Source organism: Nerophis ophidion, linkage group LG11 (assembly GCF_033978795.1).
Source record: "Nerophis ophidion isolate RoL-2023_Sa linkage group LG11, RoL_Noph_v1.0, whole genome shotgun sequence".
Lineage (NCBI taxonomy): Eukaryota > Metazoa > Chordata > Actinopteri > Syngnathiformes > Syngnathidae > Nerophis > Nerophis ophidion.
Window position 1 is genome coordinate 262,678 of NC_084621.1, and position 72,089 is coordinate 334,766.

A 72,089-nucleotide genomic window follows, 5' to 3' on the forward strand; every position below is an offset into this window, starting at 1 on the left:
ATATGAATAAAGTAGATCCCCTCAACTTGGTCAATTGAAACATTTATAGCAGCTTTCTTTTAACAGGACGGACGGTCATGCAGTCACTAGCTGTTTAGTCCAAGCTGTGTGAGAAATTTCAAGTCATGCCTTTTTTTTTCTTCACATTTGCGGTGCCCTCTATGGGTGATTAATGCTAATGTTGTACACAACTGATTCCTCCACAAAACACAGCTGCACACGATGCAGTTGATTGGCTTGAATTATATTCATACAGCAATATTTTCTAGGCTGTCAAAAGGCTGTACATAGTGACACCCATTATCTACATTCCATTACCTACATTTAAGACATTTTCTTATTCAAAAGGGGATAGCAGCTCCATTCTATGTGTCATACTTCATCATTTCGCCATATTGCCATATTTTTGCTGAAAGGATTTAGTAGAGAACATCCACCATAAAGTTGGCAACTTTTGGTCGCTAATAAAAAAGCCTTGCCTGTAGCGGAAGTAGCAGACGATGTGCGCGTGACGTCACGGGTTGTGGAGCTCCTCACATCTGAACATTGTTTACAATCATGGCCACCAGCAGGGAGAGCGATTCGGACCGAGAAAGCGACAATTTCCCCATTAGTTTGAGCGAGGCTGAACGATTCGTGGCTGAGGAAAGTGAGAGTGAAGGACGAGAAAAAAAAAAGGCAGCAGTGGGAGCGATTCAGATGTTATTAGACACATTTACTAGGATAATTCTGGAAAATTCCTTATCTGCTTATTGTGTTACTAGTGTTTTAGTGAGATTATATGGTCATACCTGAAAGTCGGAGGGGTGTGGCCAGGGGTGGTGACCGCCAGTGTCTTCGATGGAAGCCACAGTTCTCGACGAGGCAAGGCAGCCAGGCTGAGATTTTTTTCTTCCCCCTCCTTCATGGTGTAAGCATCCGGCGGTCGGAGTCGGCCGGTTTGAGGTGGCAAGAGAGTTCGCAGCTGCAGGAGGCACGACGCAAGCTCTCTGCCTATAACTACGGTAAGAGCCGACTTAATACCACGATTATCCCACCGAAACCTGCCGGTTGACATGCAGTAAGGAACCATGTTCGCTTGACCGCTCTGTTCCATAGTAAAGCTTCACCGTCAGCCTTCGGGAATGTAAACAATGAAACACGGGCTGTGTTTGTGTTGCTAAAGGCGGCCGCAATACACCGCTTCCCACCTACATCTTTCTTCTTTGATGTCTCCATTATTAATTGAACAAATTGCAAAAGATTCAGCAACACAGATGTCCAGAATACTGTGTAATTATATGATTAAAGCAGACGACTTATAGCTTGGATCGGGCTGGAACAAAATGTCGGCTACAATGCGTGACGTCACACACACGCGTCATCATACCGCGACGTTTTAGGATGATACTTTCGCGCGAAATTAAAAATTGCAATTTAGTAAACTAAAGCGGCCGTATTGTCATGTGTTGCAATGTTAATATTTCATCATTGATATATAAACTATCAGACTGCGTGGTGGCTAGTAGTGGCTTTCAGTAGGCCTTTAATGCTAATGTTGTACACAACTGATTTCTCCACAAAACACAGCAGCAGACTACGCAGTTGATTGGATTGAATTATATTTAATAGCAATATTTTCTAGGGACTCAAAAGGCTGTACAAAGTGACACCCATAATCTACATAAGCTACATTTAAATCAGTTTGTGTGGCATTAGGGGGGCTGAAGCGGGAGATCGAACCTGGAACCCTCAAGTTGCTGCTCTACCAACCGAACCAGGCCGCCCCAATTGATGTTTCCCCGTTTCAGGACAATCATTGACGTCCACATGAAACAAGATAGTTTGCTTGCATGGCCCAACTTTATTGATAACACAATTAAATGTTAAATGTTGAGTGCATTCAGGTCAAAGTCCATAAATTAGAATATCATGCTAAAGTTCATTTAAATGTGAAAATAGTATGTGATATAAACTCAGGACATGCAAAGTAAAATATGTCAAGCCTTTTTTTCCTCATTATTTCGATGATAATGGTTTATAGTTCAAAAAAAAAAACATTTTTCAAGATTTTCATAATCTGTGAACCAGGGGTGTCGAAACTGTGGATTTCAGTTTAATAAGGGATCTGACGTCAGATTTAATATTTCATGTAGGAAAATATAATTGCTTAAAATTGCCACCCATCGTGTGGAATAAAGACAACTATTGAAGTTAATAACCATAAATTACACCTTGAAGTGTCCACAGCACAGCATTTTTACATATGGCCCAAACCAGACAACCTTTCTCACTCCTGGCGCAAATAAAACTAGCACAAAAAGTCAACACCCATGGTCACACGTAACACAACCTGCTCACTGAACTTTCTTGATATTATTAAACATGTCCAAGCACTACACATAATTCATAATTATACCCATGTAAATCCCCTGAAATGCATGATGGGAAACTTGCAAAACCCTCTCTTCATACTTTTCCATGTTCGGCGCTTGATATTTTTGATTGATTACAAAACTTTTAGGAGGTGGTCACGGAAGTACACAAAGTATGAATCAAACTTTTAAATACTGTAAATAATGTCATGTATAATAATGTAAATAATGTAATAATGTAATGTAAATAATTCAATGTATATACTGTGATGATTAACTTGTGTGATGACTGTATTATGCTGATAGTATATATTTGTACCATGAAGTGATTAACGTGGACCCCGACTTAAACAAGTTGAAAAACTTATTGGGGTGTTACCATTTAGTGGTCAATTGTACGGAATATGTACTGTACTGTGCAATCTACTAATAAAAGTATCAATCAATCAATCAATCTGTTAATATCCAATCATATTAATCCATCCATCCATCCATTTTCAACCGCTTATTCCCTTTTTTGGGGTCGCTGGCGCCTATCTCAGCTACAATCGGGTGGAAGGCAGGGTACACCCTGGACAAGTCGCCACCTCATCGCAGGGCCAACACAGATAGACAGACAACATTCACACACTAGGGACCATTTAGTGTTGCCAATCAACCTATCCCCAGGTGCACGTCTTTGGAGGTGGGAGGAAGCCGGAGTACCCGGAGGGAACCCACGCATTCACGGGGAGAACATGCAAACTCCACACAGAAAGATCCCGAGCCTGGATTTGAACCCAGGACTGCAGGACCTTCGTATTGTGAGGCAGACGCACTAACCCCTCTGCCACCGTGAAGCCCTCATATTAATCCATTATATTAATATAAGTATATATATATATATATATATATATATATATATATATATATATATATATATATATATATATATATATATATATATATATGTGTATGTATGTATGTATGTGTGTGTATATATACATATATATATATATATATAGTATATACATACAGTATATACATATATATAGTATATACATACAGTACAGGCCAAAAGTTTGGACACACCTTAGTCAATGTGTTTTCTTTATTTTCATGACTATTTACATTGTAGATTGTCACTGAAGGCATCAAAACTATGAATGAACACATGTGGAGTTATGTACTTAACAAAAAAAGGTGAAATAACTGAAAACATGTTTTATAATAAATGGTAAATGGGTTGTACTTGTATAGCGCTTTTCTACCTTCAAGGTACTCAAAGTGCTTTGACACTACTTCCACATTCACACACTGATGGAGGGAGCTGCCATGCAAGGCGCTAACCACGAACCATCAGGAGCAAGGGTGAAGTTTCTTGCTCAAGGACACAACAGGCGTGACGAGGTTGGTAGAAGGTGGGGATTGAACCAGGAACCCTCAGGTTGCTGGCACGGCCACTCTCCCAACCGCGCCACGCCGTCCTATTCTAGTTTCTTCAAAATAACCACACTTTGCTCTGATTACTGCTTTGCACGTTCTTGGCATTCTCTGGATGGGCTTCAAGAGGTAGTCAGTCCCCTGCAAGGGTTTTCATGAAAATGAAGAAAACTGAAATGAGGTGTGTCCAAAATGTTGGCCTGTACTGTATATGTACATATACACATATACATTTTTTTCCAATGCGGCCCTCAATTCAAAACATTCGCACACCCAGAGTGTAAGCTATAATCATCAAAATGATATCAAACAAAGGCTTGAAATATCTGACATGTTCTGAGCTTCACTTTGTAAATGTAATTGCTGGAATAAACTTTTGCACAATACTACCATTTTCCTGGCTGTAGAATATACACTGGCACCATTTCTATATGAAGTAAACTAAAGGTTTGCATTAAAAAAAACAACATCAAGTCTTTTCATTTGTGTAAAATCATAATCGTACTTTTACGTGTTCATTGCTTTAAAATTGAACTTCTGTTGGGAAAATTGTTCCCGGTTTAGCAGTTTGGCGTAGCGACAATTGCGAATAACAAAGTATAAATGTAACCCTAACCCATTTAATGAAAAAGAGCGGCGACATATAGAATATGACATAATGATGTGTTTGAATAGGCCGTGATAGCGGTGTAACAGCAAAGTATATCATTAGAGGTGTTGTACTTAGTAACCACAGCGTGTACAAGCCAGGTCGTCCTGCTCCTTACACGGGCTCCATGAGGAGCTCCTCCAAGTCGGAAGGTTCCAGCTCACGAAACGCGGCGTGACTGCCGATCACGAACAAGGTCGCTCCTGAAAGAGAAATTATTCATCTTACTAACCATTCTTCCCACAACCATTGTTTTGTTGTTTTATTGCCGGGTGTTGTTGATCAACGACAAGTCTTTGCGCTCCACCATTAGCTTCAGCTTTCCAGGTGTCACGTATCCTCTGCAGGTGGTTTGCGGCTACAGCACTTTTCATATTGTTGTAAAATCTGTCACTTTTTACGACATTTTCCCCCCCTGTTGCTATTTTTGGTGAAGGAAGCTAATTTTTGTCCCTAATATTTAAGTATCACACCATGAGAAATAAATACTGGACTACCTCGCTAGCTGTCAAAAAAACTTGGATTAGATTAGAAGGTAAGGAGATATATTGTTAGGATTTTATCAATACTTAGACCAATATCCTTTTTTCTTCCCAATATTTACTGGTACTATACAGTGCAACCTCAATTTCTGAACCCCTAGTTCTATGAACAACAGGTGCAGTGCATTCCTCCATCACATGCACAGACAGTTCCCAGCACACTACAGCAGGGCTATTGACAGTGACGTGTTGTCAGGGGATGCAAGTCAGGCAGTGCCTCACCTGCCACCAGGTGGCTTAACCATGAGATGTTCCAAAACAAAGTAATAAAATTAAATACGTTTTAATATTTCTCTTTTGGTTTATACTTTCTATGTGATTTTGGTGTGGTTCCTGTATATGTTGATCATTTTCATGGTCAAAATCGCGGAAATTCCATGTTTCCTGATCAAAACAATGCAGCAGACGAGAAGTGAGGCAGACACAGGCGGTGCCTCCACGGCTACACACAGTGTGTATTGGGCGTGTGCGTGCGAGGGGGCGCATGCTTGTTGCCGCGGGGAAAAGGCAGGTCGTGAGGCAGCAAGTACCTCTGCCTCAAGGTAGGGGGCGATACATTGTCAACTTGCCACACTGGGAGAAGTGGGGGCGCTCAAGATAGCAGACACATGTCTCTCCAGCAGAAGCCAGTCTTTTTTTCTTTTCTTTTTTTTTTTAACTGTACTTATAACAAACATGACATTTTTATTAGAGTAAGCCAGCGTTTGTGGGTGTTTTTGTCAGCGACTTGTCCAGGGTGTACATCGCCTTCCGCCCGATTGTAGCTGAGATAGGCACCAGTGCCCCCCGCGACCCCAAAGGGAAATAAGCGGTAGGAAATGGATGGATGTTCCGCCAATCTTTTCTTCCTGAAATCCTTGTGAATGTTGAAAGAAGTGCGGTCCAGCAGTAACTTGAACAATCAACTTCGGCGAGGAAGATAAATGCTTCAAATTAGGGCTGGGAGATATATCCATGTAAACGATATATCTCGGGTTTGTCCCTGTGCGATATAGAAAATGACTATCGTAATATTCGAGTACACGTATAGTATACTACCATGAATCGATTAACGTGGACCCCGACTTAAACAAGTTGAAAAACTTTTTCGGATGTTACCATTTAGTGCTCAATTGTAGGGAATATGTACTGAACTGTGCAATCTACTAATAAAAGTATCAATCCATCAATCAATACGTTGTCACGCAGTTGCTTTTAGCTGCAGGCATTACACTACAGGCTCTTCTCACTCCTTCTCGTCTCTCCTCCTCACAGAGACGTAAAACAAGCCCGCCTTCTTTACATACGTCACATTCTGTCGCGCGTTAGGCGTCATACGCTCTCGCCGAGCAGACATGTAGCAGCATGGCTAACGTTAGCTGAGGCAGGTGGAGCGAGTTGAGTGACAATACAAGAAATGTTGCTACAAAAAGGTAGCAGCACTATTAATTGGTTCTTTCATTTCAAAAGTCACCTGTGAGAGAATGAAGAGTATTTAATAAATACAGATTTGGCCAATTGACTTAGTTGTGATTTCCCTCTCTGCATGAAAGTTTAAAAGTAGCATATATGAATGCAGTATGAAGAAGAATGTTTGAATGTAGACACATAGAATCATCATACTGCTGTCATTATATGCATCAAGTGGTCATTCAAGGCTAAGGCAAAATATTGAAATCTATATCGTATATCGCGATATAGCCTAAAAATATCGGAATATTAATAAAAGGCCAATATCGCCCAGCCCTAGTTCAAATCTTTGTAAAAACATTTTTTCTTGAAAGTGCATGAATCCACGCCATCCCATTTCAATATTTTTTCATAATATATTTTCCTTTTCAACCTTTTTAAAATACACCCAAATCTGCAATGATGCAGGTAGATAAACGGTGGCCTAATTGGACACTTTCCATCTGAAACCCAGAAGTGCATCTATTTTGTGACCCTCTTCTTCATCCATCCATCCTTTTTCCTACCGCTTATTCCCTTTGGGGTCGCAGGGTCACTGGTGCCTATCTCAGCTACAATCAGGCAAAAGGCGGGGTACACCCTGGACAAGTGGCCACCTCATCGCAGTCTCTACTTCATTACATTTGTAATTTAAAATAACTCAAGGCCTACCATAGCTATAGCTGCTGCTGGAACCAATTAACACATTGAGTCACATAGTTAAAACTCGAAGTGAAAACTTTGTGCTGCCCAAGCAGGGGTGCACTCTAACGTGTGTTGTGAATATTTTATTGTTTGGGATTCATTTAGTGAAGTGTGAAGTGAACTATATTTGTATAGCGTGTTTTCTCTCGTGACTCAAAGCGCTTTAAATAGTGCAGGGTATCTGCAGGTTTCAGCAAGTCAAATTCAAGAGAGATCCAAAAACTTTGACATCCAAAACAAGCAAACCAACACCAACGCCAGTAAAAACATAATAACCGAGGTGAGGGTAAAAATAAATTACATTTGGTCAATAATAGTGCAAAACAGTATTATAACAACAACAAAACACTGATCACACACTCAAATGAGCCTCAGTTGAGCTTCAGCTGGCTGTTCTCATTCACGAGTTCTGCCTCGATTTTTTTCAGCTCACTCATTTTTTCTTAGTATCTCTTGAGGAGATACAAAGAAAAAATGACTCAGCTGAAATCAATCACTTTTACTTAAAGACGTGCCGTAACTTTTACTCAAAGACGTGCCCCGGAAAAAAAACAAAGAACCGAGTACTGAATTTAAGACCGTTTTAGGAATTTCTAATAAATGTAATACTTTTTAAGGCCTTCATTTTGGATACATGAATTTAAGACTTTTTAAGGATTCGCGGATACCCTGTAGTGGAACCCAATATCTAAGTTACATTTAAAGCAGTGTGGGTGGCACTGGGAGCAGGTGGGCAAAGTGTCTTGCCCAAGGACACAACGGCAGTGACTAGGATGGCGGAAGTGGGGATTGAACCTGGAACCCTCAAGTTGCTGGCACGGCCACTCTACCAACTGAGCTATACCGCCCTGGCATTGTGGCTAAACAAAACAGTACAGTGTGTATGCGGACTCACCCAGAACCCAAAAAACTGCAGCGCCTGCTCCTGCCAGCCAGAACACAGGCAAGGAAACAGCTCCAGCTAGACTCATCTGGTGTGGGACAGTCAGTTCCTTGCCTGAAAAAATATACTATAAATATACATAGAATTAAATAAATAAATATATATTATGTGTATATGTAAGATGTACAACTCTTACAATATACACAAAAGATCTATTCTCTCAAATACTGTTCACAAATCTGTGTTAGTGAGCATTTCTTCTTTGCCAAGATAATCCATCCCACCTCGCAGGTGTGGCATGTACAGATGCTGATTAAACAGCAGGATTATTGCTTGCACAGGTGTGCCTTAGGCTGCCCACAATGAAAGGCCACTCTGAAATGTGTACTTTTGCTGTATCTGAGGTCTTTTTGCCACTTCCCTCACACAGTGCAACACATCTTTGACGCATAGAGTTGAGCAGGTTGTTGATTGTAGAATGTGGGTCCACTCCTCTTCAATGGCTGTGCCAATTTGCTGGATATTGTCAGGGACTGGAACACGCTGTCGCATACGCCGATCCCCAACATCCCAAACATGCTCAATGGGTGACAAGTCCGGTGAGTATGCTGATCATGCAAGAAATGGGATGTTTTCAGCTTCCAGGAATTGTGTATAGGTCCTTGCAACATTGTCATGCTGCAACATGAGGTTAAGGTCTCCCGTGTGTGGCACAACAATGAGCCTCGGAATTTCGTCACGATATATCTGTTCATTCAAAATGTTATCAATAAAATACACTTAGGTTCGTTGTCCATAAACACACGCCTGCCCATAGCATAACCCCACCCCCACTATGGGCCACTCAAGTCACAATATTGACATCAGCAAAATGCTCTTCCACGCGATGCCTTCTGCCCCAAACAGTGAAAAGCGGGATTCATCTGTGAAGAGAACACCTCTCCAACGTGCCTTTCTCACAGTTTGCGCAGAAATTATTTGGTTATGCAAACCAATTGTTGCAGCCGCTCTCCAAGTGGCTGGTCTCAGACAATCATGGAAGTGCACCTGCTGGATTTGGAGGTCCTGAGCTGGTGTGGTGTGGAATGTGAGGCCAGTTGGATGTACTGCCAAATTGTCTGAAACGCCTTTGGAGTCGAATTATGGTAGAGAACTGGCACGCTGTTTTCTACTTGACAACTGGCGCGGCAATCGCTAGCTAACAACGGGCACATTAATTGCTAGTTGACAACTGTCATGCTAATCGCTAGCTGATAACTTCTGTATTAATCGCTGGCTGACAACAGACACGCTATTTGCTAGTTGACAACTGGCGCACTAATCACTATCTGACCATAGGCATGCTAATCGATAGCTGACAACTGCCGTGTTAATTACTAGTTGACATCTTGTGCACTAATCGCTCGTTGACAACTAGCATGCTATTCAAGTTAGTTGACAACTGCCGCACTAATCACTACCTAACAACTTTCGCATTAATCGCTAAGTGACAATGAGCATGATAATCGCTAGCTGACAACGGGCACGCTAATCACTGGCTAAAAACACACACTAATCGCTAGCTGAAAACTGGCACACTATTCACTACCTAAGAACTGACTCTATCGCTAGCTAGACTGGCGCACTAAACACTAGCAGACAACTGCCGTGTTAACCACTAGTTGACAACTGCTGCCCTAGTTGCTAGCTAACTGCCGCAATAAACACTAGCTGACAACTACCACTAGTTGACAACTGCTGAACTAATCGCTAGCTGACAACTGGCGCACTAAACACTAGCAGACAACTGCCGTGTTAACCACTAGTTGACAACTGCTGAACTAATCGCTAGCTGACAACTGCAGCACTAAACACTAGCTCACAACTGCCGTGTTAAAAACACTAGTTGACAACTGCTGAACTAATCGCTAGTTGACAAATAGTGCACTAATCGCAAGCTGACTACTGGCATGTTAACCACTAGTTGACAACTGCTGAACTAATCGCTAGTTGGCAACTGCCGCACTGGTTGCTAGCTGACAACTGCCGCACTAAACACTATCTCACAAGTGCCTTGTTAACCACTAGTTGACAACTGATGAACTAATTGCTAGTTGACAAATAGTGCACTAATCGCTAGCTGACAACTGGCATGTTAACCACTAGTTGACAACTGCTGAACTAATCGCTAGTTGGCAACTGGTGCACTAAAGGCTTGCTGACAACTGCCATGTTAACCACTAGTTGACAACTGCTGAACTAATCGCTAGCTGACAACTGCAGCACTAAACACTAGCTCACAACTGCCGTGTTAAAAACACTACTTGACAACTGCTGAACTAATCGCTAGTTGACAAATAGTGCACTAATCGCAAGCTGACTACTGGCATGTTAACCACTAGTTGACAACTGCTGAACTAATCGCTAGTTGGCAACTGCTGCACTGGTTGCTAGCTGACAACTGCCGCACTAAACACTATCTCACAAGTGCCTTGTTAACCACTAGTTGACAACTGATGAACTAATTGCTAGTTGACAAATAGTGCACTAATCGCTAGCTGACAACTGGCATGTTAACCACTAGTTGACAACTGCTGAACTAATCGCTAGTTGGCAACTGGTGCACTAAAGGCTTGCTGACAACTGCCATGTTAACCACTAGTTGACAACTGCTGTACTAATCGCTAGCTGACAACTGCCATGTTAACCACTAGTTGACAACTGCTGAACTAATTGCTAGTTGAAAACTGGTGCACTAATCGCTAGCTGACAACTGGGGTGTTAACCACTAGTTGACAACTGCCGCACTAATTGCTAGCTGACAACTGCCGCACTAATCGCTAGCTGAAAACTGCCGAACTAATTGCTAGCTGACAGCTGGTGCACTAAACACTAGCTGACAACTGGCATGTTAACCACTAGTTGACAACTGCTGAACTAATCGTTAGTTGACCACTAACACGCTCTTTGCTAGCTGGCAACTAGAGTGCTAATCGCTAGCTCTGCTAAAAGGGATACAATAATATAATTTTGATAAGTATAAACTACATTACACTACAGTATGTAAAAAGTACAGTGCAGTGTGTACAATAAATGTTAATGTGTATTTAAAGACATTGAGAATTGTGGAAAAATTGTGTGGGGAATGGAAAAAAATATTTTAAGAAAACCTGACCAACTAAAAATTTCATGACCCACCTGCAATACCTGTGCAGATACCTGCAGGGCCACGGACCCCTCGTTAGACCTCTACATTACAGCATATACACATTATTCTGGGTTTATACGCTTTATTACGATTTTTTGTAAGGGGCGCTGGAAGCCGGCAGACCCGTCAGCGATCCTGTTCTGTCTCCCTGTAATGTTTGTCTGATCTTGAATGGGATTGTGCTGAAAAATTTAATTTCCCTGAAGGAACTCTCCTGACGGAATAAATAAAGTACTATCTAATCTAATATAATCTTTACTTACCAAGGATCACCAGCTTCGACTCCAGCGATTTAAGATGGACGATGTAGAAGGCACCGAGGAACACGGCCAATGCGATGAGCAACATCGGAGAGCTGATTCTGAAATATAGGACCACACATATAAGATACTGAATCCTGGCATGCTAATCGCGAGCTGACCACAGGCACCAGGGGGGCCAAATTTAGAGAAAGAAATGTGTCTGGGGGCCGGTATATCTATTTTTAGGAACACTAATACAAAACCTCACAAAAATGTCTGATTGAATGCTAAAAACGTTATGACAGACTGCCTTAAAAACGGAATGGAATTTCAACTTTTTTTACTGAATGAGACATCCACAATGTACAAGAAAAATAAAGAATGTGGGGTTTACAATATAACTATGTATGATATTGACAACATCCCTCCCGATTGACGTATTTTACTAACAAGCGAAATGCAACAGAGAAATATGACCGCAAAGGGTAAAAAAAACCCCACCTACAATCTGATTTATCACTAAGCTTTAGGACTTTGTTGTAAAAATCTCCATCCGCACCTGTCCCTGACACCCGCATTTCATGCTGGCCGTTCTGGAAACACTCTGTGGAAACACTCCCCACCCACACTGCTTGGTGCCTCGTCTGAGCTGCTGTTACTAAGATTACCATAGTAACTAATTAGATCAACATAGTAACTAGTATATTCAAGTGAAAGTACCACTGATACACACACACTAGGTGTGGTAAAATTACCCTCTGCATTTGACCCAGCCCCTTGTTCCACACCCTGGGAGGTGAGTGAAGTGAAGTGAATTATATTTATATAGCGCTTTTCTCTAGTGACTCAAAGCGCTTTACATAGTGAAACCCAATATCTAAGTTCCATTTAAACCAGTGTGGGTGGCACTGGGAGCAGGTGGGTAAAGTGTCTTGCCCAAGGACACAACGGCAGCAACTAGGATGGTGGAAGCGGGAATCGAACCTGCAACCTCCGAGTTGCTGACACGGCCACTCTACCAACCGAGCTATGCCGCCCCGAGGTGAGGGGAGCAGTGAGTAGCAGTGGTGGCCACGCTCTGGAATCATTTTGGTGATATTATGCAAAAGCACAGATTCCAACCATTGAAATAATTTGTATACCGTATTTCCTTGAATTGCTGCAGGGTATATAGTATGCGCCTGCCTAGAATTGCTGCCGGGTCAAACTCGTTTCGCAAAATATTATTTTTATTAGCGCATGTCTAGAATTTCTGCCGGGTCAAACTCGTTTTGCAAAATAATTAGCATATGCCTAGAATTTCCGCCGGATCAAACTCGCCACGTCACGAGTGAAACTTCACCTGTCATCGTTTTCAAAACGGACTTGGCTGATTTCAATCATTTGAAATCGCATGAAGGGAAGAAGATTAAGAGCTATTCAGTAGGATTTAAGGTCCAAGCTATTGAATATGGTAAAAAAAAAACAGTAAGCAGCTATGTTTTATTAATATACCGTAGCTGCGTGTGTCAAATACGAGTCGTCATTAAATGACTCCCGCCTCCTGGTGGTAGAGGGCGCTAGTGATCCTTTTTGCGACTACTCGGCTGCAGAAGAAGTGACAACAAGCAGCAAGAGTGAGCAGCGATCCTTTATTTTTTCCTCTCACTTGCACTTTTAACATGGAGGATTATATATCTAAATTAAAACAGTTTTCTAAACTGGACTTTAAATCGAAGCAGGGGGTAATTGCTTTCGTCCTCTCCAAGGTTCTCATAGTCATCATTGTCACCGACGTCCCACTGGGTGTGAGTTTTCCTTGCCCTCATGTGGGCCTACAGAGGATGTGGTAGTGGTTTGTGCAGCCCTTTGAGACACTAGTGATTTAGGGCTATATAAGTAAACATTGATTGATTGATTGATTGATAAGAAAGGAAGATCTCCATCAAGACAGAGAGACTTTTAAAACTGAAGAAAGATAAGGAAGACTTCTATAAACAAGTTATCGATGCTTTAGATCAGAAGGAGCTGTGCATGGACTTCATTTACAAGTAAAGGAAAGACCATAATACAATTTTTTTGATTAAATGTGCTTTTCATGATGGTATCCTTACATCACACTCAAATTTATAAGCGCAGGCCTAAATTTACCGCATGCCTTTGGTAATCGCTGGAGTGAGAAGAGGTTTTAAAATAATTAGCGCATGCTTGCCTTTACCGCATGCCTTTGTTTAACGCCGGAGTGAGAAGAGGTTTTAAATTATTTAGCGCCCCGGCGGCAATTCAAGGAAATACGGTAGTTCAAGACTTACGGTCTTTAGAAAACATCACTGCACATCATAATGGCAGCTACACTTTCCATCTTAAAGATCTAAAACAATTCTTTGGGAATGTCCGGTGGGCCGGATTGAAAAGTTTAACGGGCCACATGTGCCCCCCGGGCCTTAATTTGCCCAGGTCTGGTACATACATATAATATATTGTATAGACTCCTTCCTCATAAAAACTGGAGTCTTCTCACATGCAGTAGAGGATGAGGCCCAAGAAGATGAAGGTGTAGTTGCTGTTGAACGTCTCCACATTTTTCACCACCCGCTGACACAGCTCACCAAAGTGGCGAGGTTTGGAGAACTTGCGCTGGTCCACGAAGCTGGCCCACGGTCGGATGGACAGGCGGCGCCGGTCCAGCCACTCTTTGGCCACACTGGTGGAGATGCCTTTGGGGAGGCCCAGCCTGCAGCGGGAAAAGGAGATGCAAAGACTTAATATAAGCAGTGAAGTTGAATATCTATATGCTGGACTATATTATGTCGTACTTGGCCAAGATCCCGGCTCCACCAGTAGGATGAGCATCCTCAGCACTGAACAGATCTCCAGCTTTGCTCTCCATGTCCACCTGGCAGTTCTCGCCTTTTGGAGCTGACATCAACTGCACTGTATTAGATAAAATAGTTTAGTGGAGAAACATGGAAGTGTTGACATTTGTTGAATTTGTATTTTACAAGACCAACTACAGCGGGGTTGTCAAACTCATTTAGAAAAATCTACTCCCAAGTGGGCCGGACTGGTAAAATCACGGCATGATAACTTAAAATTAACGAAAATTTCAGATTGTTTTCTTTGTTTAAAAATAGAACAAGCACAAATGTACAAATCATAATGTTGTCGGTTTTTGTTTTTTTTAACACTTACATGTTACGGTTAATCATTTATTTGTCGTTATTTAAATTTCCATCCATCCATCCATCCATTTCCTACCGCTTATTCCCTTTGGGGTCGCGGGAGGCGCTGGTGCCTATCTCAGCTACAATCGGGCGGAAGACGGGGTACACCGTTATTTAAATTTCCTGAATAAATTATGTGATAGGGCAGCACAGTGGCAGAGGGGTTAGTGCATCTGCCTCACAATACAAAGGTCCTGAGTTGTAGGGATCTTTCTGTGTGGAGTTTGCATGTTATCCCCGAGACTGCGTGGGTTCCCTCCGGGTACTCCGGCTTCCTCCCACCTCCAAAGACATGCACCTGGGGATAGGTTGATTGGCAACACTAAATTGGCCCTAGTGTGTGAATGTGAATGTTGTCTGTCTATCTGTGTTGGCCTTGCGATAAGGTGGCAACTTGTCCAGGGTGTACACCACCTTCCGCCCGATTGTAGCTGAGATAGGCACCAGCGCCCCCCGCGACCCCAAAAGGAACAGGCGGTAGAACATGGATGGATGGATTATGTGATAATGTTCATCAGTCAACTCATTGGTGTCAATTTTTCAATCAATCAAGACAAAATAATTGTATCAAAATCAAATTACAGGATGTTACTTATGTAGTTTGATCATATTCCTCGACGGATGTACTAACATCATTTGCTTAATTTTGTGCATATGTAGCATCATCTACAAAGATACAAAGAATTGCTGTTGCGACATCCAGTGGACACATTTAGAACAGCAGTTTCATTCATTTAAAAATTTCAGGTAGATTTTTATACTTGCCAAACTCATCTCACGGGCCAGATATATCCTGTTTGCGGGCCTGATGCGGCCCTCGGGCCGTACTTTTGACGCCCCTAAACTATCCATCCATCCATTTCCTACCACTTGTCCCTTTCGGGGTCGAGGCGGGGGTGCTGGAGCCTTTCTATGCTGCATTCGGACAGGAGGCGGGGTCCACCCAAGACATGTTGCCGCCTCATCAAAGGGCCAACACAGAGACAACATTTACACTCGCAACTACAGCATTTTAAAATCAACTTTAGCTTTTAGCACTTTACAGTGTTTACTTTTGAGGTTGGGATTTTACAGTGGTGCGTTTAATGACACTGTGAAAAGTCAGCTTTTTGTTCCATCCATCCATTTTCTTGTCCCTTTTGGGGGTGCTGGAGCCTATCTCAGCTGTATTCGGGCAGAAGGTGGCGTACACCCTGGACAAGTCGCCGCCTCATCACAGGGCCAACACAGATAGACAGACAACATTCTCACTCACAACTGGAGCATTTTAAAATCAACTCTAAAACATATATGTAATGCTTTTAGCACTTTACAGTGTTTACTTTTGAGGTTTGGATTTTACAGTGGTGCGTTTAATGACGCTGGGAAAAGTCAGCTTTTTGTTAAATAAATAAATGATAAATGGGTTGTACTTGTATAGTGCTTTTCTACCTTCAAGGTACTCAAAGCGCTTTGACACTACTTCCACATTCACACACACATTCACACACTGATGGAGGGAGCTGCCATGCAAGGCGCCAACCAGCACCCATCAGGAGCAAGGGTGAAGTGTCTTGCTCAGGACACAACGGACGTGACGAGGTTGGTACTAGGTGGGGCTTGAACCAGGGACCCTCGGGTTGCGCACGGCCACTCTTCCACTGCGCCACGCCGTCCCGTTGTTCCATCCATTTCGTACCGCTTACCCCTTTTTGGGGTCGCGCCTATTTCAGCTGCATTCGGGCAGAAGGTGGAGTACACCCTGGACAAGTCACCTCCTCATCACAAGGCCAACACAGATAGACAGACAACATTCACACTCACAACTGGAGCATTTTAAAATCAACTTTGAAACATATAAGTAATGCTGTTAGCACTTTACAGTGTTTACTTTTGAGGTTGGGATTTTACTGTGGTGCGCTTACTGACGCTGGGAAAAGTCAGTGTTTTGTTCTATCCATTTCCTACCGCTTAGCCCTTTTTGGGGTCGCGCCTATCTCAGCTGCATTCGGGCAGAAGGTGGGGTACACCCCTGGACAAGTCGCCGCCCATCACAGGGCCAACACAGATAGACAGACAACATTCACACTCACAACTGGAGCATTTTAAAATCAACTTTAAAACATATATGCAGCAGGGTGTCCAAACTTTTTCCACTGAGGGCCGCAGACTGAAAAATCAAAGTATGAGAGGGCCATTTTGATGTTTTTTCTTTTTTAAAAGCAAAACAATAGTTGTTGGTTTTTTTACCTTTATGGCTTTCCTCAAGTTTGGTCCCCGGTCTCCGGAAGGGTCTCAGTCATAAAAATGTTACAAATAAGTCCATCCATTTTCTACCGCTTATTCCCTTTTGGGGTCGCGGGGGGCGCTGGCGCCTATTTCAGCTACAATCGGGCGGAAGGCGGGGTACACCCTGGACAAGTCGCCACCTCATCGCAGGGCCGTTACAAATAAGTCATAAATTATTATTTTTTTCCTTTAACGCTTGAATCTCGAGATGAACTTCAGGTCTGTCTGTCGTTATAGCATTTTTTTTATTTAGTTTTTATATTCATGGCCTTTATGTGAAAACCCTTATTTATATGGCAAACACACAAACTATGCAACATTTTTTCCCAAAACATTTCAAAGTGGAATATTTGACGTGAAGTAATTGGAACCATAAAAAGGTAAATAATTCAGAACAATGAAAAAAAGAATAGGTGTTGAAAATAAGCCAAATGTATATTCATATTTTTTTTACTTTTAACGCTTAAGTCTGTAGATCTCTTGATTATAAGATTTTATGATTTTTTTTCATACTTTTTTGTTTGTTTGTTGCCCTTTTTGTGAAAGAAAACTTTGTTTTGCACAAAATATGCAATATTATCCTCCCAAAATATTTAAAAGTGAAATTGTTCAGTGAAGTAATTGGAGCCTTCAGCAGGTCAATAACAGTCCCCATGGGAGCTTTGTGTTATTAGTGTCAACACTGCAACTTTTTCTTGTTACATGTCACTGTTTACTCTTTTATTACACTCTTTTTTTTTGTTTTGCATTTTTACTATAGTATTTTTTAGAATTGCCCGCGGGCCGCACTTTGGACACACCTGCTTTACAGTGTTTACTTTTGAGGTTGGGAATTTACAGTGGTGCGTTTAATGACGCTGGGAAAACTCCGCTTTTTGTTCCGAAGGTGGAAAATATGACTCAACCACAAGCGGGGCAACCGACACATTATAAACCTATAGTTTTTGTCTTTTTTACCGAGCTGCATTTAAACAAACTCCACATAGGCTTGACATGAATCCACATTTACGATTTAACACAGAGACATATAAGTAAAAAGGACACCGCTTGCTAGCTAGATGCTATGCTAACAGACGTTATCGGTGGTTCAAATGGGGCAAAAGTACGTGGGTGTATTCATCTAAACACATTAAAACGACAGAAGGTGTCGATTAACGAGTATTTGGAATGGAAAATAACACTCACGATTGAAGTTGTCCGAGTCCCTTCAAGCGTGTTGACGTAAAAGATGTGGCTGGTTGGACATTCTACTTCCGGTTTGGGGAAGCACAAAACACTGCCCCCATTTGACTACAATTGAAACGGTCTTGTTTATATGTAATTTATTCCGATTCTTGTTAGTTGGAGTCGTTGGGATTTGTGTTTTTTTTTTCAAACACTATAAATATAGCTGACCCGTATTATATTGGAATTCAGATAACAGACCTGAGAGCGGCTGTATCGGTTTTTCTCTGCGTGACAAAGAGGCAGAAATCTGACTCCAGAACAGCGAGACGCTCACAGGCTGTGATTGAAAGCTTGTCAGCTCGTCCAGGAAGTGACCCCAACATAAGCAAGACGGTGAGTCGTTTGCCTTCTTCTCTGCCCAAATATCGCTTTATAAATGTAATGTCAAGCGTGTATTTACGTTTTTTTGGGTATTAAAAGGTAGACGCGTTAACGTTACCTCGTCCTTATCGAGGCCCTTTCCGCGCAACGCTAGCTTCTCCGTTACTTCTAAGCCTGCTGTCTGTGGTAAGCTTATATAGTCAAAGTGGAGCTTGGCGTTAACACAACCTTGGTGGACTGAAATTGGTCAAATGATCGTTAGTTGGTTGTTGAAGTGTGTTAGTTGACAGACGGCGACATTTAATTGCACGTGTTACAATGTTTGTGTGTACCCACTCAGGAACGTGACTGCTTACGTAACATGGCGAGGCGGGGATCGACAGACTGAAGAATTTCCCTCCTCCTCCCCCCGACAAACTTTGGAAAGGCAAATGTCAGAAACTTCACAATTGACAACAACGCACAATAACAGGTACGTTTAAAGCGTGGAGTTTGTGTGTTATTGTTAATGTACGGTTTGCTTGTTGTTATGCCAGCTGCGTGTTTTCGACGCGCGTGAGCTTGCTTGGTTTTATTTTTTGTAATTGTTTGAAACCCCTCAGCACGGTGGTATAGGGGTTAGTGTGTCTGCCTCTCAATACGAAGGTCCTTGTTTCGATCCTGCGCTCGGGATCATTCTGTGTGGAGTTTGCATGTCCTCCCCTTGACTGCGTCTGCCCACTTCCAAAAACATGCACCTGGGGATATAGGTTGATTGGCAACACTAAATTGGCCCATGTGTGTGAATGTTGTCCATCCGTGTTGGCCCTGCGATGAGGTGGTGTCTTGTCCAGAGTGTACCACGCCTTACGCCCGATCATACTTGCCAACCCTTCCGGATTTTCCGGGAGACTCTCGAAATTCAGCGCCTCTCCCGAAAACCTCCCGGAAGAAACTTTCTCCCGAAATTCAGCCGTAGCTGGATGCCACGCCCCCTCCTGCTCAAACATGGACAGTTCGAAGCTTGAAAAGGAGGATTGTGGGCAGATCTGACGGCGTTTAAAGTCATTTTTAAAAACGACTGTTAATCCTCCTCCTTTTCGACCGGAAGACCGTGGAGAATTAAAGTAGGAACACTCCAGAGGCAGAAGTTCATTAAGAGGGGCGGACTCACCGGCTCTCACACAGAGGAAGTCATGTTAGCGGGAAGTGAAGAAATCCTTCTGGATAAACATTTTGTTTGTCAAAGATCTTGCGTTCACAAGACCAAACCAGGTGGGGACCAGCACGTCCAAGGGCGCAGCTAATCCAGGTGGGGCCCGACACACAGCCCGCAGGTGGGGGGAGAGGAGCCACGAGGCGGGAAAGGAAGGCAAGAATCCGGCCAGGTGAAAAAGCTGACTGGGACGTCGAAAAACCAACGTCAAAGTTGATCATATCAGTGGGAGAGGGGCAAAGATCCAACAGTGTTTGGCGGTCATACACAAGCAGTGAGCTGACAGAGACGAAAATAGACGCAAACAACACAAAAACGAACAGAGCTGACAGCGAGAGACGGCAGGCCAAAGCACATACTGGCGCCATCTTCTGGAAACTCGGAATTGACGTTACTCAAATAGTGAAAGGTAAGTAGTGTTGTTGTTTTTTTAGTAACCAGCAATCACAGTACAGTTAGTAGAACTGCGTTTTTATTACTGTGTATTCGATAGGTGCCGTCTGAAATTCAACTATTTCTTTTATTTATATATATAATAAAATAAGTATCCATAGCTAGAATTCACTGAAAGTCAAGTATTTCACACACATTATATATATATATATATATATATATATATATATATATATATATATATATTATAATATAATATAATATATATATAATACTACACGGTCTAGCTCCATCCTATCTTGCCGATTGTATTGTACCATATGTCCCGGCAAGAAATCTGCGTTCAAAGGACTCCGGCTTATTAGTGATTCCCAAAGCCCAAAAAAAGTCTGCGGGCTATAGAGCGTTTTCCGTTCGGGCTCCAGTACTCTGGAATGCCCTCCTGGTAACAGTTCGAGATGCCACCTGAGTAGAAGCATTTAAGTCTCACCTTAAAACTCATTTGTATACTCTAGCCTTTAAATAGACTCCCTTTTTAGACTAGTTGATCTGCCGTTTCTTTTCTTTTTCTTCAATGTCCCACTCTCCCTTGTGGAGGGGGTCCGGTCCGATCCGGTGGCCATGTACTGCTTGCCTGTGTATCGGCTGGGGACATCTCTACGCTGCTGATCCGCCTCCGCTTGGGATGGTTTCCTGCTGGCTCCGCTGTGAACGGGACTCTCGCTGCTGTGTTGGATCCGCTTTGGACTGGACTCTCGCGACTGTGTTGGATCCATTGTGGATTGAACTTTCACAGTATCATGTTAGACCCACTCGACATCCATTGCTTTCCTCCTCTCTAAGGTTCTCATAGTCATCATTGTCACCGACGTCCCACTGGGTGTGAGTTTTCCTTGCCCTTATGTGGGCCTACCGAGGATGTCGTGGTGGTTTGTGCAGCCCTTTGAGACTCTAGTGATTTAGGGCTATATAAGTAAACATTGATTGATTGATTGATTGATTGATTGATTTATATATATATATATATATATATATATATATATATATATATATATATATATATATATATATATATATATATATATATATATATATATATATATATATATATATATATATATATATATATATATATATTTATATATACACACATATGTGTGTGTGTATGAAATAGTCGAGTTGGTGAATTGGCTGTAAATATACTCCTCCCCTCTTAACCACGCCCCTAAACCACAACCCCCAGCCCCCACCTCCCGAAATCAGAGGTCTCAAGGTTGGCAAGTATGCGCCCGACTGTAGCTGAGATAGGCTTCAGCGCCCTCCATAACCATACTTGTCAATCCTCCCGATTTTCCCGGGAGATTCCCGAATTTCAGTGCCCCTCCCGAAAATCTCCTGGGGCAACCATTCTCCCGATTTCCACCCGGACAACAATGTAGGGGGCATGTCTTGAAGGCACTGCCTTTTGCGTCCTCTACAACCTGTCGTCCCGTCCACTTTTCACCCGTACAAACAGCGTGCCGGCCCAATCACATAATTAACGCGGCTTCAACACATTTACAAGTGAATGCAATGCATACTTGATCAACAGCCATATAGGCCACACTGAGGGTGGTCGTATAAACACCTTTAACACTGTTACAAATATGCGCCACACTGTGAACCCACTCAAAAGACTGACAAACACATTTTGGGAGAACATCCACACCATAACACAACATAAACACAAAGTTTAAAGCGTGGAGTTTGTGTGTTATTGTTAAAGTACGGTTTGCTTGTTATGATAGCTGCGTGTTTTCGACGCGCGTGAGCTTGCTTGGTTTTTTTAATTCTTATTTTTATTGTTTTAAACCCTTCAGCACGGTGGAGTAGGGGTTGGTGCGGCTGCCTCTCAATACGAAGGTCCTGGGTTTGATCCTATGCTCGGGATCATTCTGTGTGGAATGCATGTCCTCCCCTTGACTGTGTGGGTTCCCTCCCGGTACTCTGGCTTCCTCCTACTTCCAAAAACATGAACCTGGGGATAAGTTTATTGGCAACACTAAATTGGCCCTAGTGTGTGAGTGTGAATGTTGTCCATCTGTGTTGGGCCTGCGATGAGGTGGCGACTTGTCCAGGGTGTACTCCGCCTTCAGCCCGGTTGTAGCTGAGATAGGCTCCAGCGCCCCCCGTGACCATACTTGTCAACCCTCCCGATTTTCCCGGGAGACTCCCGAATTTCAGTGCTCCTCCCGAAAATCTCCCGAGGCAACCATTCTCCCGAATTTCTACCGATTTCCACCTGGACAACAATATAGTGAGCGTGCCTTAAAGGCACTACCTTTCGCGTCCTCTACAACCTGTCGTCACGTCCGCTTTTCACCCGTACAAACAGCAGGCCGGCCCAATCACATAATTAATGCGGCTTCAACACATTTACAAGTGAATGCAAGGCATACTTGATCAACAGCCATACAGGTCACACTGAGGGTGGCCGTATAAACAACTTTAACACTGTTACAAATATGCGCCACACTGTGAACCCACACAAAAGAATGACAAACACATTTTGGGAGAACATCTGCACCATAACACAACATAAACACAACAGAACTAATACCCAGAACCCCTTGCAGGACTAACTCTTCCGGGAATACAATATTCCACCCACTTCCCGAATTCGTAGGTCTCAAGGTTGGCAAGTATGCCTGTGACCCCAAAATGAATAAGTGGTAGAAATTGGATGGAAGGATGTTTCAATTTTGTATTGAACAAAAAAAATACATTTATAATTCACACAAAAGTCAAGGCACTTTCAACATCAAGGAAAGAAAACAAACGCAAATACAGAAAGTAATAAATATAATAAATAATAATAAAAAATATGACAAAAGACAAAAAGGGCTACCTAAATCACTTTAAATGTTTTTAACAGAGATATCAACTTAAGGGCTTTTGTACTCTTAATAATTTTCCAAGATTTGATTGATAATTGTAAACCATAATGCCAATTAGGAAATGTAGGCCTTGCTTTCATAAGTTGACATTTATGTAGAAACATTTTTGCCTGGAGCATAATATTGTTGACAAACGTTTCTATGTTTCAGTCGTTTATAAGATATACTGAATTGGATCTTTTCTATAGAGAATGGGGACATCTCCACACCCTTGTTTCTCAGCCAATCTCTGATCTCCTCCCAAAACACATGTACACGCACACATTCCACAAACAGATTGACATCCTCTACAGCTCCACATATGTAACAGCCATAAACCTCCACTAGCTTGCTTGTTAAGACACTTATTTTTCTTGAAGCTGCATTAAACAATTTATAGAGCCAAAGGTCCTAATTTCACTATAATCTTTCAGACAGTGCAAGTATACTTTATTTTAGTTCGTATTTTTGGACAAAAGTAATCAACTTGGGAATTATTTTGTGCACCATTAGGTCCTGTTTACACTAAGCGGGCTAAGGTGATCCAGGGTAAATCCCATCGAGCCTTGTCCTTGTCCACACACACACAACGGTCGTGTAGGACCTCCACAACTTAATACGTATGCGCAGAAAATGCACACTTCAGTGTCACCTCCAGTGTTGCTTTGTGTGCAAGTTCTTAAATTTAACTTATCTGAACAATATCCATGTTGCGGTATTTCAATTAACTGGAATCCAGTGTGTTGGGGGGCCCTATTGCAGTGAATAACACCTGAGCCATCATAAATTAATCAAATCTTTATTGGACACGAAAGTATACAATGTGACAAAGAACATTTGACGACAATCAATATATGGATCTAGATATCTTAGACTTAGACTTCCTTTTATTGTCCTTCAAATTTGAACTGATATATATATATATATATATATATATATATATATATATATATATATATATATATATATATATATATATATATATATATATATACACATACAGTGAAGAAAATAAGAATTTGAACACCCTGCTATTTTGCAAGTTCTCCCACTTACAAATCATGGAGGGGTTTGAAATTTTCACGGTACGTGCATGTCCACCCACCGTATGAGAAAATCCAGAAATCACAATCTATGATTTTTTAACAATTTATTTGTGTGATACAGCTGAAAATAGGTATTTGAACACCAACAATAATATTTGGTAGAGTAGCCTTTGTTTGCAATTACAGAGGTCAAACGTTTCCTGTAGTTCTTTAGCAGGCTTGCACAGACTGCAGGAGGGATTTTGGCCCACCACTCCACACAGATCTTCTCTAGATCAGTCAGGTTTCTGGGCTGTCGCTGAGTAACACGGACTTTCAGCTCCCTCCAAAGATTTTCAATTGGATTTAGGTCTGGAGACTAGCTAGGCCACTCCAGAACCTTGATAAGGTTCTTACGAAGCCACTTCTTGGTTTTCCTGGCTGTGTATATATATATGTGTGTGTGTATCTGGTCAGGACACTTCTCACTCTTTTGATTTCACCTATATTGTCTATTTGTTTTGGGTGACTTTATATACTCTGGACCTAGACGTTGAGTCCGCGACATACAGTGGGGCAAAAAAGTATTTAGTCAGCCAGCGATTGTGCAAGTTCTCCCACTTAAAATAATGACAGAGGTCTGTGATTTTCATCATAAGTACACTTCAACTGTGAGAGACAGAATGTGAAAAAAAAATCCAGGAATCTACAATGTAGGAATTTTAAAGAATTAATTTGTAAAATATGGTGGAAAATAAGTAGTGAAGTGAAGTGAATTATATTTATATAGCGCTTTTTCCTCAAGTGACTCAAAGCGCTTTACATAGTGAAACCCAATATCTAAGTTACAATTAAACCAGTGTGGGTGGCACTGGGAGCAGGTGGGTAAAGTGTCTTGCCCAAGGACACAACGGCATTGACTAGGAAGGCGGAAGCGGAGATCAAACCTGCAACCAAATACTTAGCTATACCGCCCCATCAGGCGGTATAGCTAAATATTTGGTCAACCATTCAAAGCTCTCACTGGTGGAAGCTTTGGCTCAAAATCTCACTATACATGGCCCCATTCATTTGTCCATCCGTTTTCTACCGCTTATTCCCTTTTAACACGGATCAATCGTCCTGTCCCCTTAGCAGAAAAACAGCCCCAAAGCATGGTGTTTCTACCCCCATGCTCACAGTAGGTGTGGTGTTCTTGTGATGCAACTCAGTATTCTTCTTCCTCCAAACACCAGCAGTTGAGTTTATACCAAAAAGGATACATGGATGATACAGCAGAGGATTGGGAGAATGTCATGTGGTCAGATGAAGCCAAAATAGAACTTTTTGGTATAAACTCAACTCGTCGTGTTTGGAGTAAGAAGAATACTGAGTTGCATCCCAATAACAATAACTGATACAGTCTGCTTTGCCAGTCCAAAAACATTCGCTGTTTTCCATAGTCTTCCCTTGACGACCAGGTAATACAAAGCACACACTACGTTTTTTATCACATCCACGGAAGCTCGCATTTTATGTTAAAGTTAAAGTACCAATGATTGTCACACACACACACTAGGTGTGGCGAAAGTATTCTCTGCATTTGACCCATCACCCTTGATCACCCCCTGGGAGCAGTGAGCAGCAGCAGTGGCCGCGCCCTGGACACATTTTTGGTGATTTAACCCCCAATTCCAACCCTTGATGCTGAGTGCCAAGCAGGAAAGGAATGGGTTCCATTTTTATCGTCTTTGGTATGACTCGGTATGACGTTTGAACTGACCTCTGTATTCCACACAACTGCCAAGATGGTCCAGAAAAATAGAAACCAAGTTAATCTGGAACAGTATTCTACGCTCAAATGCTCTTTTTTTGGGGATTTAAAACTCATTCCATCCATCCACAGAGCTTTTGCTGCCTTATAAATGAACTCCGCGACATTCAAAAGTTTTGTTTTCATGACTCTGTCTACAAATGATGTTGAAAAAACTCTCTGCCGTCAGTCTTTACTTTGGACTTGCATCTTGCCTGATACGTTCTTGGTAGTAGCGTCATGTTTATAGCACAATCTAAGATGATTTCTTGATTCACTTAACCTCTACCTGATACATTTATTCATCCATTTTCTACCGCTTGTCCCTTTCGGGCTCACAGGGGGTGCTGGAGCCTATCTCAACTGCACCTCTACCTGATCTGAACCAAAATTGATCCCCAATTACTTCCGAAGCATCAAACAGGTTTATATGTGTTTATAGTGTATATGTATTTTCTCATTCTGTTTTGCACACTCTTGGAGTCAACATGCACATAGTCATGTACATAGTGTATATACCCCCCACCCCCCATTTTTTAAATATATATTGTTTTTCAAATCACCTGACATGTATACCGCATTTTTCGGAGTACAAGTCGCTCCGGAGTATAAGTCGCACCTGCCGAAAATGCATAATAAAGAAGGAAAAAAACATATATAAGTCGCACTGGAGTTTAAGTCGCATTTTTGGGGGAAATTTATTTGATAAAACCCAACACCAAGAATAGACATTTGAAAGGCAATTTAAAATAAATAAAGAATAGTGAACAACAGGCTGAATAAGTGTAGGTTATATGAGGCATAAATAACCAACTGCTATGTTAATCTAACATATTATGGTAAGAGTCATTCTCATAACTATAACATATAGAACATGCTATACATTTATCAAACAATCTGTCACTCCTAATTGCTAAATATGATGAAATCTTATACGTCTAGTCTCTTACGTGAATGAGCTAAATAATATTATTTGATACTTTACAGTAATGTGTTAATAATTCCACACATAAGTCGCTCCCGAGTATAAGTCGCACCCCCGGCCAAACTATGAAAACAACTGCGATTTATAGTCCGAAAAATACGATACTGTTCATATGTACACAATTGTTCAATTTTTTTAACATAATTTTTTATATACATGTTACAGGTTATAAGTCTTTTATTATTGAATGTATCAAATGTGATGAATATGTTATGGCCCACAATGGAAACAAGCCTTTTGGCTTTTTTTGCCATCCATTTGCCTTTTTAAAGCATTACATAGATTTAATTCTTTTAAGATGTCAATAAACTTCGCAATGCAACAATTAATCAATTCTGTCTGGTATTTAACATCTGCATAGCAATTAAAGAGATAATATTTCTAATCTGTGTTAATATTACAGCAGACATCCCAACATAGCTTGGCTGCCAACTTGTTTGGAACCACAGACGTCTGGTGTGACGTCATAAATGTCAACCTGAAAGTAAAGAAATTAAATGCGCTAAAAAGTAATAAGCCCCGAGTGTACGGGAGTCATACTGCATATGACCAATAGTCGCATTAGAGTGTTTGCATGGACAATTGGACTTCACAGGTAGGTGTGAAAATACCCCAAAAAATATATATTTGAAAAATTAAATTAGAATTTAGTGCATTGAAATGTAGTGAGTGTACCTACAAAGCCATTAGACTTAAAAGTCACAGCCTATCTTGGATTGACAAAATAACTATTAAATGGATAAAAACTATTCTCGGTATCAAATACCTAATTCGTCATGTCCACGTATTAATTTTGTGCTAGATCAATAAACCATACAAACAGAGGTAGAAACTATTTAATAGTTAAGTTTAACTTTGCATTCACTTTTGTCATTTTTGACAGAGACATTTTGAGCCAATGAGTGTCCCAAATTACGATGCGTTGGAAGCAGAAGAACTAAAACGGCAGGTTTTAAGTTTCATTTGCGTCGAGGGGGTGGACCTGCAGTCACGCTTTACCGTGTACCTCTTGCTTGGCAACCATTTGCTTGCCAAACAGAATTTCTAGCGACATCCAGTGGACGCATTTAGAACAGAAGTTCATTTTATTAAAAAACTTCAGGTCATTTTTATACTAGGCAAACTCATCTCGCGGGCCGGACAAAATCTAGACGGCGTGCCGCGTTAAGAGAATGTACATTTTAGAAAATGAACTTCAAATTATCATAGCTCCTTTATAATTTGTCATAAATGCAAGAAATGAAAAGCAAATAGATTATTAGTTCAGTAACCCAAAGGAAATCACGTAATGAAAAATATACAATCTTAATATATTATTTTAATTAGCGGCAAGAGCATACTTACGGTCTAGGCATTCTGTTTTGTATAAAAACTGTGGATGGTTAAAAAACACCATAAAGCGGCACTCAGAACAAAAAATTGTGAATTTGTATGACTATCTGGAGTTTTTCTGGTTGAACCATTTTTGTGGCTTGTTATGGCAGTAGCCTCGAACAGACACTTTTACTTAGCACAAAAAACATGTTTCAATGCTCAGATTGACTTCATTTTAAAGGATTATAAGGACAGCTATGTATACAAACATCTTGATATATAAGTTAAGTGTTGCAAGCCTTTATTTGGGTGTAATTTTGTATGATCTTGAGACGTAAAATTTGGGGTATTGATTAAAGGCACTTTGAAAGAAATCAAACTCGGAAGTGTGAAGGACGTCATCTACTTTTGTGCTCTTCACTTAGTCCATAGTCCACAGTGGTTGAACTCATTTCTGAGAGGGATGAGTCTGCCTACAGAAAGGAAGTAGAGCGGCTGACTGGGCGGTGCAGGGAAAACAACCTGGTCCTTAACACCACCAAGACGAAGGAGCTGATCATGGATTTCCAGAAGAAAAAAACAATAAACATCCAACTACTCTACATCAATGGGGACTATGTGGAAATGGGCTCTAACTTCAGGTTCCTGGGCATTCAGATCGAGGAAGACCTGTCGTGGAGTATGAACACTTCAGTGACCATCAAAAAGGCACAGCAAAGACTTTACTTTTTGAGACTCCTCAAGAAGAACAATCTGTTTTAAAAACTGCTTGTGTCCTTCTATCGCTGCTCAATAGTGTGCTGACATACTGCATGTGTGTATGGTATGCCAGCTGCACGGTGGCAGAGAGGAATGCACTTTAGAGGGTCGTACAACCTGCCATGAAGATCACTGACTGCTCTCTCCCCTCCCTAGATGAACTGTACAGTGCCAGGTGCCTCAAAAAGGCCCAAAACAGCCTAAAGGACCCATCTCACCCTGGACATAAACTTTTTGAACTGATGTCCTCAGGCAGGAGATACAGGACAATAAAATCCTGGACAAACCGTTTTGAAAACAATTTTTACCTGAGAGCAATAGTATCACAGAAGTCAAGATAACAATAATGACTGTGCACGTGAGCTGTATGCTTGGTATTTTTTATGAATTTTATGTATTTTTATCTTTTTATCTATGTTCATATGGTTTTATTTATCTATGGTTTTATGAATGATTTTGCACTGAATTAGTTTGCATACAATTTCGTTGTACAAATGTACAATGACAATAAAGATATATTCTTTTCTATATTATATTAAAAATACCTCTCCCCACTGCACACACAGAAAATACTGACGCACATGGCAAACTACCCTGATCTGAGCGGGCACAAGCCACCGCTGCAATGGAGATCAGTGGGTCAGCAGCTGGTTGTCACATAGCTACCTTTAGAGGTCTTTAAAGTTCTTTTTTTGTATTCATAGCTTTTTCCCTTTTCACTCTTGATCCAGGTTCGAAGGTGCAAAAGGAGCGACCAGGCCAACCTTCAACATGACCAGCTACGCACTAAGGCGCTCTCTTATCTGGGATGAAACCGAGTGCCTCAACTATTACGGGATGCTGTCTCTACATGAGGTCTTCGAAATAGTTGGCTCTCAGCTGACAGAGACGGACATCGAAGTGCTCTCTTTCCTCTTGAAGGAAACCTGTGTTGGAACACACCCCTTGAACCCTGAGGGCTGGACGGTGAAGCCCTTCGAAGGCGACCAGTTAGGCGTCACCCCGAGTCCCATGCTCCTTACTGTCTGGAGGCGGTTGCAGTCTCAGTGCTCTCAGCACCCTGTGGTACAAGCCTCTTACAAGTCCAGGAATGGCCTTGAGTTGTTGTTGGAGCTGGAGAGGCAAGGTTACCTCAGCGATGGAAACCTGGAGCCGCTTTTGCAGCTCCTGAGAGTCCTCACACGTCATGATCTCCTGCCTCTAGTGTCCCACAAGAGAAAAATAACTGGTGAGTTCAAATCAGAGCACTAATTCTTTAATGACCTTTGCTCCCATCCTGTTGGTGATTGTTACACAGGGATGGCAATCCCAATGTATCAATTCCTCAAGCGATTCTCTTCACTGTTTTTCCGGGTGGGGTTTGGTCATTACGTAACATGCATAGTGACAACAGATCGCAAAAGGGCGGCGCCCGGTCTGAACAAAAACTAACATTTTACAAGAAAAGATCGCAATAGCGCTACTTGTAATAATTATAAGGTTGCTATTTCTTTAAGAATAGAACATACAAGCAATATGCCGAAACATTTGAACACACAGCATGCAACTAGGGCTGCGCGATATGGCCTTTTTTTAATATCTCAATATTTTTAGACCTTGTCACGATATACAAATATATCTTGATATTTTGCCTTAGCTTTGAATGAACACTTGATGCATATAATCACAGCAGTATGATGATTCTATGTGTCTACATTAAAACATTCTTATTCATACTGCATTTATATATAATCTTTTTTTTTTTAACTTTCATGCACAGGGAAATCACAACTAAGTAAATTGAATAAAAATGTATTTATTAAACAGTTATTAAGCAGTTGCACAAACATTCATGTCATTTCCAAAACAGAACGTGCAAGATTGTCAGAGACATTTAAAACAAGCTATGAGTGCACTTTTGTGAATGACATCACCAAGATGATGTATCAAAACAACACTAACTTAGTCTACTTTTTTGTACAGAACGCCACTACAATAGTTAAAAACAAATAAAGTGCACATTTGTGAATGATGTCACACAAGATATTTTAATAACTATCAAATAAAAATGAGCTGCATAATAGGAAATCAAATAGTATATGTCCTTCGCTATGTGGTAGGTTCCTGCGGACGTTATCTCCTTCTGTTTTTGACTTTTTTTTTCCATACGTGTTGATCTGGAAATAGTTGCTTTGGCATTTTCTTGGTGTGGAGATGTTGACTTGCAGAGTTTCAAGCACTCTTCATTCTCTAGCGGGTGACTTTTCAAATGATGCTACATATTAGCAGTGCTGTTGCTTTTTGTTGCAATGCTTTTGCCGCATAAATGTTGAACATATTCCCGCTTGAAGCCAAACCACCGCCAGACGATGGATCCCGTGCTTTCTTTCTTGGGAATTAATTATTCCTCCATTTTTTACCTGATCGGCACCTTCTCTCTCTCCTATTACCACCCGCACCTCACCGTTAGCATCACAGCTAACGTTACCATGTCGCTACCTATCTGCTTCGCGGGAGCGTGTGATGTTGCACACGAGATGTTTGTAAGAAAGTGCGCTTGGTTTATGTCTCTGTGAGAAGAGACAAGAAAGAGTGGGAAACAAGCAAACAGTGTAATGCCCGCATCTAAAAGCAACTGCGTGAGAATGTATACTCGAATATCACGTTATAGTCATTTTCTATATCACACAGAGACAAACCTGCGATATATTGAGTATATTGATATATTGCCCAGCCCTACATGCAACCATTATAAATGAAGGTCGTCGTGTTTTCGAAACGTTTCGATTTCATCCCAGCAGCAGTAACGCTGGCACGTCATCTGAATACAGCAGGTATTAACTCACCGTCTATCATGTTAGCGCAATTATGTTAAAAATTGAAATTAATGCCTTCTCATGAGCATGAGGCGGGCAGTACTCGCTCCAGTTCGCGTCTGCCGCTACACAAATGTCACAGAGCAGCCAGTAAGTTTGTGGTCAAAAGCTTGCATCTATTCGTTACGGTAGACACCCCTCATTTTTGGTAGTTGAATGTTCAATTTTAGTCATAGAAAAGTTGCACGTTTTCCTCCCACCACATTTTCTCAGTCATTTTAAATTCACAGGTGAAACTCGAACAATTTGAATATTATGTAAAAGTCCATTCATGTCAGCAAATAACTTTAAATGAGAAATTAATGTGATATTAACTCATTATATGCAAAGTCAATTATGTTAAGCTTTTACTATTATTTTGATGATCTTGGTTTACAGTTTTTAAAACCCCACATTTTATGAGATTTTCAATTCAAGGTTTTCATAAACTGTAAGTCATATTCATCAAAATTATTAAAAATAAAGGCTTGACATATCCCACTTTGCATTTAATAAGTTAATATAGCATGTTACTAAATGTTACATTCTTGTGTAATTTCCACATAATTCACTTTTTTGGAAGAATATTTATTTATATCATTAATTAAAAAAAAAATATCCCTTTTTTTCTTCCATGCTATGTATGTGAGCAAATGTTTTTTTTTATCAAATAAGAATTGATAAGAAAATCATTAAAGAACCATTAAGCAGAATGAAAATTGGAATCGGAACCGTAAACACTTATCAATACCCATCCCAACAGAACATGCAGATTTTAACTGGCAGTTTAAAAAGCAGCTTATGAAATCAAATGTGTCTCGATGCATGTTGCTATAAATATTGATGTTTTATTGAGTATATTTAAATATTTATGTAAAAAATTGTATGTAATATATATATATATATTAGAAAAAAACATTTTGTAACAACAAATGCTAATAGACTGCTTCTCTCTTGTTGGAGACCCAGTGTGTATGTGTCCGTTTGTAGACAGTCAGCAAAGTTTGAACAAATTGTCTTTTATGGTTTTTAACATTTCAGTGTCTCCAGAAAGAATTAAAAGACGATGCGGTGTACAACACAGAGATTCTTTGTGCACTTCTGGCTTGAGAGGCTCCCATAGACAGGCAGAAATGCCCCTCCCTTCCTTCACACAGCAATTGAGAACAGGTATGTCAGCTATTATATGTTTTAAGCGCCAAGCTGTTATTATCTTTGCAAAAGTCATCCGACACCAGATAGTTATTGAAAACAAAGTTTTTCTCATGCATGCATTTACAGTGTGTGGCAGTCAAGTAGCAAAGGACAATGTAACGAGGGAAAGCTAAAATTTTGCTAATAATGGTTAGTACTAACACAAAGATTTGTTTTTAGATATGTGTTGCGTTTCTATCAGTCTTTTTTACAAAATGAAATGCACATGCGTCACGGCCAATTCTAACGCCCCTTGCAACCCACCATCAAATAATTAATCGCAGTCCTTTGGGAAACACTGCATCTTCATGCTTGTCTACTGCACTTGTTGATTTGAAAAGGATCCCCATTAGCTGATGCCATGGCAGTCAGCAAGTCACAAAAAATATTACATCGTACGAAACAGTTGAAAAACAATGCAAAACACATAAAACAATGAAACAAACAAATTTGTACATGAATTCTAAGGAAAAAATCAATAAAAAAGGATTCAATTGCATCAACCAACATGAAAAATGAACACTGGTATGAAATACCACAAGAAGCTTGATTAGGCATTTTTTTCCGAAATCGTTTGTGAATGCTCTAATGCTAAAGATGAACTCAAATGCTGATTGGATATAGAACAAATGTAGAAATGGTTTGAATGTCGAAATAATCTGAATGTTGAAATTGTTTTAATGTTGAAGAGCTGACGCTAAACTGGCATTCTAGTGGAATGTATAAGTGGTATGACAGTTGAAGTAGTTTAAAGGTGAAAAATAGTTTTGAGAGGTGACAAGCAGAAGCTGTACTGAAATGTAGTATGAATCTTTAAATGGGGCGTGGCTCGGTTGGTAGAGCGGCTGTGCCAGCAGCTTAAAGGGGAACATTATCACAATTTCAAAAGGGTTAAAAACAATAAAAATCAGTTCCCAGTGGCTTGTTGTATTTTTTGAAGTTTTTATTTTTATTTTACCGGTCTCCGAATATCCCTAAAAAAAGCTTTAAAGTGCGTGATTTTCGCTATTTGCGATGCGACTATCCATTTCCCTGTGACGTCACACAGTGCTGCCAATGTAAACAAACAATGGGAATACCACAGCAAGATATAGCAACATTAGCTCGGATTCAGACTCAGATTTCAGCGACTTAAGCGATTCAACAGATTACGCATGTATTGAAACAGATGGTTGGAGTATGAAAGTATTGAAGAAGAAACTGAAGCTATTGAGCGAATAGCTATTGACGCTATTCATAGCCATAGCATGGCCGAAAAGCTGCGTTAGCATCGCCGGTAAAATGTGTGTACCAAACGATCAGGACTTTCGCATCTTGTGACACTGGAGCAACTTAAATCCGTTGATTGGTAAGTGTTTGTTTCGCATTAAATGTGGGTGGAAGGAAACGTAATATAGTTGCAAATGCATCTGCAGGTTATCCATACATCTCTGTGCCATGTCTGCTTTAGCACCGCCGGTAAATAGCATGTTAGCATCGATTAGCGTAGCATGATAGCATCGATTAGCTGGCAGTCAACATCAACAAAACTCACCTTTGTGATTTCGTTGATTTTATAGTTGCAAATGCATCTGCAGGTTATCCATACATCTCTGTGCCAGGTCTGTCATCGCCGGTCAAATGTGGAGACACTCTGGCACATTCAATGGGGGTCTGGCGGCAGACACTTTGGCATCTTGGGGCCAGTGGTGCAACTTGAATCCCTCCCTGTTAGTGTTGTTACACCCTCCGACAACACACCCACCAGGCATGGTGTCTCCAAGGTTCCAAAAAATAGTCGGAAAAAACGAAAAATAACAGAGCTGAGGCCCAATGTTTACAATGTGTTGAAAATGAAAATGGCGGGTGTATTACCTCGGCGACGTCACATTCTGACGTCATCACCTCCAGAGCGATAAACAGAAAGGCGTTTAATTCGCCAAAATTCACCCATTTAGAGTTCGGAAATCGGTTAAAAAATATATGGTCTTTTTTCTGCACCATCAAGGTATATATTGACGCTTACATAGGTCTGCTGATTATGTTCCCCTTTAAGGGTTCCTGGTTCGATCACCAGCATCCGCTATCCTAGTCACGTCCATTGTGTCCTTGAGCAAGACACTTCACTTCGTGGTTTGGGCCTTGCATCAGTGTGGGAATGTGTGTATGAATGGGTGAATAGTGTCATAGGTAGAAAAACGCTATACAAATACAATCCATTTAAATGTTGGTATTAGGGTTTTCCCGAAACCAATATTTTGGTGCCAGTACCAAAATGTATTTTGATACTTTTCTAAATAAAGGGGACCCCAAAAAATAGTTATTGTTTTTATTTTAACAAAAAATATTACGGTACATTAAACATATGTTTCTTATTGCAATCCAATAACAATTTGGGCCTTGAATAAAATAGGGAAAATAAGTAAGCAAAGGCTTCTAATTTGGCTGCTGACGTATGCAGTAACATATTATTTTCCACTCTATTATTTTGTCAAAATTATGAAGTACAAGCGGTAGAAAATGAATTATCTACTTTTTAATTTACTGTTAATATCTGCTTAATTTCAGTTTTAACATGTTCTATCTACACTTCTGTTATAATTTAATAAACACTTATTATTCTGTTGTTTGGGTGCTTTACGTTATATTCTAAAAATATCGATGTAATCATAGTAGTATCGATTAGATACGCCCTTGTACTTGGTATCATTACAGTGAATGTCCGGTGTAGATCCCTCCCCCATGTCATTTGTTTACATTGTGAAGCGCCAGCTTGTTTGCGGTGACGCCAGGGAGCTATTGTATCCTCCTACTGTGTGGAGTGAAGTATGTTTAGCTAGTCTTCGTCTTGCAGAAATGATGCTTGTCAGAAACGTACTGTATTGGTCTTCATGGAGGCAAGGATTAGTGATTTAGAAGTAGCCAAAATACTGACTGCGGATGGATGTTAGCCGCTAGCGAGCTAGCCATGTTTAAAAGACCTCTTGTTAATCCCATTCCATTCAGAGTAATATGCTGTTAAAACCACCGCATATTTTACGGTAAAATTCTGCTGACTGACCTGCCAGTTTCTGACAGTAAAATCTAAATATCTTTTTTACAGTGTACAAAGAAATATATACTAATCAATTTTGTAATATGAGGTGAATGCTGATACATTTATATTTTATTCACTGTTATAAGCGGCCCTCTAAGGGCAACTATATCTGCGTGTGCCCTCAATTAAAAAGAGTTTGACACGCCTGCTGCTCTAGAGTCTGGAGCGTCTCTGAGGAGGAAGAAGAGGAAGAAGAGGGGCAATGGCTGGAGTCGGAGGCCCAAGAAAACCAACAAGCAGGACCTTCCCTTGCCACCACCAACACCACCTCAGAAAGCGTCATGCAGTAAGAACAGCATGTTTTGTCCTCTCTTAAATGGTCATCTCTTTATCCTCCATCCCACATTTCATGATCAAAATCAATCTTGATTTTGTTTGCTCACATGCTTCCATGTTGCTTCCATTTGCCTTTCTAACTCTTCAGTCCTCACGTTTAGCTTTTAGCGTGATCCACCGCTTCTCAATTATTTTCTCTTACGCCCCCTTAGTGTCCACACGCTTTCCACTGCGACATCATCTATCTATAAAATTGTACACCTCTGCTTAACACTGTATCCTTATTACCTTTGAAGCAAATAAAAATAGAAATACAGATCAACTTAGAACATAGAATAACTTTATTAACATAGATTTTTAGTCTGTAACAGAAAAGATTTAAAGTTCTTCAATATGCCTGAAATTATAAAAATATTTCTTTAAACTATATACTTTTTTTTGATGGACATGAAACATGTGATACTAAAAAATAAAATGAAATAAACTCAGTAATACATTCAAATTGATCACCAACATTTAATCAGGAACACAATATATAAAACACTTTAACCTACAAAACAAAAATTATTGCAACAATTTGTGCTGATAACAAAGAAAAAAAAGGAAGTCAGGAATAATGGTTACAACGAGCATGTCTTGTAATGCACAGCTTTTTTAAGTGGCATTTGAAGCATGATACTGAAGAAGAAAGAGTGTTCCCCAGGATCCCCGTCATCGCACCACGCAGACTGCCTCACTATTGGAGAAGAACTGGCCAAATGCAAACATTCAACGTTATTCATTGTACAGTACAGGGGAACCCATCCAAGTCAATGGCCCTTAGATTTACCAACTCGTTGTGAAAATAAATAAAAAGAACTATGAAAGAAAGATTTACCAACTCATGTCAACATAAGCAGAACCGAAGTCGCCCTTTTTGTTTTGTGTTTCACTTAACCCGCTATCCCTGCAACTTGTGTTAACCTGGAATATTTGCATTGCAAGTCATTTGTAAGCACGACTGCTGCAGATTCTGTTACCAATCATCCACGGCTGAGATCGGCCAAAACCCATACCGATCTCATGTATTATAACTACCTTTTTTCCATTTACATTTGGTGAGTGCTGTTGACAGTTTAACAACGTCAACACACTATTTCAGAACAAAAAGTCGGCACCACACAATAACTAAACAAAAACAAAAAGTACTATCATTATTTGCGTTTTGGCCTCAAAGTCCTCCTGTGTCCAGGTAATTATTCCATAAATGTGACATTAACAAAAGCAACAAAACATTATTTTAAGAAAATAGAAATATGTAATCATTATATACTCCTACTTCCCTTGGTCTATCATCCGTTTTCTACCGCTTGTCCATCTCGGGATCACGGGGGTGCTGGAGCCTATTCCAGCGGCATCCGGGCGGACACCCTGGACAAGTCACTACCTCATTGCAGCCCTTCGTATATACACCAAAAATTTATGGATTTATCCGCTCTCCTCTTACATGTCGTGTACTGACTATGACAATAGTGACACACCAACAGTTGTTATATTATATATAATAACTGCTTACAGCTTTAGAACATGAAGTTTAACCGTGGGCTGCCTTGTCATTGTCATTTGCTGGTCGTCATTTCCTCGACTGCATGCTCCTATTTTATTTATGCTGCTCTCGACACCCGATAAATAAGATAACTCTAATGCTCACTCTACAGTTTAAATTAACCATAAACAGTCATTAACAATGTTTAATGTTCATTTTTTCATGTTTACTCATGTCAATAATCAATCAATTCATCCATCAAGGATATATAACCATATGCCCATCCCTTAGATTTTCATCCATTCATCTCAGTTTGAATTTCATTTTTCCCTTTCATGATACATGTTTTCTAACATGTTTGCACCCACCTGAGCCTCCATCCATCAAAGGAGGAAATGTCTGGGACTTCCTGTATCTTATCAAAACAAACCGCACACCTAATAATGGCTTAGTTATTAAATGTGGCTGACTTTTTTTTATGTTTCTGTTGGAAGCTTTCTAACCAACACTCGAAAAATTTCCATCCATCCATCCATCCATCCATCATCTTCCGCTTATCCGAGGTCGGGTCGCGGGGGCAGCAGCCTAAGCAGGGAAGCCCAGACTTCCCTATCTCCAGCCACTTCGTCTAGCTCTTCCCGGGGGATCCCGAGGCGTTCCCAGGCCAGCCGGGAGACATAGTCTTTCCAACGGTTCCTGGGTCTTCCCCGTGGCCTCCTACCAGCTGGACGTGCCCTAAACACATCCCTAGGGAGGCGTTCGGGTGGCATCCTGACCAGATGCCCGAACCACCTCATCTGGCTCCTCTCGATGTGGAGGAGCAGCGGCTTTACGTTGAGCTCCTCCCGGATGGCAGAGCTTCTCACCCTATCTCTAAGGGAGAGCCCCGCCACCCGGCGGAGGAAACTCATTTCGGCCGCTTGTACCCGTGATCTTATCCTTTCGGTCATGACCCAAAGCTCATGACCATAGGTGAGGATGGGAACGTAGATCGACCGGTAAATTGAGAGCTTTGCCTTCCGGCTCAGCTCCTTCTTCACCACAACGGATCGATACAACGTCCGCATTACTGAAGACGCCGCACCGATCCGCCTGTCGATCTCACGATCCACTCTTCCCCCACTCGTGAACAAGACTCCTAGGTACTTGAACTCCTCCACTTGGGGCAGGGTCTCCTCCCCAACCCGGAGATGGCACTCCACCCTTTTCCGGGCGAGAACCATGGACTCGGACTTGGAGGTGCTGATTCTCATTCCAGTCGCTTCACACTCGGCTGCGAACCGATCCAGTGAGAGCTGAAGATCCCGGCCAGATGAAGCCATCAGGACTACATCATCTGCAAAAAGCAGAGACCTAATCCTGCAGCCACCAAACCGGATCCCCTCAACGCCTTGACTGCGCCTAGAAATTCTGTCCATAAAAGTTATGAACAGAATCGGTGACAAAGGACAGCCTTGGCGGAGTCCAACCTTCACTGGAAACGTGTCCGACTTACTGCCGGCAATGCGGACCAAGCTCTGACACTGATCATACAGGGAGCGGACTGCCACAATAAGACATTCCGATACCCCATACTCTCTGAGCACTCCCCACAGGACTTCCCGAGGGACACGGTCGAATGCCTTCTCCAAGTCCACAAAGCACATGTAGACTGGTTGGGCAAACTCCCATGCACCCTCAAGAACCCTGCCGAGAGTATAGAGCTGGTCCACAGTTCCACGACCAGGACGAAAACCACACTGTTCCTCCTGAATCCGAGGTTCGACTATCCGGCGAAGCCTCCTCTCCAGTACACCTGAATAAACCTTACCGGGAAGGCTGAGGAGTGTGATCCCACGATAGTTGGAACACACCCTCCGGTCCCCCTTCTTAAAGAGAGGGACCACCACCCCGGTCTGCCAATCCAGAGGTACCGCCCCCGATGTCCACGCGATGCTGCAGAGTCTTGTCAACCAAGACAGCCCCACAGCATCCAGAGCCTTAAGGAACTCCGGGCGGATCTCATCCACCCCCGGGGCCTTGCCGCCGAGGAGCTTTTTAACTACCTCAGCGACCTCAGCCCCAGAAATAGGAGAGTCCACTACAGATTCCCCAGGCACCGCTTCCTCAAAGAAAGACGTGTTGGTGGGATTGAGGAGGTCTTCGAAGTATTCCCTCCACCGATCCACAACATCCGCAGTCGAAGTCAGCAGAACACCATCCGCACCATACACGGTGTTGATAGTGCACTGCTTCCCCTTCCTGAGGCGCCGTATGGTGGTCCAGAATCGCTTCGAAGCCGTCCGGAAGTCGTTTTCCATGGCTTCCCCGAACTCTTCCCATGTCCGAGTTTTTGCCTCCGCGACCGCTAAAGCTGCACACCGCTTGGCCCGTCGGTACCCGTCCACTGCCTCCGGAGTCCTATGAGCCAAAAGAACCCGATAGGACTCCTTCTTCAGCTTGACGGCATCCCTCACTGCTGGTGTCCACCAACGGGTTCTGGGATTACCGCCACGACAGGCACCAACAACCTTGCGGCCACAGCTCCAATCAGCCGCCTCGACAATAGAGGTTTGGAACATGGTCCACTCGGACTCAATGTCCCGCACCTCCCTCGTGACATGTTCAAAGTTCTCCCGGAGGTGTGAATTGAAACTCTCTCTGACAGGAGACTCTGCCAGACGTTCCCAGCAGACCCTCACAATGCGCTTGGGCCTGCCAGGTCTGTCCGGCATCCTCCCCCACCATCGCAGCCAACTCACCACCAGGTGGTGATCGGTAGAAAGCTCCGCCCCTCTCTTCACCCGAGTGTCCAAAACATAAGGCCGCAAATCCGATGACACAACTACAAAGTCGATCATGGAGCTGCGGCCTAGGGTGTCCTGGTGCCAAGTGCACATATGGACACCCTTATGTTTGAACATGGTGTTTGTTATCGACAAACTGTGACGAGCACAAAAGTCTAATAACAAAACACCACTCGGGTTTAGATCCGGGCGACCATTCTTCCCAATCACGCCTCTCCAGGTTTCACTGTCGTTGCCAACATGAGCGTTGAAGTCTCCCAGTAGGACAAGGGAATCACCCGGAGGAGCACTTTCCAGTACTCCCTCGAGTGTACCCAAAAAGGGTGGGTATTCTGAACTGCTGTTTGGTGCGTAAGCACAAACAACAGTCAGGATCCGTCCCCCCACCCGAAGGCGAAGGGAAGCTACCCTCTCGTCCACTGGGTTGAACTCAAACGTACAGGCTTTGAGCCGGGGGGCAACCAGAATTGCCACCCCAGCCCGTCGCCTCTCACTGCCGGCAACGCCAGAGTGGAAGAGGGTCCAGTCCCTCTCGAGAGAACTGGTTCCAGAGCCCTTGCTGTGCGTCGAGGTGAGTCCGACTATATCCAGCCGGAACTTCTCTACCTCGCGCACTCGAAAAATTTAATACAAAAAAAAAATCCAGTACAAAAATATTTGAGGGCCTTTCTCAGAGCAAGAGTGGACTTGTGTTGTGGGATACTCCCACATTTGTGCACGTTGAAGTGTCGTGCACAGATTGGAAGATATAGGCTGCATAGTGTTCTCCAGCTAGTCTCTCATTTTGTGTTTGTAGACTAATGGAGTAAATTAATGATGACCATGAACGTACTGTTGCTGTTATAAATGTCAACTGTAAACTCCCCGATCGGATTTCAACACACCAATGACAAAAGCTTCCAGCCAAAACATTTTCAAAGTTCTTCCTTGAACTGCAATTGAGAAATACACCTACAATGAGCATTTGTGTCTGAGCATCATTTTCCTGCAATGCTGCTTCTTTGCTGAGATTTTAACCTCACAGACTTGGAGCTGCTGTGGCAAGTTTGCTCTGTCATTCATGCTGAAAATCAAGTCGGTCTCAAATCCTTGGTTTGGACTTTTGGTCCAAGATCTTTACTTTTAAATCATCTTAGAATTCAGTGCTCTTCCTGTGACTATGAACATGTTGCTGTTTTGACTCCAGATTTTAATCCACTCAGGTTGACTCAGGATTGTGGCTCCTTAGCGCTGAGGCACAAAGGATCATGGATTCAGAAGGGTCGCAGGCAGAAGAACAAAACAAAACAAAAAGTGACCTTTCTGTCCATGCATACGGCAGTGTGTGCACGATCAACTCAGTCATGCGCGCTCTCTCTCTCTCAAGTCTGGGCCCAGGCCTAAGGTAAAAAAAAAGAAAAATGGCTGCTCCCCCCCATGATAACCCGGGGTTGAGCTGCCATCATGCTCTGTACTGGATGCTATGTCGTAATATAGCTGCCCATGTCTCCTCCCCCTTCTGTGTTGCTTCTACAAATTGCTCTGTGATGTTTTTTGCACAACGTGGGTTAGAGGTTTTATTTCGGATGAAGGTTAGTGGTATCAAGTCCTAAAATACCGAATTGCGTATAAGACCTGAATAATATCCTGAGAACCACCATCCTTTGCAGTGGACATTTTGTGTTTTGCATACAATGCATCTGGAAAGTATTCAAAGCGCTTTACTTTTTTCACTTTTTTTTTTACAGCCTTATTCCCAAATGAAATACATTCCTCAAAATGTTTCATACAATACCCCATAATGACAATGTGAAAATATGTTTTAGAAATATTTGCACATATATAAAAAAAAAAAATGAAGATATCACATGTGCATAAGTATTCACAACCTTTTTCCAGGTAGCTCAAATGTGAGCTTGGGTACATCCTGTGTCTTTTTTTATTTAACCAAACAAGAAAACGTCCCATTCATATTAAAAAAGGGAGTCTTGGCCAAGAGCAGCAAAGTTACACATTAAATTACATTCACATTACACATTAAAATGACAGGATGGACATCAAGTAAAACAGTTGCAGATAAACGAGGCAGCTTCAAAGGCTCTGTTTAGATTTAAGTCTTTAAGTCAGCGTATAAGCCACGCCGCCATATTTATAGCATCAAAATGGCATTCCCCCCACTCTCTCGGCTTCCGTCTGTCCAAACCTGTCACTCTTCCTTCGTGCTCGCAGCAGTATATTTAGCTCCAAAAGATTAAGGTTATAAATCCTCATTTGTCAAAAAATAGTCGTCTTTGGGGTCTGTTACCAAGTGTGCTATGATTACAACGTGTTTGATTCTGGACGTAGGAACACACATGTTGCCAGAAGTCGAACGTGCGCCGCTATGCTAACGTCAATCAATGCGTGGAAAAAATCAGTCCCGGAAACGATTAAAATGATCAAAATACAGTAAACATTGCATATATTACATATTGTTATGAACGTGTCAGTTACTGCATTATATATATATATAATTGCACTGTGTGTACAAAAGGTTTTGAGAATATTTCAGAGGGCTTTAAAGGTTACAACCGTGAATCTAATTGCATCTTTTAAGCGATATTTAAAATGGTATAAAAAAGACATGTGGTTTTGGTCTTTCATAATGATTTTAATGATAGGCAAAATGTCAGTTCCCCTTTAAGTCCTTTCCTAATGTGAGCTCACTTCATAACATATTTTAAGAAAAGACAAGTTGTTTGGCACCACCTTTTGGATTGCATGTATGAATCTGTAAAACCTGAATACAGTGCAAGACATTAAAAAAATGTAATCTTTTTATTTTATTTTTTTTGTCAATGTCATATGTCCAAGACTTCGGTTTAGCTGTAAATTAAGCTTGCCAATTTTTGAAATGCCTTGTAATTTTCACATGTGAATGAAAAGTTTACTTTAGCTAATAAAACGATCAGAACATAATGAAGCCAAACTGTAATGATTAGAGTCAATAACTCGAATAAGCTAATGTTTGGGGGACGGACAGGCGTGATAAAAAAACATTTGTTCATCGCAAATCAAAGCATCTGCAGTCGGTATCCATGAAGTTGCTTTGTATTAAGATTGATGTGTTGACTTGGATGAAACAACTTGGCTGCAACCAGCACAAGTTGGGAGTAATTCAGGCTGCAAAAAGAAAATCTAACAAAGTGAAAATACTGTAATGATGCAATTTGAATGTTTTGTATTATAACTATTATTATGACTACTAATCCTGTAGGCACAGAAATATATTAATCACTTTCAGTTGATTTCTTCCGCTGTTTTTTTGATACAGACAACAATCCTGGGAAATATAAAATACATACCAAAACAGTTTAGCGAAAGTGAAATCGAAATCGTAAAAATCTTAGCAAATTTCCATCACTTTACAAGGATATTATTGACGTGTTATTATTGTGGTGTTGTCAATATAAACTGAGCAACATTATATTTGTTAAAAGCAGCACAGCTCTTGTTTTGGATGTCATTACGTAGTGCCGGTGTAAAAAATGAAGTGTCTTCTCAAACTTCCTTGGAGAAAAAGAGAATGTTGTTCTGTGCCTGCTTATTGTTCCACAAAAACGACCAACCCAATTGTCTTTTGTCTCTTTCTCTCCTTTCTGTCTTCGCAGTTCTAAACAGACCGACCAGTGTGTGTCCGTCTGTATCAACCAAAAAAACTATCCTTGCACGCAATGAGAGTGGGAGCTCAAATCTCAAAACTCTGCAGAAACACACAAATGGAGATGTTTATATTTGTGTCTTGGTCAGTGCTTTAAAAGAAACAAGGGTCGATAAGTTGACCATCTGTGGGCCAAACAAAACACCCCTCGTAATTGAGTGCTTAAACTGTCTTCTTGTTATTTTTTCACCGGCGTTTTTAAAGTCAAGTGGATATCTGTGTTTGATGAAGTGTGAAGCTCTCTATAAGCCAAATAATGTGACCATGACTCTTGTTCCTGTTTATCCTGCTCGTTGTAACATGTGGAGGCCACCTGTAAATATACTCACTTAGAGCAGTGGTTCTCAAATGGGGCTACGCGTACCCCTGGGGGTACTTGAAGGTATGCCAAGGCGTACGTAAGATTTTTTTTAAACGTTGCTAATGAAAATAGCAACAATTCAAAAATCCTTTATAAATATATTTATTGAATAATACTTCAACAAAATATGAATGTAAGTTCATAAACTGTGAAAAGAAATACAACAATGCAATATTCAGTGTTGACAGCTAGATTTTTTGTGGACATGTTCCATAAATATTGATGTTAAAGATTTCTTATTTTGTGAAGAAATGTTTATAAGTAAGTTGATGAATCCAGATGGATCTCTATTACAATCCCCAAAGAGGGCACTTTAAGTTGATGATTACTTCTATGTGGAGAAATATTTATTTATAATTGAATCACTTGTTTATTTTTCAACAAGTTTTTACCTATTTTTGTATCTTTTTTCCCAAATAGTTCAAGAAAGACCACTACAAATGAGCAATATTTTTGCACTGTTATACAATTTAATAAATCAGAAACTGATGACATAGTGCTGTATTTTACTTACTTATTTTTTTTTCAACCAAAAATGCTTTGCTGTGATTAGGAGGTACTTGAATTAAAAAAATGTTCACAAGGGGTACATCACTGAAAAAAGGTTGAGAACCACAGACTTAGAGGGCCGGTGTTTATTGTAGCTTCAACTCTCACAACCAAAGGTCAAACTTGACTAATATTGAATTGAACAAAAGGTTGGGAATTGTCTTGAAGGTTCAGTGAGCCCTTCTTGAACCAGTGATGCCTTCAGCTCACCAGAGTAAATTTGTCTGGATTTTCTCACATGCGAAGCTATGCAAACGGCCAATTTTTACAAAGAGTACTCTAAAATGTTCAAAGGAAAGCTATTAAGATTTTTTTTCTTCATTCAAGGCACTTCCTTGTGGTCTACATAATGGTGGTTCTTTGGATACAATTTTGCATAGGTTATGTTTTACAGACTGTTTTTAAGCTGCTCTCTGACCATCTCTTCAAGATGTGCTATTTTGTGGGCGGTCCTCTTTGCGTGACTCCACTTCGACAGCATCTTCTCCCCGCCAGCCATGTTGAAGTTTTTAGTGCTACCATAGGAAGTCGATAGACTTAGAAATGGCAACAGCGGATAATGCGTGTTCATGTACGAGCCAGTCTGCCCCACAACAAGTGGATAGCTGGGGAAAAAGTAACTTACTGAATACAGATGGGACTACAGTGGCGGACTCGCGCAAAGCACTTTGGATACATCTCAACCATATATAGATATTCCACTGACGTCACAGGACACTTTGGATACATCTCAACCATATATAGATATTCCACTGACGTCACAGGACAGAGCAGATTCTAAACAGCGAAAGGAGAAATGCAGGAAGTATGAAAGAAGGCAAGATTGTTTCAAATTTTTGTGACTAATGCAGATCCAAAAAGACACATCAGGTACAAATAGGTAAAAAAAAAAAGTTGCTTTTGCATAATAGGTCCCCTTTAATTGATTCTTGATCATGTACAGTGAAACCTCCAAAGTGGTACAGTATCAGCTTTTCAGAAAAATGTGCCTCTGAAGTTGCACATTTACCATGAATTGATTAACGTGGACCCCGACTCAAACAAGTCGAAGAACTGATTGGGGTGTTACCATTTAGTGGTCAATTGTACGGAATATGTACTGAACTGTGCTATCTACTAATAAAAGTTTCAATCAATCAACCATAACTTCAAAAATGTTTGAACGAGCATCGAGACGTCAGCAAATCCCTCGATTCCACTCGATAAATGTCTTCAAACAACTCTAGCCCCGTGTTTAGCTTTTTTTAATGTCTTTTTTTCAGACTTTGTTAACTTGCAAGGGGACCATCACTGATGACGTCACACAATATGCCACGTTTAGTGTTGCTTCATCCTTGGATACATAAAAAAAAAAAAAGCGACACTTATTTCGAAGACTGAATGACCAAAAATACGGGGTGTATGAACACTAAGGTAACAGTCTATCAGATTTTAGTACACTCTGTATGACCTAAGGTAAGCAAACATGGTAAGAAAAAGGCCTTTTAGTCATAAATAAGCTTTTTTTGTGAAAACTTTAAATGTCAGATATTTTTGCATACATTTTATTTTTCTATTGACAGTAGAGATCTTTTTTTTCTATCTCTCGTGTGACAGGGCAAATGTTAGTAGGTCATCTTCGACACATCGCAATGCGTCCACCATTCGTCATCAAAGCTCAAATTAAAATGTCTTGAAACAAATGTTTGACCTTAGAGATTTCACTGTTAGTACACTTCCATTTTTTTATTCTATGAATGTCAAAGTTTTTCCAAACTTTGACGGGCACATTTTTAGTGTTAACCCCAAAGTCAAATTTTTTGTTGTCCTGACGTTTTTTTGTGTTTAAGCAATCCTCTATTTCTTTTTCTTTTTGCTTTGACAGTAGTGCTTGCATGTTTAAAATGTTCATGCTCCACTTACTGTGTTAACCTTACCCAGGTTGAATCCTGAATCCCCTAACAAGCAGTTAAAGGGAACCTTGATGATTTTAACCTTCGTTGTGGTGGAGAAAACATGTATTAGAGGATTTTGGTGTAAATTTGGAATACGTTTTGCTCCACAGTTACTTTTACAACCCCGATTTTTTAGTGTGTCTGGAAGATGTCCGATTTCAGTGGCATTCCCAGATTGCTAATGAAACCATGCCCCGCCTTCTCTGAAAGTATAATGAATCTGATAAAAAGGTACACTGTTTAAATATATATTTTTACATCGTCATCACTATTTTTTTCCAGACACAGTCAAGAAGAAACTTCGTAAACAGAGCTGCATAAAAAATATGTTTTAAGCATCATTTTTGTCACTGCGTGTTGCAAGTTAGTGTTCTGTACATGCAAAGACTATAAGAAAATAATACTTTGTTTGACCTTTTTTTCTGTTTCCTCATAGCATGGAGCAGAGGACAAAAGGTCTTAATAAGTACCTTGAAGACATGGCGCAGCCAGAACACAAATCCACGCCACCAGCAGCTTTCAAAATGCGTGAATCTTATAATTTGACACTTTAGCATCGTTTAACATGAGTATCAACTTTTAAAAGTTTAAACATCTAAAAGTCAGAAAAAAACAAATTCCTCATATTTCCGCTTTCACCATCCGTGGCAGTGAAACTTGACTGTTCTGTAGAATTGCATCTTTCAGGTAGTTTCTGTGCTGGAAAAGAAGAACCCATCAAACACATCAAATAGCAATGAATGTGGTATGACTCACTTTTTGGATGCACCTGTCAATCTTGTACATTTGTCGTTAATGAGATCGCCTTTTTGTGCAACCACTCCTGTCAAGTATTTGCATTGGCATCCCTTTGTTTCATCACAAATGTCTAATTACAGAAGCTCGTAAAAACATGTTGCTCTTTAGCAAATGTTAAGAGATGCAGGAATCGATGCCCTAATTCAACATTTGCCTTTGTAATGTTGGCATTTTGCTAACTTGGTTCTCTCTTGAGTGTAAGCATCCCCGGAGACTAATACAAATGAATTTGGACTTTGACCATGAAACATTCATGAGCAAAGTGCTCATTAACTGGACTCAATGACAATGTTCCTCATACCTCTGAAATTCATTTAGATCTAATTCATGTTGTGTTTTCACCTAATTTATCCTTCAGTACAAGGCGAGGGTGAAATATTTCTGTTCCTGGTTTCAAATCAGGATGCAAATGCGAGTGTTGTTCCATACTGAAGGGTTTTGAGTGGGCGAGATTCGTTTCTGTTGCAGCAAAAGCGGCCAAGCAGCTGGTTTCCACTTTCCACCAGTTCTGGATTAATGACACGGGGACACTCAGAGCGGCGCTCTTGCTCAGTACAGTATGTATCCTCTGATCTTTCTCGCTGTGCTGTTGCATGACCGCCCGCCAATCCTGTTGCCAGCAAAAAGTTCATCTGGTTATGTCTCTAAAAAGAAAACAACCGGGTCGGGCTCACACTGCTAAGCTTCCACTCCACATGAATTCACCTCTTGCAATTTGTGCAGCCACGTGTGGAAGTCAACAGAATTGATCATTCCCTAGCACTAAAATGGCCACTTTACATTGCCGACAGCACTTTTTGTTGTTGTTGTTGCTTTTTGCAACTTTGGTGCTGCTTTGAGCACCAAAAAAAGCCCAAAATGGCAAATGTGTGCTCTCCTGTCCAGTTAGTCTTCAATGTTGAACTGTGCTCTTCAAGCCCATTTTTATGAATTATGTGAACACATTTATCATGCCACTTTTTCACTGCACTCTACTTACTTGGCTCTCCTTGCTATTCACGATTTTTAGTAGGCAAAACCAGGTACTATTTTTATCGTATTCAACACCATGGGTTGCCGCAAGAATAATAATTGTAACACAAAATGTGCATGCTAAAGTTGGCAAGGTCTGTTGCTATTCCATACTCTCCACTTGCCTGCAGAGCCTGGTTCTCTCGCCGCCCTCAGCCTCCTTGGACAACATTTTGAAAAAATAAGTACATACAGGCGGTTAATCATGGTAAAGTTTTAGGATACATGTCTAGAAATGCCCCCCAAAAATGCATGCCAACACCAGCTGGCGCTGATGCTCTTATCTGTTGCAGCGCCTTGTTTTTAAATGCCCCTCTGTCTTTTACTCTTTCCAATCTAGAGGAAAAATGTAGTAAATATAGCAAGTTTTGACAATATGTGGCTAGAAATGACAAAAGTAAACACACTTCGGGCCTGATTTACTAAAAATCCAAATATCAAGTGCTAAACAGAATGTGCAATCTATAAAATAGCGTGGACTATTAATAGGCATGATGCATGTGAGCTTCTAACATTGCACGTGCTATTTATAAGTGGTGCAGACAGCCTTTTTTAAATGAGGTTTTTGCATATTCTATGCAGATATCACTGTGGATCATTTACTGGCCATTCATGTTATCACGATTATGGCGTTTTGCTGTCAAACAAGCAGCAGACTTCTTATTGGCTTTTTAGAAGCTATTTTTTTTATCCACTACAATTATGCTCACGGGTTGGAGGCTCCACTTCCTGTGCTCAACACGCAAAAAAATGCACATTTAAATGTTTTTTTGATAAAAGAGATATATTAATGTATTCTAAATGGAAAAAGAAAATGCATCAATTGTTTAGCCCTTTAACTCACCCAGCATGCAGCTATTAAATTATAAAACCATGTTGCTGCATTGACGATAGGTTTCTTTTTTGACTTCTGACAGACATTCTCTGCAGCTGTGTGTCTATATGTGTAAGCTTGCACATACTTTTCAGAGGTGCTAAATAAAACACTAAAGTGCTTGCAAAATGGTGATGAGTGTTGATAAATCACATTGCTGGTTCTCTGCATATTGTGGCCGTTTTGCTAATCAGCATATTTTCTGCACATTAATGAAGACCAAGACATAAAATGGATTGCACTTGTTTAACAGACACAATCAACTGCGTGTGCATCGAGTTTGCACGTAATCCTTTGGTAAATCAGGCCCTTAGTAACATTACCTTTCCCTGTTGCTGTGCCTCAATCTCCACTTTGCTGCAGGTTCTTGTTTTCTCATGGCCTCTGTCTCCTCTTGGATAGAATTCTGAAAAAAGGTTTGTCTTTGTAAAGTTTGAAAATATGTGGCTAGAAATGAAAAAAAGTAAACACAGTAATGTTAGCTTTTCAATTTGCTGTGCCTGAGTCTCCACTTTGTTGCAGCGCCCTATTTCCTTACTGCCCACATTTGGGGAAAAAAGGAAGTAATTACATGAGGTTAATCATGGTGAAGTTTAAGAGGTGTCTAAGACAAAAACATCAATGCATGCTAACAGTAGCTATCTCTGAGGTTATTCCTTGGTTTCCACTTTGCTGAAGCGCCTTCAGTCTCCTTTTGGATAAAAGCCAGAGAAAAAGAAGTAAATAGAGGAGGTTATACTGTCAAGTATGTGGCCAAGAAAGGAAGGGCAAAGACGCTTGTCACTTAGTAATGTTAACCTTCCAATGCCACTTTGCTGCAGTGACCCATCTTCTCACTGCCCACATTCTGTTCTTGGATTCATCGGAGGGGAAAAAAACATTGGGGTTTGTTTCTGTATCTCAGACTAATAGAATGTTCTATTCGTAGTTGTTTAGTGTTAAAGCGAGGCCAAACAGATTCTGTGCCGTGTAAAAATGCCTTATTAGAAATATCTTTCTGACTGTTGTCCCTGTTTCTCTCCCCTTTTGATTTCATCCCCCCTTTTTCTACCCTTGCCACCCCACTTGTCCTTTATTCCTTTCCCTACGCTATCCTTGACTATTGGATTTTCCCCTTCTCCGCACCCCACTATCACCAAACTACCAGATGTCCGCTTAAGGGTCCGAGCCGAATACCTGGAGCACGAGTCGGCGCTCCGAGACGGCGTCTCGTCGGACAAGCGGCAGCCCCTGGAGCGGCAGTTTGAGTTGTTCAGCCAGGCCAACTCACTGCTGCGCGCCAGAGACCTGGGCTCCATCGTGTGCGACATCAAGTTCACCGAGCTGGACAACCTGGAGGCCTTCTGGACCGACTACCTGAGCGGCGCCCTGCTGGAGGCCCTCAAAGGCGTCTTCATCACGGACTCCTTGAGGGTGGCGGCGGGCTCCGAGGGCCTCCGCCTGCTCATCAGCGTGGACCAGGACGACTACGAGGAAGGCTGGCGGGTGCTGAGGGCCAGGAGGATGCGCTCATCCAGTACCGGTGGGCACAAAAACAAACACCGTGGGATATGAGCTGACTTTGTTGATATAAATGGAACACTGATGGAAGCTGGAGGGAGGTGATGCAATGCCTTTATCCACCACAAGATGGCAGAAACTAGCACTTGTTTGTTCCAGTCTTAGACTCTCCTTGCAAACTAACTATATTCTTTTAAAATGTCACCCAGGTGCAAGGAAGTGCCAAAAGACTTTAAGACAGTGACTGTGAGAGCAGGACCAACAAGGAGACTCTGTGGTAAGCCCCTTTCAATACATTAAATATGAATTCAGGAGGGGACTCAACGGTGCTCCTTGATAAAATCTTGTTTTGCCATCAAGAAGTTACTGAGGATTTATTTGGTTATCTTTTTTTTCGTTGCATTTGACGTCTGTGATAGAACGGAACATAGCACCTTAACTTTGGTAAAAACCCGGTGTGCACTCTATGCTTAAAGATAACCCGTTTAGGAAGATAAGCCAGCTTGCGATTGCTGCGATCAGTAGGCCATGAAGGCGCCATCGGGCCTTCATCTACTAGAGCCCAGATAATGCCAAGGCCTGGTGGCCCAGCAGGTACAAGCGCAGACAAGACAGTGTGTCGCTCAATACCAGTGCTGTCCAGGAGATCAAAATCCAAAGTGCATACATCCTGGCTGCGCTCATCCCTGCCCGACTTGTCTAGTCACCCTGCTGGAACTAATGCCCGGACTTCACTGACAGAAGACCATCAATAAGGACTCCAGCAGAACCACTAAAGCTGCATGGTCTGAGCTACTGACATAGCTCCTTATTTTGTGGTAAAATGTCTGTTGAAGGAGAAGTTTTTTGTTTGAATAATTGTTTTTTGTTGTGGTCAACTATATTGGGAAACATGTAGCAACGGTGATATTATTATTATTACTAATAAAGGTGTGATATACCAATCATGTTTGGGGGTGTTTTTAAGAGTTGATGCACGTAAATGAAAACTTTCAACAAACCTAATATGTCTGTCTCGTAGAACCCCAAAAAACATAGTTTTAATAAACAACACACTGTTACACATTTAACTACATGTCCAATAACACAAATGAATGGACAAGCCTTGTCCGTCAGTAATACTAATCAAACAAAAAGTCATATTTAAGCGAAGATTGTGAATTTGTTTTGTCTGTCTTCGAAGTCAGTTATCGTTTATGATAAAAGCCCATCGGACATTGCTGTAATCTCTTCCACATGCAATACAATTTCACTTTAAAGTTATTTACTTGTGAATGGCAGCAACGCGTCCAAAAAGAAAATTTGGCATACCTCAAGTGTCTGTACTTTGACTACTTTTTATTTCATGTTTATCAATAAAATAGTGACTTAGCTCTATTATGGCTGCAGCTGTTTTTGCAATCCAAATCAAAGTATGTGGTCAAAACAATATTTACTAGACCACTTCAACAATATTCCTGACAGAAAAGTATTAACCTCGAAATGTACTTTTGTCATAATAATACCAAACATCTACACTCACACAAACACTTCCTTCCTTCATAATCTTTATTACTAAATAGAAAGGCCTGATCTCTACCGTGCAGCAATAGTTGTCAAACACTAACATTTACACCAATGGTGACATACTTTGGTCTGTTCGTTCATTTTATTCGCTGATATTGAGTTTAAAGTTATAAAGTCTCATTTGTGACTGGCAGCAGTGCGTTCAAATATCTTGTGATGTACCGCAAGCGTCCGTTCGTCGACCACTGCTTATTTTATCTTTACATGCTCCCCTTTTGTCAGTATACTTTATATAACTGGACCTTCCTTTGTTGACAAACTTCCCTGTCTAGTCTAGTGTATTTGACTGAATTAGACTTGGACTTAGACTTCCTTTATTGTCATTCAAATTTGAACTTTACAGTATAGATAAGAACAACATTTTGTTGCATTAGCTCATTGTAGTGCAGGATAAAAGAGCAATAAGATGCATACCCCTCCATCCAACGCCCTCGACACAAATGGCATAGGGGTGATGAAGGGATGGTCAGTGCCTGAGAGCTGCAGCCGACCACCATGACCCCGCACTCCCTTCCCCCTGTTGCTAAATATGTCAAGATGTATGTTGTAATATGTATTTTTGCTTTGCTATGGAAGATTTTCCCACTCCAGACTAGGCCCCCTTAGGAGCCCAGTATAGATTGTATTTTTTTTACTCATCCTTCCCCAGCGTTTTTACCTTTTTGCCCATCTTTTACGGGGCGCCTTGTGACGACCCGTCAGCGTTCTTGTTCTGTAACCCTGCACACTGTTTGTCTAATCTTGAACGGGTTTGTGCTGAAAACAAAGTTTTGTTGTACTTGTGCAATGACAATGAAGACCTATCTAAAAATGAAAAAAATGATTACTGTACAGATATATATATATATATTCCACTTTTGCATATGCCTCTACGTTTACGATGTTTGTTATATTGTCTTTAATTGTCTTTAAAACTGGTCAATCTGGGTTTTTTTGGGAGGAGGGGGGAATTAAAAATGTAAATATTCAATAAGTAACTTTTAAAGTTTTTTTTAAAACTTTGCCTGTTTGTATTTTATTTTTTTACATTATATTATTTGATTGTTTTACCGTCCTAATTTTTATTTATTTATTTTATTATTATTATTATTTTGTTTTTTTTTGCTACAATTAATGCCTTAATTTTCCCGCTGGTATCAAAGTATTTTTTTCTGAATCTGAAAAAGACCTAGCATAAGTGTCCTCACATTTACTACCAAACATCCACACATGGCATGAACGCTCCTCCTTGCCATCCCGTCATTTATTCAATCAAAGTTGGGATGAGTACAGTAGGTGTCAAAGTGTCCCCTCAGAGAACATAATAAGGTTGGCTATTTTGAAGACCCTTTTTAAAACCCATTTTTATTCACTGGCTTTTAACCCAGCATGAGACTTTAATCTGCTTTTAATTTTGAACTTTTTAACTGCTTTTTACCTAACAAATTGTTCTTTGGGTAATTTTGTATTTGCTTTTTTAATGTGTATTTTACTTCTGTTTTAAATGTTGTTTTTTTAGTCTGTCCTTTGCCTCTATTTATTTGTGCTGCACAGCCCTTTGTTCTTCAACTGTGGTTGTTTTTAAAGGGCTTTCTAAATAAAGTTGGAATGGTGTAGGGCCTTTTGTGGTGTTTTGTTCTCACACCGACTTATTACTTTTTGAACAGAAGAACTAATAATATATTTAGCCCTTAAACACAAATTTGCATGTTCAAAGGGGGCCCCCTCTCACCATGAAAATACAGTGCGTCCGGAAAGTATTCGGTTTTTCCACATTTTATGTTAAAATTGTATTCCCAACTTAAAAACATTCATCCTTGTCCTCAAAATTCGACACACAATACCCCAGAATGAAAATGTGATTATATTTTTTAGAAACTTTTTTACATTCTCTATAATAAAAAAAAAACACAGAAATCACATGTACATAAGTATTCAGTCTTTGTTCAATACTTTGTTGATGCACTTTTGGCAGCAATTGCTGCAGAGATGATTGTCTTTCTGGAAGGTTCACCTCTCTCCGAAGTTGAATGCTGTATCGCCCCTTTTGGGGGCCTCAGATTGGGGTTTTGTGACAGTCTTGCCCCGGAGGTCTAGGAGAATGTTCTTGGTTTGGGCTCCACCATGCACTGTCAGGTGCTATACCTCAGATATAGACTGATGTGTGCCTTTCCAACCAACGCTATTTACCACAGGTGGACTCCAATTAAGCTGTAGGACCATCTGAAAGTTGATTAGTAGACACAGGATGCACCTGAAGTCACTTTTGATAAACAGGCGGTGTGGCTCTGTTGGTAGAGCGGCCGTGCCAGCAACTTGAGGGCTCCAGGTTCGATCCCAACTTCTGCCATCCTAGTCACTGCCGTTGTGTCCTTGGGCAAGACACTTCAACCACCTGCTCCCAGTGCCACCCACACTGCTTTAAGTGTTACTTTGATAAAGTCAAAGTACCAATGATTGTGGTGAAATGTGTCCTCTGCATTGGACCCATGCCCTTGTTCACCCTCTGGGAGATGAGGGGAGCAGTGAGCAGCAACGGTGCCGCGCCCGGGAATCATTTTTGGTGATTGAACCCCCAATTCCAACCCTTGATGCTGAGTGCCAAGCAGGGATGAAAATGGCTCCCATTTTTATACACCTTGGTATGACTCTGCTGGGGTTTGAACTCACAAGCTACAACCTCAGGGCAGACACTCTAACTACTTGGCCACTGAGTAGTAGATATTGAGTTTCACTATGTAAAGCGCTTTGAGGCACTAGAGAAAAACGCTATATTAATATATATTTCACTTGATTGAAACTTTTATTAGTAGATTGCACTTTACAGTCCTGTGACAGTCGCTTGCTGCCGTCGTGCGGGTTCCATGGACCACTCAGGAAGGACATTGCTTAGCAGGTTTGACTCTTGTTTATTCTTTCAATAACACAAGCTTGTCTGCGGTCGGGTCGCTTTCCAGCTCCTTCTCTCCTGCTCACTCCTCGCTCTCTTTCAGCCGGGCACGTCGTCACTGTCTTCAGCTCACTCTCTTTCGCTCTCGGTACTCAGATTTTCCAACTCCTTCTGCCCCGATCTCTCCTCCTTCTCCCCTTTTATACACTGTGAGGAGATATGTTGATTGTCTGCCGGTGCGCGATCCACGCACCTGAGTTAGATTGCGGCGGGTTGCTCCCGGCACGCCCCGCCTCTCCGCTCCGCAGCATTCTCCGCCTCCTTGCCGCCACCTTGGGCAGGGCTCCAACGTGCCCTGCCCCGCCGTCGGCCTGGCCTCTCCACAAGTACATATTCCGTACAATTGACCACTAAATGGTAACACCCCAATAAGTTTTTCAACTTGTTTAAGTCGGGGTCCACCTTCATCAATTCACTTTTGAGCTTCATACAAAATACTGTGAGTAATTATACACATGTGATTTCTTAGTTTATTATTTTTAATACATTTGCAAAAAATTTTAAAAAATACGTTTTCACGTCATTATGGGGTAACTGTGTGTAGAATTTTGAGGAGAACATTTAAATAAATCCATTTAGGAATAAGGCTCTAACATAACAAAGTTTTGAAAAAGTGAAGCGCTGTCAATACTTTTCTAAATTTCTGCTAATTATTGTGCTTTTGCCTTTTTTGTGAAAATTCCTACTAAACTCTTGAACTTGTGCATTTCCAGTCGACTTTTTTTAATGCTAAATCACTTTCATGTCACTAATTATTTTTGGTTTATTTTCGATAGATTTTCGTTTATAGACAACAGAAAAAGAAACCAAACCTCAGGGGGAAAAAACCTTTCTACCCACTTCACAGTATTTTTCCCCCTTTTTCCTGATATTTGATGGCCAGCCAAAGTGCTCCAAGCCTGCCTGGGGCTAATGTGGACTTTTCAAAGCCCTTGTTCTCCCCGATTGGGGCCCCAAAAAGGGCGATGGCTACCGTTCTGGAGACTGGCCGCTGTGTCTGGGAAGTCCAGTGCATTACTATCCCGGCACGACGTAGCGAGGCTGTCATGTTCAATAACGTCTCTATCTCCAGGAAGACCTCGCCACTGCGTGTTTAAAACAACAACAACAACAGCAAAAACAGGTCCATGTCTGTCCTGGCTGCTCAGAACAACATGGCTAATGTGATAGTCAGTGATAAGAAGAGACTAAACCACATGTCCCTCTGCGGGTAAGCACTGATCATTACATCATTGTACTTCTTTTAAGTTTTAATGCACATTGGCATACTTACCAACTCTCACGATTTTCCCAGGAGACTCGAATTTCAGTGCCCCTCCCGAAAAACATTCTCACAAATTTTTCCCAATTTCCACCCGGACAACAATATTGTGGGCGTGCCTTAAAGCCACTGCCTCTAGTGTCCTCTACAACCTGTCGGCACGTCCGCTTTTCCTCCATGCAGACAACGTGTCGGCCCAATAACAGAATACATGCGACTTTTACAGACAAACAGAAGTACTTGGTCAACAGCCATACAGGTCACGCTGAGGGTGGCCGTATAAAAACCTATAACACTGTTCAAAGGTGGGTAGAGCAGCCAGAAATTGTACTCAAGTAAGAGTACTGTTACTTGAGAGATTTATTACTCAAGTAAAAGTAAGGAGTAGTCACCCAAATATTTACTTGAGTAAAAGTAAAAAGTATGTTGGGAAAAAACTACTCAAGTACTGAGTAACTGATGAGTAACCTGATTATGGCAACAAATAATGCACAAAAACATAAAAATAGCAATGAGCAAATTCACAGCCAGGAATATCTCTTAAGCAACTAAAACAATAATATATATTAAATAATAGTACATTAAAATTAAATTTAAAAAATGGCACATTGAGCCACAATAACTTAACAGCACCATAGCCTCAGTAGGCATTGATTGATTGATTGATTGATTGATACTTTTATTAGTAGATTGCACAGTACAGTACATATTATTAGTAGATTGCACAGTACAGTACATATTCCGTACAATTGACCACTAAATGGTAACACCCCAATAAGTTTTTCAACGTTTATCAATTACTTAATAAATGACCAAGTCGAAGTGATCTACCTCATATATACATACACACACATATCATATATATATATATATACATACACACACATATCATACATACATATATACATACACACACATATCATACATACATTTATACATACACACACATATCATACATACATACATTAGATAGTAGATAGTACTTTATTCATTCCGTCAGGAGAGTTCCTTCAGGAAAATTACAATTTTCAGCACAATCCCATTCAAGATCAGACAAACATTACAGGGAGACAGAACAGGATCACTGACGGGTCTGCCGGCTTCCAGCGCCCCTTACAAAAAAGATGAAATACAGGTAAACAAGGGGGGGGGGGGAATAGAAGATTAAAATGAAATTAAAAAATCGGTCTTAGCCTGGGCCTTGGAGGGGGGGTGCAGACTGAAGCCAAGGGAAAAAACAAAACAAAAAAACAACAACTCATACATATATATATATATATATATATATATACAGTATATCATTTATATTTATTTATTTTGCCGTTTTTGTTGACATGTTAAAGGTGTTTTAATGAATATACATGCATGTTTAACATATAGATTCCTATCTTTCATGAAGACAAGAATATAAGTTGGTGTATTACCTGATTCTGATGACTTGCATTGATTGGAATCAGACGTCCACGTTTTCAAATGGAGGAGAAAAAAAGTTCCTCTTTTCTGTCTAATACCACATGAAAGTCGTTGGTTTTTGGCATCTTATTTGTCCAGCTTGCATATTCCTTTTTATACACTTTACAAGAAATACATTGGCGGCAAACTCCGTAGCTTGCTAGCTTGTTTGCGCTGGCTTTCGGAGACTCTTATTTTGTTAACGCAGGCATGATGGAGCGGCACTTTTATTGTGAAGACAGGAACTGTGCGATCAGTCTTTAGGCTTTTGACGGGAAGTACGGTTGAAATAAAAAGTGTCTTTTTTCCTTTACACTTTTGATTGATTGATTGAAACTTTTATTAGTAGATTGCACAGTACAGTACATATTCCACACAATTGACCACTAAATGGTAACACCCCAATAAGTTTTTCAACTTGTTTAAGTCGGGTCATGTGACCGCCTGGCTCTGTTTGATTGGTCCAACGTCACCAGTGACTGCATGTGATTGGTGAAAGGCAGGCATGCGTAGATTCTACTTTGAAGCTCTGTCATTAACCAAAACAAACATTAATAGATCGATTAAAAAAAAGTAGCGAGTAGCAAGCTGAATGTAGATAAATGGAACGGAGAAAAAGTTACGTTCCTTCTCTATAAATATACTCAAGTAAAAGTAAAAGAATGTTGCATAAAAACTACTCGTAGAAGTACAATTTATCCCAAAAGTTACTCAAGTAAATGTAACGGAGTAAATGTAGCGTGTTACTACCCACCTCTGACACTGTTACAAATATGCGCCACACTGTGAACCCACACCAAACAAGAATGACAAACACATTTCGGGAGAAGATCCGCACCGTAACAGAACAAATACCCAGAATCCCTTGCAGCACTAACTCTTCCGGGACGCCACAATATACACCCCCGTTACCACCAAACCCCGCCCACCTCACCCCCATCTCCCGAATTTGGAGGTCTCAAGGTTGGCAAGTGTGCACATTGTTTATCTTCTTTTTACACTTGTATGAGTTAAGCACTTCCTTAAACACTCAATTGTCAAAGGCTGTGTAGTTTTTATTTCGGGTTTTACTTAATTTGTTTGTACATGTTTGCTCATTTTTACACTTCGATGGCAGTTAGGAATGTTGAAAATGTGCAATGGACGACTTCTTCGCGCACTTCCTTAGAGCTCTCAGTCTTTAAAGGTGAGTAGTTTTATTTTATTCCAGTTTCTCTTAGTTTTTATTATTTGAAAATGTTTACCCTTGTTTGATAATGACTGGAATAATGTTTCAAATCCACAACGGAATTATTTCATTTTAGATTCATCATACTTCCATGTTTTTGCCTTTCCTTACGCATGCAAGATTAAGAATGTTTAAAAGTGAGATGACGACTCCTTCGCTTCACTTCCTTAAAATGTGGTCTATCTTTGCCAGGTGATTAATTTTGGATTTTAGTTGTACTTAGTTGTATTGTACTGTACTTGATTTGTTTGAGTGCTTCTTCTTTTTTATACTCTTTAAGCGCTCTTATTTTTCAAAGGGTTAACAGTTTCATTGCGACCGATTCCAGTGCCAAATGTGCACTTTTGAAACTGAAAAAATGGAAAACATGCACACTTTTTCTTGGAAAAAAACACTGCCTTTTTTTTAGGGCCCGCAAGGCCTATTGTAAAAGGAATCCCAAAGGGGGTCCTTTTACAACGGGACAGAGGACACTATTGAATTTTCTCTGTTTTATTATTCTTTATTCTTTATCATTCTTCGAGCTGTAATTTGAGCCCCTCAACATGCTTCAAAACTCACCAGATTTCACACAAACACATCAGAACAGGCGAAAATTGCCATTTAATAAAAAAACTAAACCCCAAAAATCTAAATTGCGCTCTAGCGCCCCCTAAGAAACAAAAAACAGACTGCTTGTAACTTCCGTTAGGAATGTCGTAGAGACGTGAAACAAAAACTTCTATGTAGGACTGACTTAGACCTACATTTCCTAATTAAAACTTCCATGGCAAAAATCAACAGGAAGTTGGCAAAAACCCCTTCAAAACTAAATTTTACCAAAAAACGTCATTTTTTGCCTCTTTGAGCAGTAATTTTACCCATTTAAAATGCCTCAAAACTCACCAAACTGGACACACACATCAGGACTGGCAAAAATTGCGATCTAATAATAAAAAAAACAAAAACCCAAAACTCATTTTGGAATAAAACAGAAAAAACTGCTCCTAGGAAGAAAACACAGACAAAACTGCTTGTAACTTCCGGTAAGAATGCCGGAGAGACATGAAACAAAAACCTCTATGTAGGTCTCACTTAGACCTACATTTTAATAATTGACATCCTTCAGCAAAAATCAATAGGAAGTTAACAATTATCCCTTCAAAATAAAAGTTTTGTAAAAACCCGTCACCTTTTTTCAAACATTATCTCCTCTGAGCGCATTTCTCGTGTCTGCTTCAAACTCGCACAGGAGAGAGATTGAAACCTTCTGATTAAAAGTTATTCACAGAGTTTTAATTATGATAGAACTTTGTGACATGCAATTGGAACAAAATAGCAATGTTAATAGTTCAAAGATAGAATTAAAAGCATAAAGCTACATAGTCAATAATAAAAAATAGATCAATAAATACTGGCCTTCTTCAGTTATTGTTGTATACTGAGAAGTGTCGTGTTGCTGTATTTTTATCTTTATTATTAGTGCTTTGTTTTATCCGGAATTCTTAATTCTTATTATGTTTGTTAGGGTGACCTTGGGTGCTTTGAAAGGTGCCAACAAATAAAAATTTAGAGTTTTTGTTGTGGCGAGTCCTACAACCAAATGTGCGCTTTAAAGGCCTACTGAAATGAGATGTTCTTATTTAAACGGGGATAGCAGCTCCATTCTATGTGTCATACTTCATCATTTCACCATATTGCCATATTTTTGCTGAAAGGATTTAGTAGAGAACATCCACCATAAAGTTTGCAACTTTTGGTGCTGATAAAAAAGCCTTGCCTGTACCAGAAGTAGCAGACGATGTGCGCGTGACATCACGGGTTGTGGAGCTCCTCACATCCACACATTGTTTATAATCATGGCCACCAGCAGCGACAGCGATTCGGACCGAGAAAGCGACGATTTCCCCATTAATTTGAGCGAGGATGAAAGATTTGTGGATGAGGAAAGTGAGAGTGAAGGACTAGGGGAAAAAAAGACTATACAGTGGGAGCGGTTCAGATGTTTTTAGACAAATTTACTCGGATAATTCTGGAAAATCCTTTATCTGCTTATTGTGTTACTAGTGTTTTAGTGAGATTATATGGTCGTACCTGTACAACCTGAAGGTCGGCCCCGCACCTTTCTTCAGCACCAGTCGACGGGTGGTGGCGATGCCCATCTTTACCCTTTGCAAGGGACCCTCTTCGAAACACAATCTTTCGAAATGATCGTTGCATAATACACTGTACTTTGTGTGTGTGGTCCAATCCAACCATGTTCGCCTGACCGCTCTGTTCCATAGTAAAGCTTCAACGTCATCTTTCGAGAATGTAAACAATGAAACACCGGCAGTGTTTGTGTTGCTAAAGGCGGCCGCAATACACCGCTTCCCACCTACAGCTTTCTTCTTTGACGTCTCCATTATTCATTGAACAAATCGCAAAAAATTCAGCAACACAGATGTCCAGAATACTGTGGAATTATGCGATGAAAATAGACGACTTATAGCTGGGAACGGTGCTGAAACAAAATGTTCTCTACAATGCGTGCCGTCACGCGCACGCGTCATCATACCACAACGTTTTAGCATGATACTTCCGCGCAAAATTTAAAATTGCAATTTAGTAAACTAAAGCGGCCGTATTGTCATGTGTTGCAATGTTAATATTTCATCATTGATATATAAACTATCAGACTGCGTGGTGGCTAGTAGTGGCTTTCAGTAGGACTTTAATGTGGGCAGAAAAGTTGCATACTCCTCTGTTTGGACCCAACATTACTTACAAGACTTTCCTGGCACGACATCGCCTTCAAGCACTTGTTGCAGGTGGCTGAGTCTGAAATAATTTAGCACTGAAAATGAAGCCTGCGATGAGGTGGCGACTTGTCCAGGGTGTACCCCGCCTTCCGCCCGATTGTAGCTGAGATAGGCGCCAGCGCCATCCCGCGACCCCAAAAGGGAATAAGCGGTAGAAAATGGATGGATGGAATCTGTCCTATCTAATCCATTTTCTACCGCTTGTTACGCTCGGTGTCTCTTTGCCGCTCAGACAAATCATATTGTCTACAACAGTGGTTCTCAACCTTTTTTCAGTGATGTACCCCCTGTCAACATGTTTTTAATTCAAGTACCCCCTAATCACAGCAAAGCATTTTTGGTTGGAAAAAAGAGATAAAGAAGTAAAATACAGCACTATGTCATCACTTTCTGATTTATTAAATTGTATAACAGTGCAAAATATTGCTCATTTGTAGTGGTCTTTCTTCAACTATTTGGGAAAAAATATATACAACTTGTTGAAAAATAAACAAGTGATTCAATTCTAAATAAAGATTTCTCCACATAGAAGTAATCATCAACTTAAAGTGTCCTCTTTGGGGATTGTAATAGAGATCCATCTGGATTCATCAACTTACTTCTAAACATTTCTTCACAAAAAAATAAATCTTTAACATCAATATTTATGGAACATGTCCACAAAAAATCTAGCTGTCAACACTGAATATTGCATTGTTGTATTTCTTTTCACACTTTATGAACTTACATTCATATTTTGTTGAAGTATTATTCAATAAATATATTTATAAAGGATTTTTGCATTGTTGCTATTTTTGGAATATTTTTTAAAAATCTCACGTACCCCTTGGCATACCTTCAAGTACCCCCAGGGGTACGCGTACCCCCATTTGAGAACCACTGCTCTAAAAATGCATTTTCCCATCAATAACATGACATCATTGTGTTGTTGTTTAGTCTTTATTTGAAGGGACAATGCACAGAAACATTAAGATCAAAGACTGCTATGTTCTCAACCAGATTATAGCTAAATAGCTTATTTCCATCTGCAGTCCCTGGCTACTTAAGGGATACAAAATTCATGCAATAAAACTAAGACAATAAAATCATGCTATAGCATGTAATCAAATGAGGAAAAGTCATAAAAGGCCCTTTCATGGACACATACTTAATATACATTACAAGCACACCTCATTTACATCATCGCACAAAGACAAAACTTGTTCACATTGGTCATTATTTGTAAAAACAATCAAGATTTTAACAGACACACCTCACACTTTACAACAAAAATGCTCTCCTGGATAAATATAATACAGATGAAGTTGATGTGTCAAACATAGTGGCCACCTTATTAACCGTGTGAGCAGCTTTGGTTGCTCCAAAGCCACTTTTTAACTTCAATTGTGAATGAAGAGTAATCTGTCGAGAAGTGTGACCTCTTTCAGTCAATTAGTGCGCTAGGAATACAATATTAGGGCTGTGAATCTTTGGCTGTCCCACGATTCCATTCAATATCGATTCTTGTGGTCACGATTCAATAATAAATCGATTTTTTTCAATTCGATTCTCGATTCAAAAACGATATTTTTCCGATTGAAAAGGATTGTGTATTCATTCAATACATAGATTTCAGCAGGATCTACCCCAGTCTGCTCACATGCTAGCAGAGTAGTAGATTTAAAAAAAAGCTTTTATAATTGTAAAGGACAATGTTTTATCAACTGATTGCAATAATGTACATTTGTTTGAACTATTAAAGGAAGCAAAAATATGACTTATTTTATCTTTGTGCAAACATTGGACACAGTGTGTTGTCCAGCTTATGAGATGCCATGCAAGTGTAAGCCACTGTGACACTATTGTTCTTTTTGATTATTTTTATAAATGTCTCATGATAATGTCAATGAGGGATTTTTAATCACTGCTATGCTGAAATGATAACTAATATTGATACTGTTGTTGATAATATTCACTACTTTTGTTTTGTTCTGTGTGGTGTTTGTGTCTCCTCTCAATTGTTCTGTTTATTGCAGTTCTGAGTGTTGCTGGCTCAGTTTTGGTTTTAGAAATGGATTGCATTGTTATGGTATTGCTGTGTATTGTTTTGTTGGATTGATTAAAAAAAAAAAAAAGAATCGATTCTGAATCGCACAACGTGTTCGAATCTATTTTTTCCAGCACCAAAGATTGTTGTCTGCATTTGAGCCATCTGTAGATGTACAGTAGAGACCACAAGTTTGGACACACCTTCTCATTCAATGTGTTTTCTTTATTTTCATGACTATTAACATTGTAGATTGTCCCTGAAGGCATCACAACTAAGAATGAACATGTGGAGTTATGTACTTCACAAAAAAGGTGTTTTGTGTTGTACTTTCTCCAAAATAGCCCCCCTTTGCTCTGATTACTACTTTGCACACTCTTGGCATTCTCTCCAGGAGCTTCAAGAGGTAGTCACCTGAAATGCTTTTCACTTCACAGGTGAGCTTGAAGCTAATTGAGAGAATGCCAAGAGTGAGCAAAGAAGTCATCTTTCTATGGTACTTTTCACAGTACTTAATATGACTCATTAGTATCGTGGTACTACACCAATAGTGGTATACCCTACAACCCTTGTTTAAATAAACTGTGCCTGTTTACCTTATCTTTATACTCGAATGGTAGTAAATAATAATAATAATAATACATTTTATTTATAAGGCGCATTTCTTGGCACTCAAGGACACCGTACAAAATCAAAACAATAAAATCAAATTGGATAAAAACAACAACAAAGTTAGATAAGATAAGATGATTGCAAAGAATAGAAAGTCCGGAATAGGTGTGTTTTGAGTCTTGACTTGAAGAGGGATAATGAGTCCAAGTTGCGAAGTTCTGGTGGTAATGAGTTCCAAAAATGTGGGGAAGAGCGGCTGAAAGCTCGGGCACTAGAGATGCGCGGATATAGGCAATTATATAATCCGCAACCGCATCACAAAAGTCGTCATCCACCCGCCATCCACCCGAACCAACATTTCATCAAAGCCACAGCCGCCCGTTGTTCTATATCTAATATAGACCATGCAAGGCATTAGTGAGGTTACAAAGTGTAACTCCCTCCAAGTAGCACAGACACAATGGCTTTCTTGAACTGATTTATTTGAAGGCTTCCTTTCCCTTCAAATTCACCGTGAAAACTGTAATAAATTTAGCACGTTACAAACGTAAAATTAATAACATGCACAGCATGTGGATCAAACATTTTACCAAGTCAAATACCAACAAATGACCAACAAATACCTCGTTGGCCATACCCGGGTAGCTTCCTTACATCCGTCGACAGACCAAACGAGACACTTCAAAATAAAAGTATGCCCACATACTGTTGAGTAACAACATTGAACTATTTATAAATGGTTGATTTCTATAGGCTAGTAAGGTAAAGTGTTGTAGCTGACAAGTTTGGGCTACCTTGCTTCTGCAGCCTTCATCAGAGGTGTCACGTGATGTTAGCGTGACGTCTTATATGGATTGTACCATCAAGTGTTGTCAGCCTTCATCAGAGGTGTCACGTGATGTTAGCGTGACGTCTTATATGGATTGTACCATCAAGTGTTGTCAGCCTTCATCAGAGGTGTCACGTGATGTTAGCGTGACGTCATCTGTGACGTCTTATATGGATTGTACCATCAAGTGTTGTCAGCCTTCATCAGAGGTGTCACGTGATGTTAGCGTGACGTCGTCTGTGACGTCTTATATGGATTGTACCATCAAGTGTTGTCAGCCTTCATCAGAGGTGTCACGTGATGTTAGCGTGACGTCATCTGTGACGTCTTATATGGATTGTACCATCAAGTGTTGTCAGCCTTCATCAGAGGTGTCACGTGATGTTAGCGTGACCACATCTGTGACGTCTTATATGGATTGTACCATCAAGTGTTGTCAGCCTTCATCAGAGGTGTCACGTGATGTTAGCGTGACGTCATCTGTGACGTCTTATATGGATTGTACCATCAAGTGTTGTCAGCCTTCATCAGAGGTGTCACGTGATGTTAGCGTGACCTTGTCTGTGACGTCTTATATGGATTGTACCATCAAGTGTTGTCAGCCTTCATCAGAGGTGTCACGTGATGTTAGCGTGACGTCATCTGTGACGTCTTATATGGATTGTACCATCAAGTGTTGTCAGCCTTCATCAGAGGTGTCACGTGATGTTAGCGTGACGTCGTCTGTGACGTCTTATATGGATTGTACCATCAAGTGTTGTCAGCCTTCATCAGAGGTGTCACGTGATGTTAGCGTGACGTCATCTGTGACGTCTTATATGGATTGTACCATCAAGTGTTGTCAGCCTTCATCAGAGGTGTCACGTGATGTTAGCGTGACCACATCTGTGACGTCTTATATGGATTGTACCATCAAGTGTTGTCAGCCTTCATCAGAGGTGTCACGTGATGTTAGCGTGACGTCATCTGTGACGTCTTATATGGATTGTACCATCAAGTGTTGTCAGCCTTCATCAGAGGTGTCACGTGATGTTAGCGTGACGTCGTCTGTGACGTCTTATATGGATTGTACCATCAAGTGTTGTCAGCCTTCATCAGAGGTGTCACGTGATGTTAGCGTGACGTCATCTGTGACGTCTTATATGGATTGTACCATCAAGTGTTGTCAGCCTTCATCAGAGGTGTCACGTGATGTTAGCGTGACCACATCTGTGACGTCTTATATGGATTGTACCATCAAGTGTTGTCAGCCTTCATCAGAGGTGTCACGTGATGTTAGCGTGACCACATCTGTGACGTCTTATATGGATTGTACCATCAAGTGTTGTCAGCCTTCATCAGAGGTGTCACGTGATGTTAGCGTGACGTCATCTGTGACGTCTTATATGGATTGTACCATCAAGTGTTGTCAGCCTTCATCAGAGGTGTCACGTGATGTTAGTGTGACGTCTTATATGGATTGTACCATCAAGTGTTGTCAGCCTTCATCAGAGGTGTCACGTGATGTTAGCGTGACGTCTTATATGGATTGTACCATCAAGTGTTGTCAGCCTTCATCAGAGGTGTCACGTGATGTTAGCGTGACGTCTTATATGGATTGTACCATCAAGTGTTGTCAGCCTTCATCAGAGGTGTCACGTGATGTTAGCGTGACGTCGTCTGTGACGTCTTATATGGATTGTACCATCAAGTGTTGTCAGCCTTCATCAGAGGTGTCACGTGATGTTAGCGTGACGTCGTCTGTGACGTCTTATATGGATTGTACCATCAAGTGTTGTCAGCCTTCATCAGAGGTGTCACGTGATGTTAGCGTGACGTCGTCTGTGACGTCTTATATGGATTGTACCATCAAGAGTTGTCAGCCTTCATCAGAGGTGTCACGTGATGTTAGCGTGACGTCGTCTGTGACGTCTTATATGGATTGTACCATCAAGTGTTGTCAGCCTTCATCAGAGGTGTCACGTGATGTTAGCGTGACGTCTTATATGGATTGTACCATCAAGTGTTGTCAGCCTTCATCAGAGGTGTCACGTGATGTTAGCGTGACGTCGTCTGTGACGTCTTATATGGATTGTACCATCAAGTGTTGTCAGCCTTCATCAGAGGTGTCACGTGATGTTAGCGTGACGTCATCTGTGACGTCTTATATGGATTGTACCATCAAGTGTTGTCAGCCTTCATCAGAGGTGTCACGTGATGTTAGCGTGACCACATCTGTGACGTCTTATATGGATTGTACCATCAAGTGTTGTCAGCCTTCATCAGAGGTGTCACGTGATGTTAGCGTGACGTCATCTGTGACGTCTTATATGGATTGTACCATCAAGTGTTGTCAGCCTTCATCAGAGGTGTCACGTGATGTTAGTGTGACGTCTTATATGGATTGTACCATCAAGTGTTGTCAGCCTTCATCAGAGGTGTCACGTGATGTTAGCGTGACGTCTTATATGGATTGTACCATCAAGTGTTGTCAGCCTTCATCAGAGGTGTCACGTGATGTTAGCGTGACGTCTTATATGGATTGTACCATCAAGTGTTGTCAGCCTTCATCAGAGGTGTCACGTGATGTTAGCGTGACGTCGTCTGTGACGTCTTATATGGATTGTACCATCAAGTGTTGTCAGCCTTCATCAGAGGTGTCACGTGATGTTAGCGTGACGTCGTCTGTGACGTCTTATATGGATTGTACCATCAAGTGTTGTCAGCCTTCATCAGAGGTGTCACGTGATGTTAGCGTGACGTCGTCTGTGACGTCTTATATGGATTGTACCATCAAGAGTTGTCAGCCTTCATCAGAGGTGTCACGTGATGTTAGCGTGACGTCGTCTGTGACGTCTTATATGGATTGTACCATCAAGTGTTGTCAGCCTTCATCAGAGGTGTCACGTGATGTTAGCGTGACGTCTTATATGGATTGTACCATCAAGTGTTGTCAGCCTTCATCAGAGGTGTCACGTGATGTTAGCGTGACGTCGTCTGTGACGTCTTATATGGATTGTACCATCAAGTGTTGTCAGCCTTCATCAGAGGTGTCACGTGATGTTAGCGTGACGTCATCTGTGACGTCTTATATGGATTGTACCATCAAGTGTTGTCAGCCTTCATCAGAGGTGTCACGTGATGTTAGCGTGACCACATCTGTGACGTCTTATATGGATTGTACCATCAAGTGTTGTCAGCCTTCATCAGAGGTGTCACGTGATGTTAGCGTGACGTCATCTGTGACGTCTTATATGGATTGTACCATCAAGTGTTGTCAGCCTTCATCAGAGGTGTCACGTGATGTTAGCGTGACGTCTTATATGGATTGTACCATCAAGTGTTGTCAGCCTTCATCAGAGGTGTCACGTGATGTTAGCGTGACGTCTTATATGGATTGTACCATCAAGTGTTGTCAGCCTTCATCAGAGGTGTCACGTGATGTTAGCGTGACGTCTTATATGGATTGTACCATCAAGTGTTGTCAGCCTTCATCAGAGGTGTCACGTGATGTTAGCGTGACGTCGTCTGTGACGTCTTATATGGATTGTACCATCAAGTGTTGTCAGCCTTCATCAGAGGTGTCACGTGATGTTAGCGTGACGTCGTCTGTGACGTCTTATATGGATTGTACCATCAAGTGTTGTCAGCCTTCATCAGAGGTGTCACGTGATGTTAGCGTGACGTCGTCTGTGACGTCTTATATGGATTGTACCATCAAGAGTTGTCAGCCTTCATCAGAGGTGTCACGTGATGTTAGCGTGACGTCGTCTGTGACGTCTTATATGGATTGTACCATCAAGTGTTGTCAGCCTTCATCAGAGGTGTCACGTGATGTTAGCGTGACGTCTTATATGGATTGTACCATCAAGTGTTGTCAGCCTTCATCAGAGGTGTCACGTGATGTTAGCGTGACGTCGTCTGTGACGTCTTATATGGATTGTACCATCAAGTGTTGTCAGCCTTCATCAGAGGTGTCACGTGATGTTAGCGTGACGTCGTCTGTGACGTCTTATATGGATTGTACCATCAAGTGTTGTGAGCCTTCATCAGAGGTGTCACGTGATGTTAGCGTGACGTCATCTGTGACGTCTTATATGGATTGTACCATCAAGTGTTGTCAGCCTTCATCAGAGGTGTCACGTGATGTTAGCGTGACCTCGTCTGTGACGTCTTATATGGATTGTACCATCAAGAGTTGTCAGCCTTCATCAGAGGTGTCACGTGATGTTAGCGTGACGTCGTCTGTGACGTCTTATATGGATTGTACCATCAAGTGTTGTCAGCCTTCATCAGAGGTGTCACGTGATGTTAGCGTGACGTCTTATATGGATTGTACCATCAAGTGTTGTCAGCCTTCATCAGAGGTGTCACGTGATGTTAGCGTGACGTCGTCTGTGACGTCTTATATGGATTGTACCATCAAGTGTTGTCAGCCTTCATCAGAGGTGTCACGTGATGTTAGCGTGACGTCGTCTGTGACGTCTTATATGGATTGTACCATCAAGTGTTGTCAGCCTTCATCAGAGGTGTCACGTGATGTTAGCGTGACGTCGTCTGTGACGTCTTATATGGATTGTACCATCAAGTGTTGTCAGCCTTCATCAGAGGTGTCACGTGATGTTAGCGTGACGTCGTCTGTGACGTCTTATATGGATTGTACCATCAAGAGTTGTCAGCCTTCATCAGAGGTGTCACGTGATGTTAGCGTGACGTCGTCTGTGACGTCTTATATGGATTGTACCATCAAGAGTTGTCAGCCTTCATCAGAGGTGTCACGTGATGTTAGCGTGACGTCGTCTGTGACGTCTTATATGGATTGTACCATCAAGTGTTGTCAGCCTTCATCAGAGGTGTCACGTGATGTTAGCGTGACGTCGTCTGTGACGTCTTATATGGATTGTACCATCAAGTGTTGTCAGCCTTCATCAGAGGTGTCACGTGATGTTAGCGTGACGTCGTCTGTGACGTCTTATATGGATTGTACCATCAAGTGTTGTCAGCCTTCATCAGAGGTGTCACGTGATGTTAGCGTGACGTCGTCTGTGACGTCTTATATGGATTGTACCATCAAGTGTTGTCAGCCTTCATCAGAGGTGTCACGTGATGTTAGCGTGACGTCGTCTGTGACGTCTTATATGGATTGTACCATCAAGTGTTGTCAGCCTTCATCAGAGGTGTCACGTGATGTTAGCGTGACGTCGTCTGTGACGTCTTATATGGATTGTACCATCAAGTGTTGTGAGCCTTCATCAGAGGTGTCACGTGATGTTAGCGTGACGTCATCTGTGACGTCTTATATGGATTGTACCATCAAGTGTTGTCAGCCTTCATCAGAGGTGTCACGTGATGTTAGCGTGACGTCGTCTGTGACGTCTTATATGGATTGTACCATCAAGTGTTGTCAGCCTTCATCAGAGGTGTCACGTGATGTTAGCGTGACGTCGTCTGTGACGTCTTATATGGATTGTACCATCAAGAGTTGTCAGCCTTCATCAGAGGTGTCACGTGATGTTAGCGTGACGTCGTCTGTGACGTCTTATATGGATTGTACCATCAAGTGTTGTCAGCCTTCATCAGAGGTGTCACGTGATGTTAGCGTGACGTCTTATATGGATTGTACCATCAAGTGTTGTCAGCCTTCATCAGAGGTGTCACGTGATGTTAGCGTGACGTCGTCTGTGACGTCTTATATGGATTGTACCATCAAGTGTTGTCAGCCTTCATCAGAGGTGTCACGTGATGTTAGCGTGACGTCGTCTGTGACGTCTTATATGGATTGTACCATCAAGTGTTGTGAGCCTTCATCAGAGGTGTCACGTGATGTTAGCGTGACGTCATCTGTGACGTCTTATATGGATTGTACCATCAAGTGTTGTCAGCCTTCATCAGAGGTGTCACGTGATGTTAGCGTGACCTCGTCTGTGACGTCTTATATGGATTGTACCATCAAGAGTTGTCAGCCTTCATCAGAGGTGTCACGTGATGTTAGCGTGACGTCGTCTGTGACGTCTTATATGGATTGTACCATCAAGTGTTGTCAGCCTTCATCAGAGGTGTCACGTGATGTTAGCGTGACGTCTTATATGGATTGTACCATCAAGTGTTGTCAGCCTTCATCAGAGGTGTCACGTGATGTTAGCGTGACGTCGTCTGTGACGTCTTATATGGATTGTACCATCAAGTGTTGTCAGCCTTCATCAGAGGTGTCACGTGATGTT

The 72,089-nt window shown here is 41.1% G+C and overlaps 2 protein-coding genes across 4 annotated transcripts; one reads left to right on the forward strand and one right to left on the reverse strand.

Annotated features, from left to right (window-relative positions):
* Positions 1 to 1,820: 1,820 nt before the first annotated feature.
* Positions 1,821 to 18,164, reverse strand: LOC133561488 (prenylated Rab acceptor protein 1-like). 2 transcript variants are annotated; one of them, XM_061914778.1, is made up of 6 exons: positions 18,069 to 18,164; positions 14,208 to 14,325; positions 13,913 to 14,125; positions 11,434 to 11,531; positions 7,996 to 8,097; positions 1,821 to 4,628 (listed from the first exon to the last, which is right to left on the reverse strand). In XM_061914778.1, the coding sequence occupies exons 2-6, from the start codon at positions 14,315 to 14,317 to the stop codon at positions 4,540 to 4,542; spliced, it is 612 nt and encodes a 203-aa protein (XP_061770762.1). In that variant the 5' UTR covers positions 14,318 to 14,325; positions 18,069 to 18,164; the 3' UTR covers positions 1,821 to 4,539. The 2 variants fall into 2 exon arrangements, with proteins under 2 accessions (XP_061770762.1, XP_061770763.1); XM_061914779.1 differs by having other exon boundaries at positions 14,208 to 14,330; positions 18,069 to 18,096.
* Positions 18,159 to 52,150, forward strand: LOC133561487 (DNA-binding death effector domain-containing protein 2-like). 2 transcript variants are annotated; one of them, XM_061914776.1, is made up of 7 exons: positions 18,159 to 18,443; positions 18,772 to 18,903; positions 29,541 to 30,037; positions 32,685 to 32,813; positions 36,071 to 36,199; positions 50,854 to 51,228; positions 51,416 to 52,150. In XM_061914776.1, the coding sequence occupies exons 2-7, from the start codon at positions 18,863 to 18,865 to the stop codon at positions 51,448 to 51,450; spliced, it is 1,206 nt and encodes a 401-aa protein (XP_061770760.1). In that variant the 5' UTR covers positions 18,159 to 18,443; positions 18,772 to 18,862; the 3' UTR covers positions 51,451 to 52,150. The 2 variants fall into 2 exon arrangements, with proteins under 2 accessions (XP_061770760.1, XP_061770761.1); XM_061914777.1 differs by lacking the exon at positions 18,159 to 18,443 and adding an exon at positions 18,459 to 18,617.
* The last annotated feature ends 19,939 nt before the right edge of the window (positions 52,151 to 72,089 follow it).

What these genes read in the sequence shown, in the direction of transcription:
- LOC133561488 (XM_061914778.1), bottom strand. Translation starts at nt 14,317, where the DNA reads ATGTCAGCTCCAAAAGGCGAGAACTGCCAGGTGGACATGGAGAGCAAA. An exon ending in GGAGCCGGGATCTTGGCCAA is followed by an intron (nt 14,126 to 14,207) that starts GTACGACATAAT and finishes TTCCCGCTGCAG; the next exon opens with GCTGGGCCTCCCCAAAGGCA. An exon ending in GTCGAAGCTGGTGATCCTTG is followed by an intron (nt 8,098 to 11,433) that starts GTAAGTAAAGAT and finishes ATATTTTTTCAG; the next exon opens with GCAAGGAACTGACTGTCCCA.
- LOC133561487 (XM_061914776.1), top strand. Translation starts at nt 18,863, where the DNA reads ATGTCAGAAACTTCACAATTGACAACAACGCACAATAACAG. An exon ending in CACACAGCAATTGAGAACAG is followed by an intron (nt 32,814 to 36,070) that starts GTATGTCAGCTA and finishes CTGCTGCTCTAG; the next exon opens with AGTCTGGAGCGTCTCTGAGG. An exon ending in ACCTCAGAAAGCGTCATGCA is followed by an intron (nt 36,200 to 50,853) that starts GTAAGAACAGCA and finishes CCAAACTACCAG; the next exon opens with ATGTCCGCTTAAGGGTCCGA.